Source organism: Podarcis erhardii, assembly GCF_964252035.2.
Source record: "Podarcis erhardii genome assembly, chromosome: 5".
Classification (NCBI taxonomy): Eukaryota; Metazoa; Chordata; class Lepidosauria; order Squamata; family Lacertidae; genus Podarcis; species Podarcis erhardii.
This window is the reverse complement of record NC_138509.1, coordinates 38,895,465-38,947,684: the sequence shown is the minus strand read 5'-3', so window position 1 is coordinate 38,947,684 and position 52,220 is coordinate 38,895,465. Positions and strand designations below refer to the sequence as shown.

The window sequence follows — 52,220 nt, the reverse complement described above, 5'->3', positions numbered from 1 at the left end:
AGTTGATGTAGATGAGAATACATGGCCCCAATTCAGTCATGCAGAATGTGATCATTTGGAGTTGGAGCATAGTCACAGTCTTTTAGGGACCAACTTCTGCTACAATAGGAGTCTTATTGTAAGCTTTCTGGTTACACAGAACACTTCACCAGGCAGAACAGAATGATAGCTTAACTCTCAGATACCGGTAATTATGTGTGATAAAGACTTCTATGTGACACATAGCGTTTCACCCTGTAGATGGTTCTACGTCAACTAACATTAGTGAAATAAAATAGGCTACTTTTTCTGTTATATGTCTTAATCTCTAGGACCAAAATGGCAATTACCATTTTAATGGCAGGAAATACAAAACAAACCATTTTGAAAGATAATTGGTTGAGAAATTCGCCTTTCTTAATGACACTGAAACATAATGTTTATGAACATAAGCAAGTTTAACTATGTTCCATAGGGCTCACTCCTAAGTAAATGTGTTTTTAGTATGATAATTCTGTATAGTGCCATAATGGGCAGTATGCACTACCATCCATATATATCACAAAGTTCTTTTTCTGTTGAGGGGAAAAAAAGTGTTAAAGTATGAGAAAAGTATTCCAGTTGCGATCTTCTTAATCAATCTCATTGTGCTACTTTCTGGAAAACTGTAATAAATTTCAAGCATCTCCCCATTGTTAAGCATAGAGTACAATACATTATCAAATATCTTTAGTGTGGTCACTGATTGCTGATTGGGGTAATGTTTAGACTGAGCCTTTGATCATGAGAGACTGCAGAAAACCTGCTGTCCAAAGAAAATTCAAATCCTAAAAATACCTGCACCAGCATCTAGTGTTGTGTTAAGGAGGCATCACCTAAGGCTATCATTCGGGGCACATCTGTGCAGAGCAACAACCAGTATCTCATTTGTGAAGGGATTTCCTGTTAACAAAACTTCTATCCAAACATTGCTCAGATATAGTCGTATGAAGGAATCTGCAGGGAAATTTCCAGATGGGTTTTATCCATTCATTTTTTAAAAAGTGAGTATAATTCACTCTTCATCCGTAAAGACACCTGGGAGGGATACACAACATAAAATACAATGACACAACCAGAGCCATAAAATAGATGACAATAAAAGCATCTACTACAAAGAGCAGCAGCTAAGACAACAGCAGAGCTGGTAGCAGATACATCAAAACCAGAATTCTAAGCTTAGGAAGGCTTCAGCTGATGCTACAAAAAAGTCAAAGCCAACTAGAGCATAGGATTGCATCATAATGTTTGTCTTTTTCCTTGTCTCCCCATCCCATGCTCTGCATAGCACCTGATGAAGTCCTGAAGAGTTCTGCAGGACTCAGAAAGCTTGCCACTATTTTGTGACATGCTGGTTGGTCCTAATAAAAGTATTGTCCAACTGTCTATTTTGGATCTTATGGACCAATGCAGCTCCAGTTGCTTTTTATAGAACTACAGTCACCTTTGGGAGATCTTATGGGTGTGTGTGACTGGGATGCTTGGACACTCTCATTCAAGAGAGACTGGTCCAAGTAAAACACATATCCTGCCTGTGACTCATACTCAGAGTAGGTGCACTGAGATCAATGGACTTGGCTAACTTAGAATCACAGAATCATACCGTTGGAAGGGACCCAAGGGTCATCTAGTCCACCCCCTGCAAAGCAGTCCCCTGATTTTAATGCCTGTCCTCAGAGTACGATGTAACTGGACACAGCCCATACAGTACAGTTGAGCATATGTAGTGTGTGCTTTCTCAGCCACTGAGAAACTAAGGGCTTGCCTATTGCCACAAATCTGCAACTCAGGACCCTGGTCTCAGGTCAGGAGATCTTCCCTGTGCCTCCTTTTCAGAAGTCAGCTCCCCATTAGGGAGGGGCTGCTTTGCGGGGAGGGGAGCCGGGTCTCCAAAGTGACCCTGGAGTGGGCGGAGGTAAGCTGCCCACGTCAGCAGGGTCCCCGGCCATGTCTCCTTCAGTCCAACCAATTGGGCTTGCATAGGGCCGTGGCTTCTCCCGTGGCCAGGGATGCTGCCTTTTCTGCTTCCAGTCCTCGATCTCCCAGCCTGCCCACCCTCTACTTTGTAGTTTGACCTTGCTATGACTTTCGTCGGTTGCCTGGTTGTTGGGGCCAGGTAGGAATTTTTCCACTTGGCGTAATTGTCTCTAGCCACTTGGTTTTCACCTACCTAGTAGCAATCGTCACAACTTTGTGAGGTTAGGCATTGGGTAAGGCTTTTGTGGGAGTGGAGGTTGCTGCTTCCGCCTGCCCCTCCATGGTAAGGGTATCCCGTTAAAGGGATCTGGGGGTGTGGTTCCTGTCCGAAGCCTGGGCATGGGCCGACACATCCCTAACGGTGACCTGGGGGGGGGGACCTCATTTGATGTACATCAGAGGGCTCCCCCTTCCAATGGTTAACCCTTCAAAGAGACTTCCTGCGGGCGTGCAGGAGTCAGGTTCTAACATGGGTCGGCAAACTAAGGCCCGGGAGCCGGATTCGGCCCAATCGCCTTCTAAATCCAGCCCGCGGATGGTCCGGGAATCAGCATGTTTTTACATGAGTAGAATGTGTCATTTTTATTTAAAATGCATCTCTGGGTTATTTGTGGGGCATAGGAATTTGGTTGTTTCCCCCCCCCAAAAAAAAATATAGTCCAGCCCCCCACATGGTTTGAGGGACAGTGGACCAGCCATAGCTGTCAACTTTTCCCTTTTCTTGCAAGGAATCCTATTCGGAATAAGGGAATTTCCCTTTAAAAAAGGGAAAAGTTGACAGCTATGGGACCAGCCCCCTGCTGAAAAAGTTTGCTGACCCCTGGGTTATAGTCTTGCTTCACCCAATTGCCTAAGCCAATACCGCTCACATCTGTAACCAATAAAGTTGTCGCCTTATTTATCCCATTAACCCAATACACTTGTTTTTGTGCGTTTTATTCCAGGGAAGCTTGGGATCTGGGTCCTTGCCATGCAACTTTAGACCCCTACTGACTATTATTATTCCTTAACAGATACACTCCAGGGAAACATGACTGAATCAGCAAGGCAATCTGGGCTTTTTCTTGCTCAAGGAACCATTCTGCAATGGGGCTAGGAAAGCCAGCAGGAAGCTGTGTCCTCGGGCAAAGCACTCTGCCCCCTGCTGCCTTCCTACCAGGCAGGCAAAACCATTTCAGGCTGTGAGTTCAAGGAGAAAGATTTCGCCCTGCCAGGCCATTAGGTCTAATTGCCGCATATTATCTCTCACTTTGAAGCACAATTAACTGTCAGTTAAACTAGGATAACCCACCCCCTTCCCTTTCCAAGGAGGCTGGGCGTGGTGGTGGGCGGGGGGGGGGGGACTCAAGCTTTGGGTCTTTATGGAATATTTTCTTGACTCAAGGCAGTTTGGAATTGGAAGCAGCTGCAAGGAGGGGTGTCTGGATTTCATCCAGCTGTTTTCAACACATCTGCAACAAAACTGGGGAAAGGAAAAGTGGGTGGAGTGTTAAGAGAAAAATAATAGCACTGTGTAATGTGTATAGATTAAATAGTATAATAAATATATAATTTTGACATTATAAAGTATGGTGCATATATGATAAAAGGGGCACTGTAGAAAAACCCTCATGTAATCTTAAACAAGATATCACTCAGGATTTTTAGAGCAGGGGAGGTGGTCTACCCCCTTTTTCAGTAGTGGCTGGTGCCTAATAATAATAATAATCGTCATTTATTTATACCCAGTCCATTGGACTGGGTTTCCCCAGGCACTCTGGGCGGCTTCCAACAAGATTTAAAATACATTGAGAGGGTAGAAGGAAGGGAGTTAAAGCTAGAGGCAATAAACGGCAGAGATAACTCATTCCATTTTGGTCTTCCTCTTCCTCCCTGCTGCATTCTATAATGGGCAACACCAAGAGGAAGGAGATAGAAGCGGGCAGCAAGTATCAACCCCTGGATTGAATGGATGTCAGAAGATGTTGGCCAAGTGAGATTAGTGTCCTCATGGACAATCCTTCACTGCTGTCTTTCGTAAAATAGGTTTCAGTCCTCAACCAATAGCAGACCCAGCTGTCAAAAATATATGTGCAGATGTGATCAACATGAATACAATCAGCACTAGTGCAGATTCCATTCCTTCTCAATCAAACTCTCTTTTTGCTAAGTGCTCACAAAGATGTTAGAAAAGGCCATTTCACCAAGTTGGGGGCATTGTGCGAGTGAAGGACTTATAAATCTCCTACTTTTTTTTGTAGTAATGCTGTTCAGCGCATTTCACAATCCCATCCTTTTGATCATCAGTCTCAAGCAAGGAGCTAATGAGATTTACTGAGATAATCACAATTTGAGTCCTTATTTGAAACCGATGGCCACCACTGTGACTTAATTTTTTCAAAATCAGAAGCAAATGGGAAGGAATGGTATTCTAATTGGTAAAGGAGCAGGTAACTTCATTTGGGAAGAAAGAGAAAGTGTATGTCAAACTATCCCAAAACCCTGTTTTCTGTGTGTTGCAACACTTTTACCAATGCCAAATATCTCCTTTGCCCCAAAGTCGGGAAAAGGCGAGGCAAGGGACAAGTTAGTGGGCAAGGGTCCCTTAAACAAAAGGTTTTCTTACCCAGTTAATCTCATTGAAGCCTAATTGACTATCTAATAGCAATGATAAGGACATCAAAGGCCGGACTAAATAAACTTGTTAGCATTTCCAAAGGAGGCGGTGAGTGTTACAAACAGCCATCAATTGCTTATGGTTGGTACTTAAAAGGGAAACTGTCCCTCTGGGCAGATAATGATGTGTGATCTTAAATGAAGCATGGGAGGGGGGCATTGTCTCCCATGCAAAGCCTGAGGACAATGACAGTCTGGAGGGGATGAGGTGGGAGCTGCCCTATTTTGGATTCCTTTGATCAGCCAAATCCAGTCCTGAGTAGCTGGGGATCATGTCAGACTCCTGGCGCCTGGCCCTTACAGGGCTGTTTTACAACCCCCTATGCTCTGTGGATTGGAAGGTATTGCCTAGAATGGAACAACAGCAGTTCTCCAAATAGCTGGTGTGACCTTGCAGGAAAAGGAAAGGGAAAATAAGGCGCTGTCTCCTGTCACAACAATGTTGGGAAGCCTTACCTGTTGGTTGTTGCTGGGTGTAGGTAAGCTTTACCTGTTGAATGGTTGCTGGAACACAGAAAGCTACTTTATATACCAAGTCAGACCATTGATCTACCTAGCTCAGCATTGTCTACAAGACTCTACATTGACTGGCAAAATCACCCAAATGTTTTGCTGTGATCTGGCAAGGCAGAGTGGTCTAATGAACATGAACGGGGATTATGGGCACCGGATCCTATGTAGCTAGGTAGAACGAAAGCCCACCTTTTTCAGCATTTTGTTTCTGATGTCAGCTAGGGACAAATGCCTCTGGAAGCAACCAAGCACAAAGGGATTTTAGTTGTTTCTGATTGCAGCCCTAGCAGCTGGTATTTGGTGCTATACTGCCCCTGTTCATGGAGGTTCCTTAGTGGGTTAACTGTGTTTTGCCTGGCTGAGTAACAGCTCTTTGTGGGTTAACAATGTGTTTGCATGGTAGAGATCATTATCATTCCAGAAAATCTTTTGACATCCCAAATCTCTGTTAGTGGCTCAGATCATGGCCTGCATCCAGCAGAACTGCATGCTCAGTATTGTGGGCGTGATCCGGTGGAACATCCTCCCCCTGCAGTCGGACAGGCCCCTTCCCTGTTGAAGTTCATGCACCTGACAAAGACTTCTATTTCAGCAGCCATTTTAAGGATTTTCTGTTTTTATGATTAATTTTAATTGATTTTATCTACTTTCTCATTCTTGTTATATTTATGTACATCCCTTAGAAACTGTGGTGTCATGACAGACGGCCCCGAACCACCCACAGAGCCACAGCTGTTGAAAGGCGGTCTCCTCTGCAGAACTTCAAGCATTTGTGTATCAACTGTATGAACTTTTATGGACCAAAATTGACACTTTATACTGTGTCTGGTGGGAAACAGATGTAGTATGACAGCTGCCTTCAAATATCTAAAGAGCTGCGATGTGAAAGATGGAACAAGCTTGTTTTCTCCTGCACCGGAGGGTAGGACCAGAACCAATGAATTCAATTTACAAGAAAGGAGATTCCGACTGAACATCAGGAAGAACTGTCTGATGGTAAGAGCTGTTTGACAGTGGAACAAACTCTCTTGGAAGGTGGTAGACTCTCCTTCCTTGGAGGTTTTTAAGCAGAGATTGGAAGGCCATCTGTCATGGATGATCTAGTTGAGATTCCTGCATTGCAAGGGGTTGGACTAGATGATCCTCGGGGTCCCTCTCAACTCCACAACTTTATTATCACATTTTGCTGCATTGCTCAGCAACTTTGCAGCTGCATTCTGGGCCATCTTCAAGGGCAGCCTCATGTACAGCACATGACCATAGACTAAAGATGAGGCTGTCAGAGCATGTATAACTGCTGCTGCTATCCAAGACCAGGAGGGGTGGGAAAATACATTTATTTTCCTATTTTCATAAAACTTATACTTCGCTTGATTGAAAAAACAAACAAACAATCAAAGTGTTTTACGAAGAGTGGTTTACATTCATCGCCACTGGGGCTTCCTAGACCTCAAATGACAATAATGGCTCTAGTACAGATCTTTTCAGGTCTATCCCTATTCAGAACAGGCTCTCGCCAAAACTTCTGGATTTGGGAGCCACCCATCACCAGCAACGAAGAGCTTTAATCTAGCCCCTCACTGCCTTTAGGCACTAGTCTAGCAACTAGTCTGAGAAGTGTGATGGAATGGAGAGATAGAGTTGGGTAGTTAGGCAAAATCCACATACTGATGACAACATTGGTTGAAACTTCCTGGAAGCTCTATACATTCATATAGATGTTGCAAAGCATGGGGGAACAGAATAAAGAGGTAAGGTTGTGCTGCTTGCAGATATGCAAAAAGTGTCCCATGCATTTTGCAACTGCATGCATTCAGTATTTGGGATGCAATCACATTTTTAAGTTTAAAGTTTGAGGCTTTGGATAACTGTAAGGGACACAGGTGGCACTGTGGTCTAAACCACTGAGCCTCCTGGGCTTGCCAATCAGGAGGTTGGCAGTTTGAATCCCCATGACAGAATGAGCTCCCTTTGCTTTGTCCCAGCTCCTGCCCACCTAGCAGTTTGAAAGCATGCCCCAAAAGTGCAAGTACATAAATAGGTAACGCTCCAGCGGGAAGGTAAACGGCATTTCCGTGCGCTGCTCTGGTTTCAGTGTTCTGTTGCACCAGAAGCGGCTTAGTCATGTTGGCCACATGACCCAGAAAAAACTGTGGACAAATGCTGGCTCCCTTGGCCTGTAAAGCGAGATGAGTGCTGAAACCCCAGACTCGTCTGCGGCTGGACTTAACTTTCAGGGGTCCTTTACCTTTTACCTTTGAGGCAGGGCTTTCAGTTCAGCTGTTTCTTGACATCATTTGAATTCTTCTGCTTGGTTTAGGTTTCATTGTGTTAAGTATGTGTGGCATTGTGAGGTCCTACTCAGAACTGACTCTCCAGCAGCTTTGGGGTCCTGCAAGCTTTGACCAAAAAAAATGTTTCCCACCCCTTCTTCGTTGAAGGTTCTGCTTAAATGTAATATTATGGTATGCAAGAGGTTAATGGAAACTCTTCACGCAACGGCAGTTTAAAAACACTACAGTTGTGCTCTGTAGTGTGGAACTCGTGCATTATTCACAACAATGTCTGAAATATGGTGCTGGACACAAACCTTCTAATACGTAGCTGTCAACTTTTCCCTTTTCTTGCAAGGAATCCTATTCGGAATAAGGGAATTTCCCTTAAAAAAAGGAAAACGTTGACAGCTATGTTATAATATCAACAGGTCTGATGGCCATTCAGATGGTCTGGAGGCCTTCTGCCTCTTGGCCTAGTTAGGTCAGCCTGTGACGTCTTGCAGTCTGTTGGGCCTTGTCGCAGTCTGGGAGTCTCTTTGGGATGTTGCCTCCTCCTGTGTTGAAACAAAGCTTCCAGCTGTCTATGTGATATGAATGTTCTTCTGGGTTTGACTATCCAGAATGGGTCAAGTACAAACTAAAACAGAAGGCAGGAATGAATGATCCAAGAATTCTAGGGAGAAACCGGTCCTGTGCTGCACTGGCTATTTTAACTGAGAGAAGACAGAAGGGTTGGAGACTTCTGGAGCCAATGGCCTCAGAGGAGAATTGGGGGCCCGTCCTTTGATTTCCCAATCTGCCTGCTGAAAAAGAACTGTACTGTATTACTGCAACTTAGTTCTACTGAAGGCCTGAGCAAAGAAAAGTAACTTTTGTAGCAAGTGGAGACAGGTTTTCCAAACAGACTCCTATGCGACCTAGCCATTATTTTCTACAGTGGTGCCCCGCAAGACGAACGCCTCGCAAGACGGAAAACCCGCTAGACGAAAGGGTTTTCCGTTTTGGAGGCGCTTCGCAAAACGAATTTCCCTATGGGCTTGCTTCGCAAGACGAAATGTCTTGCGAGTTCCTGCGGGTTCCCCCCCTTTTTCCCCCTTTTCCTAAGCCGCTAAGCCGCTTATCAGCTGATCCGCTGATAAGCCGCTTATCAGCTGATCCGCTAAAAGCCGCTAAACCGCTAATAGCGCTAATCCGCTAAGCTGTCAATGGGCTTGCTTTGCAAGACGAAAAAACCGCTATATGAAGAGCCTCACGGAACGGATTAATTTCTTCTTGCGAGGCACCACTGTATTTCATTGTATCCTTCCATCATCTGGTTCTTTTTAAGAAACAGCCCATCTCCTCCTTAAATCCCGTATGCTGATTTACAAAATGATTTACAAAATGTGTCTAACTACACATTAGAATAAACTATACTGCATGTCACATCAAAATGGCTCTGGCAAGGCATGTAGCAATTTCTAAAGAGGGATTAAATAGCGGCAGGAAATGATGTCGGAAATTGCCCGCTGCTTATTACAATCTCTGTGTCTACTTGCTGCCATTTTGTGACCAGTTCTTACCTTGCAACACCATTTTGTGACTGCTGAGCCTTAGTAATCTTCAGCTCCTCAAGTTGGCCCTGGGGGTAGAAAACTTGTTTTGTTAAACTTGTAGGCCCCTTTATACATTTGGAAGCTAATCTTGCTGGATTATTCTTATCAGACCCTCCCTTTAATGTTCAGATAGTGCTATCTTCCCCTTACCCAGAAATATAGTAGGCCAATCCACATGGGAAATGAATTTGCAGTGGTGAGTTGCAATTCAACATTGAATGCATCATGTTCAAAGGGTGACAAATGGAGGCTACAATCTTGGGTTCAATTGCTTCAGAATAATCACACTCAAGTGAATAAGGAGATTTCTAAGGAACTGGCTTCAGGGTACTGACAGGCTGATTTAAATCAAGTTCTCCTTTGATATGTAACCAGGGGGTTGGACTCGATGGCCCTTGTGGTCTCTTCCAACTCTATGATTCTATGGAGTACTTCAGAAAAATGATGAATGCTACCTGTTTACTGAAACCACTAGAACATGTTAATTTACAACTAAATTGAATATTGTTGCTATTTAGAAATCCATGATTAACTTTACTACTTTGAATCTATTAGCAGAATCTATTTATTCAAACCAACAGCGCTGGCTTGAGGGTGTTTCGGGCAGTTTCCCTGCACAAGTGCCGAGTGGAGGGGGCACATTATTATTATTATTATTATTATTAATAATAATACAGTGGTACCTCAGGTTAAGTACTTAATTCATTCCGGAGGTCATAACTTGAAACTGTTCTTAACCTGAAGCACCACTTTAGCTAATGGGGCCTCCCGCTGCCGCCATGCCGCCGGAGCACGATTTCTGTTCTCATCCTGAAGCAAAGTTCTTAACCCGAGGTATTATTTCTGGGTTAGCAGAGTCTGTAACCTGAAGCGTATGTAACCTGAAGCATATGTAACCCAAGGTACCATTGTAATGGTAATCAGTACCAAAATGAATGATTGTGAAAATAAACATGGGGATGTTGCACAAAATGCTATCCTTGTTCAGGGTGCCATATTACCAGAGTCCATCCCTGAAACCACTAGAGCATTTTAATTTACAACTAAACAGAAACAGAGCACTGCTGCCATCTGTGAAGGTATAATTATTTTTGTCCAAGATTTAAAATGATTTTAGAAACGTTTGCTTGATACAGTAATAGTGTTGTCCACTCATTTATTTATCGCACATCATGTGGTATGCATACCTCCTTCTACTCCATGGACCTCACAACAACTCCATGAGGTACGTTAGGCTAAGAGACATTGGATGACCCAAGATTGTTCAGTGAGTTTTGCGGCTGAGTGAGGATTTGAACCGAGGGTGGCACTGTGGGTTAAACTACAGAGCCTAGGACTTGCCGATCAGAAGGTCGGCAGTTCGAATCCCTGCGACGGGGTGAGCTCCCGTTGCTCGGTCCCTGCTCCTGCCAACCTAGCAGTTCGAAAGCACGTCAAAGTGCAAGTAGATAAATAGGTACCATTCCAGCAGGAAGGTAAATGGCGTTTCCATGCGCTGCTCTGGTTCTCCAGAAGCAGCTTAGTCATGCTGGCCACATGACCCGGAAGCTGTACGCCAGCTCCCTCGGCCAATAAAGCGAGATGAGCACCGCAACCCCAGACTGGACCTAATGGTCAGGGGTCTCTTTACCTTTACCTTTTACTCCTTAGTTCTAGAAAAGCAATGAGGAACCTGTGGCTCTCCAGATGCTGCTAGACTACAACTCCCATCATTCCTGATCATTGGTCATGTTGGCTGGGACTCTTGGGAGTTGGAGCCAATCAATCAATTTATCGTACATAGCCAAAGGCCTTTACAATGTACAGCAGAGGGCAAGGCAAGGCTTTCCTCTGAAATTGCGTGGCTTGCCCTATAAAATTTTACAACATAAAAAGTTTGTAAGATAAAAAAAATAAAATTAGAGAGCATTAACAAAAGCGGAAGGGAGCTTCTTATCTGCCAGAGCAAATTTGGCTACTGGTGTGTAATCTGTAGATCTTTATCAGCTAAGAGTTTGACTGTCACCTCCTGGGGGGATTGGCCTGAGAAAAGGTTAAGAGTAGATGACATTTTCCCCTCCTCTGGGCATTGTACATAGGGGGCAAGTCAGCAAGTACTGCATGATATCCTCTACCTGATTGCATCCATAAATGCATTTGTTCCCTATGGAGGATTCCCAGGTGTCTCCCCTCTAAGTATGCTGATTGCGTCTGTTGGAATCTTAGTCCAACAAATGCCCTATGCACTTGCAGGAAAGTTGGTATCTCAAGGTAGTGGGGCCTTGAATGGTTGATCTTAATTTCAGCATCCTGGTCAAAGACCCAATTTTTAAGGTCATGTGAACCAAGGGCCAAATATGCCTCCATTTGGAGATTGTAAGCCCTAAGCTTATTGTGACACCTTTGCGCCCAGCCACCTGTTGCTCTAAACAGCAGAGCTTAGCAGGAATATGGTCCTCCTCAGAGGCATTCAGTCTTCATCAGTATCTGAGGTAGGTTAGTTCGATTCTGGCTGTTATCAAGGGGAGAGCCAACTCAGCTCTGAGGTCCCCAGTGGAAGCCCCAATATCTGCCTCATGAATTTGTTTTGTTGGACTTCTAGTTCAGATTTGATACCACTTCCCCAGAGCTCAGCCCTGTAAAGCATTTGTGCAATGATCTTTGACACATAGATCTTGATGGCTGGGTTGATTAACTGCCCCCCCATCAAACAGAAAAAATTGACTAGCTGTCCAGTAGAGCGGGCAGATAATAACTTGGTTGCATCCAGGTGGGGTTTCCATGAAAGTTTTTCATCCGTAAGTAATCCTAGGTATTTACACCTATGTACTTGCTCAAGAGTATGACCACCTAATGTCTACTTGGATTTAGTAACCCTCTTACCAAATATGATCTCCTTAATTTTCACATAGTTAACTTTTAGATGTTCTTTTTTGCACAGTTGGCCGGATTTGACCAGCATCCTTCTGAGTCCAATTTTGTTCAGGGAGAGCAGGACAAGGTCATCAGCATATAGTAAAACAGACAAATTAGAGTCTGAGAACATCTGCAGGACCACAGTTTCCTCATTCCTGTACCCTAGGAGGACATTCTAACCACTAGACATGGGTCAAGCAGCTGACCCCCCCCAGATCAAGTAAAACAATAGAAATACTTAACTGACCAATCACGTCAGTTCTGCCCCCACCAACAAAAATCCTGCCCCCTAACAAAAATCCTGGCTATGCCCATGCCACTAGTGACTAGACCATCCTAGCTTCTCAGTGTTAGAATCAAGCAACATAGTTTATATCAGAACAAAGGATTTCCGCCAGGAAGAATAGGGTTTTTTGCTTCCTTTTTTTTTAACAAGAGGAAATGTCCTACTTTTACTTACAAAGTAAGTATTTATGATTTGCATACATCAAAATAAATAGCCTTCGGCCCAGTATACCTGAAGGAGTGTATTCACCCCCATCGTTCTGCCCGGACACTGAAGTCTACTTCCAAGGGCCTCCTGGCAGTTCCCTCACTGCAAGAAGCAAAGTTACAGGGAACCAGATAGAGGACCTTCTTGGTGGTGGCACATGCCCTGTGGAATGCCCTCCCATTAGATGTCAAGGAAAAAAACCAACTATCTGACTTTTAGAAGACATCTGAAGGCAGCCCTGTTTAGGGAAGTCTTTAATGTGTGGTGTTTTATTCTGTTTTTAATCTGTTGGCAGCTGCCCAGAGTGGCTGGGGAAACCCAGCCAGATGGGTGGGATATAAGTAATAAACTATTATTATTATTATTATTATTATTATTATTATTATTATTATTAGAGGATAACTTGCTGAAGCCAGTTGGGGTACCAAGTCCTTAATATAAATGTTAAAATGGGTGGAAGAGAACACTCTTGTTTCACTCCTCTTGAAGTTTTAGAGGCTTCAGTCACACTTCCATTTAGACCAGCTCTGACCCTCATTCTGAAGCCTCTAAAACTTCAAGAGGAGTGAAACAAGAGTGTTCTCTTCCACGCTTTTTAAAGAATGCTCCAACTACCGCACAATTGCACTCATTTCACACGCTAGCAAGGTTATGCTTAAAATTCTACAAGGAAGGCTCAAGCAGTATGTGGACCGACAACTCCCAGAAGTGCAACCTGGATTTAGAAAAGGCAGAGGAACCAGAGACCAAATTGCAAACATGAGCTGGATTATGGAGAAAGCTAGAGAGTTCCAGAAAGACATCTACTTCTGCTTCATTGACTATGCAAAAGCCTTTGACTGTGTTGACCACAGCAAACTATGGCAAGTTCTTAAAGAAATGGGAGTGCCTGATCACCTCATCTGTCTCCTGAGAAATCTCTATGTGGAACAAGAAGCTACAGTTAGAACTGGATATGGAACAACTGATTGGTTCAACATTGGGAAAGGAGTATGACAAGGCTGTATATTGTCTCCCGGCTTATTTAACTTATATGCAGAATTCATCATGCAAAAGGCTGGGCTGGATGAATCCCTAGAATTAAATTTGCTGGAAGAAATACCAACAACCTCAGATATGCAGATGACACAACCTTGATGGCAGAAAGTGAGGAGGAATTAAAGAACCATTTATTGAGGGTGAAAGAGGAGAGTGCAAAATATGGTCTGAAGTTCAACATCAAAAAAATGAAGATCATGGCCACTGGTCCCATCACCTCCTGGAAAATAGAAGGGGAAGAAATGGAGGCAGTGAGAGATTTTACTTTCTTGGGCTCCATGATCACTGAAGATGGTGACAGCAGCCACGAAATTAGACACCTGCTTCGTGGGAGAAAAGCAATGACAAACCTAGACAGCATCTTAAAAAGTAGAGACATCACCTTGCCGACAAAGGTCCATTAGTAAAAGCTATGGTTTTCCCAGTAGTGATGTATGGAAGTGAAAGCTGGACCATAAAGAAAGCTGATCGCCGAAGAATTGATGCTTTTCAATTATGGTGCTGGAGGAGACTCTTGAGAGTCCCATGGACTGCAAGAAGATCAAACCTCTCTGTTCTGAAGGAAATCAGCCCTGAGTGCTCACTGGAAGGACAGATCGTGAAGCTGAGGCTCCAATACTTTGGCCACCTCATGAGAAGAGAAGACTCCCTGGAAAAGACCCTGATGTTGGGAAAGATGGGGGGCACAAGGAGAAGGAGACGGCAGAGGACGAGATGGTTGGATAGTGTTCTCGAAGCTACCAGCATGAGTTTGACCAAACTGCGGGAGGCAGTGGAAGACAGGAGTGCCTGGCCTGCTCTGGTCCATGGGGTCACGAATAGTCGGACACGACTAAACGACTAAACAACATATAGTCCCCTAATCAACAGCAAGAGTTTGTGGTCAATGTCAAAACTTGATAATTTCTCCCAGTTTCTTATTGAAATTTCAGCTCCGGTCGTCCGAGCTGATATGGCTCATCTTCCTTTGAGCCCAGCAGAGCATCAAAACAACAACGTCCACAACGGAAGGATGAGGCAGGTATTGTGCTACATTGCTATACTTTATTACTAAGCTATACAGAGAGCAAAGAAAAATACATTTTCTCTCTGTGAGAAGCAGAGAGCAACTGAACAAAGGAAACGAACAGAACCAGTAACGTCACATCCCATCTCCCTTTCCCATGAGAATCCAACAGTATCTGGACTGTGGAATGTAAACAGTCCAGTGACTGCAAGCAGCTGCTCTCAGTGAGGAACAGAAACTAACATCCTCCCCCTTTCTGTGAACACCACTGGTCAGCGTGTTCATACAATCTCGGTACAAACCCAATTTCTGTACATAGGTACAGTGTTGATCCCTTGGAACAACCTTGGACAATAAATCAGCAGGAAGGGGCATCTAGTCCAACCCCCTTGCAATGAAGGAATCTTAACACAACACCCTCAATCCAGCTTGAAACCATACTGGTCCCTGCTTAACTTTGCAAATGTGCTAGCAGCTTTATTGCTGCACCACTAGGCACAGTAGTTCCTGATTGCCTTCTTAAAAATAGGGAAAATGCTGCCCATTTTCCAATTTCCCTGGTACTACTTATGGCACTAAATAGGCCCGCCAGGGTGGGTGTCTACCAATCTATATACAGTGATACCTCGGGTTAAGTACTTAATTGGTTCTGGAGGTCCGTTCTTAATCTGAAAGTGTTCTTAACCTGAAGCACCACTTTAGCTAATGGGGCCTCCTGCTGCCGCTGCACCACCAGAGCACAATTTCTGTTCTCATCCTGAAGCAAAGTTCTTAACCTGAGGTAATATTTCTGGGCCTTCTGTAACCTGAGTCTGTAACCTGAAGGGTATGTAACCCAAAGTACCACTGTATTCTTGATATAGCTCTGGAGGCAATATGCCAGTTTCGCATTTCTTGATCTTATGTTCCCAGATTTTAGGAAACCATTTTGGGGGGACATCTCTAAAAGGCAGTTATGCAGAATTACCAATAACTGCGTGGTGAGGGTGAGTTTCCTTCTCCGTTTAAATCTTTTATCTCCTTCCCCAGCTAAAATAAGAAGATGACCACCAGATAACAGCAGAAACGAAACACCCTTGGGACAGGGCGTAGTATATTGATACTAAGATAAGACACACCCACTTGGTGTTTGTGTGTTGGAAATCAACTCTGCACTGCCGGGAGGGGGCGCTGTAGATCCGCCGGCCCGAGTTCCAGGTGCGAATCTTCCTCAAGTGCTCGCTGTCGCCTATAAATTTGCAGTGGAGGGCTGGCCCCCTGCAGGAGAAGCGTGGAGGTCGGCGTGTTTCGTGCGCACATGGGTCAGCGGGCCTGCGATCAGCAGGGGATCGCGCGCAAGCCCCATATCTGCTGCGTGCCGGGTCCGAGCGCTCCCAATTTGTGCAAAGGAAGCTCCTGGTTAGGGAAGGCTCAGCCCAAGAAGCCATGCCCCTCTACGGGATTGCGCAGAGGAGACGCCACCGCCGTCGGAAGTGGAGGAGAAGGATGCAGCGAGGCCCGTGAAACTGCCGTCGATGGCTCGCCAAGCAAGAGTAAGTAAAACGCCGGACCGGCCTCACTGAGGACTAGTGGCATTACCCGGAAGTCACGTGGTGGTAGTAAGGCCGTAATTCTCGCCAAGCGCCTTGGCTAGTTTTTGAGCAGTACTGGAGAACCTCCTCTAGGGCGCAATAGCAATTCTGCGCTATTTTGGGGGAGGGGTATGCTTTTAGGGTACACTTGGGAGCAAGTCCTTTTAAAACCAACAAGATATGCACTAAGCAATGGATGTTGCCGCACCCCGAGTCTACCCGCGTTTAGGAGTGGAAATTGTTATTGGGGCGTGAGAAAAAACTGGGGAGAGGCGCGGTGTGTTGCCTCTTCTCCCTCAGAAAGAGCGGGGGGGGGGAGCATTCTATCCATTGAGCCCTGGCGAGAAAAGACGCCCCCTGCTTGGGGTTATCTCAGCGAGACCTTGCTAGGTGCGCTCAGGAAAGGAAGGAAAGTTTGGCTCACACTTCTTGCTCTCCCGCTTTCGTAGCCGGCGAAGGACCCTGCGCAAGCGAGCCGGTCTCGGTCAGGGAGGAGAGCAAGAGCGCCGCTTCCGACGTGAACCTGGACCGGGAGGATCGACGGCACTGCTCCCGTTTGCGCACAGCGTTCACCATGGAGCAGCTCCGCGGGTTGGAGAGCACCTTCCGGCGACAACCCTATCTGAAGCAGTGGGAAAGGCAAGGCTTGGCCGCGGAGCTGCACCTGACGGAAGAGCAGGTGAGTGACTGGCCTGTGCTGTAGGCAGTAAGTCTGAGACACTTACTCCTGAGTAGTCGGGTTGCCTCTTGAGGTGCGGTTTTGGAAAGCTCTTCCTGAACTACAGTTCTTTAAGAAGCAGTTTCCTTATTGATATACAGTGGTACCACGGGTTACATACGCTTCAGGTTACAGACTCCGCTAACCCAGAAATATTACCTCGGGCTAAGAACTTTGCTTCAGGATGAGAACAGAAATCATGCTCCAGCAGCGCGGCAGCAGCAGGAGGCCCCATTAGCTAAAGTGGTGCTTCAGGTTAAGAACAGTTTCAGGTTAAGAACGGACCTCCGGAACCAATTAAGTACGTAACCAGAGGTACAGTATTGATGTGGAAATTAGGATAGAGAAGGTCATGAGGCCACCCATGTGCTGGAAATTAAGCAGGTCTGGGGGTGATTTGGAGACCACTTGCAAATTACAAGTACACCGCCTGAAGTCTGTGGTGGGGGAAAAAGCAGGGTATAAATGTAAGAGGGATGAAATTTTTAATAAGTAGCAGTTTGTGCAAACTAGAGATGGAGCTGGTTGAAGATGAAAAAGTGTTGGATCTGGATTCAAATCCACATTCTGCAATAGATAAACTTTTGGCTCATTGCTTGTCTCTCATCCTGGCCTACCATACAAGGTGGTTGTGAGGGTGACCTGCCCTGAGCAACCATGAAGGAGGATGGAAACAAATGCCATATGAATCTCACATAGAAAGGTAGCCTACTTCCCAGTAGAAGAAAAGGCAGGCTATAAATGTAATAAAATAAAAAGCTGAAAAGTCTTCAGTTATTGCTGAAATTTCAGGCGCACTTACTAAAGTGTAAGACCATACAATGTAAAGCACTATGATACTACTTTAATCATGGCTTCCCCCAAAGAATTCTGGGAGCTGTAGTTGAGCATCTTGAGGATTGAGAGCCATGTTCCCCTCACCTGGCTACAATTTCCAGAGTTCCCTGTGAAGAGGAGGGATGGGTTGTTAAAACTACTCTGTGAATTGTAACTTTGTGAGGGGTACTAAGGAGCCTCCCAACAATTCTATAAACCCCTTAACAAACTACATTTCCCAAGATTCCTTGGGGGAAGCAGCTATGATAGTTTAAAATGGTATAATAGTGTGGTGAGTGTAGGACAAGAATGTGGCCCAAGTTCCATGGAATTCATGGCATCTTACTTTTGAATAAGTAAGCTTGGGGATTGCAATGTGTTGCATGCCATTTTAGAAGGAACGTCCTTAGTCTAAATGCTTTAAGTAAATGAAACATGAGCATAGGGGTAACTTGGACATTAAGAGTCTGCAGTTTTTGAGTGTCTCTTGGTGGGGCCACCCTGGCAAGCCATAAATCCATTTCTCTTTAAAGAACCTGCTGTGAGATTACTTTAGAGAAAAGAAGTGCCTTGTGGACTGGTGCCAAGCTGCCTTTTGAAATGGGAATTCTTGCTGAGTGCTGCATTGTGCAGATGGGAGCATTGGCAATTGTCTTATCCACATGGCTTGTTTGCATCCATTTAGCAAGAAAGACCAGCTGCAGGATTATGCCCATGCCACCTCTTATTTATTCAGCTCGCTCATCAAAAGACCTAGGGCACAGTCATTTGGTAAATCACTTAGGTTGGGCATCCTTAGGTTGTCAGTGAAATGCCTACATATGTAGGACAATTATGCTGAATATTTTTGCACCAAATTTGAAAGAGCCGCTGTGGCCTTATTCAGGCAGTTTATAGACTGTGGAGGGGAAACGGTCATTTGGACAGCCTCGCTGCCCTTTAGTATCGTAGTGCATAATTAACAGTGCAAATATGCCTTCCTGTGGAATGAGCTCCATAGCAGGTGTGTTTGGGATCACTACTTAGACTGCAGTTCTCTGCATGTTTATGTTGCTTGCTCAGTGTCGCTAGTTGCCCAGATTGCAGCTTTAAAAACCTGTGGGATCTTCCCTGCGATCACAAGTGTGCACCAGGGCTCTGGATCGCAGAGAGTTTCCATGTTTGCTCCATAGAACCTGATTAGAAAACTCCCTTCTGACTAGCTTGCTAAGGTCTAAGCAGAAGGGTTCAAATTTGGGGAAGGTGGGATTCTGTGTCCTCCCATGCCTCCATCCCCAGTGGGGAGGAATCACTGATTTTCTAGGCATTGCCCTGAGCACATTTCGTGTCTGAGGGAAGTCCAGTTACTGATCACAGCAATAGGCTTGCCAGGCCCTTGATCAGACACTTATAACTAGAGCTTGAAGGGACCTCTGAAGTCATCTAGCCCAACCCCCTGCTTGGCACAGGATGCAAGTACAGTGATGGACTCTCCTGTGTGAGTGTCTGAGGGCCCTGCTCCTTCTTGCCACTCACCATCTGGCCTGGGGCGGGGCCTGAAGCCTCACAGGGACTGCTGCGCTCTGCTGCCCAGGAGGACTCTCCTGCGTGTGAGTGTCTGAGGGCCCTGCTCCTTCTTGCCACTCACCATCTGGCCTGGGGTGGTGCCTGAAGCCTCACAGGGACTGCTGCGCTCTGCTGCCCAGGAGGACTCTCCTGTGTGAGTGTCTGAGGGCCCTGCTCCTTCTTGCCACTCACCATCTGGCCTGGGGTGGGGCCTGAAGCCTCACAGGGACTGCTGCGCTCTGCTGCCCAGGAGGACTCTCCTGTGTGAGTGTCTGAGGGCCCTGCTCCTTCTTGCCACTCACCATCTGGCCTGGGGTGGGGCCTGAAGCCTCACAGGGACTGCTGCGCTCTGCTGCCCAGGAGGACTCTCCTGTGTGAGTGTCTGAGGGCCCTGCTCCTTCTTGCCACTCATCATCTGGCCTGGGGTGGGGCCTGAAGCCTCATAAGGACTGCTGCGCTCTGCTGCCCAGGAGGACTCTCCTGCGTGTGAGTGTCTGAGGGCCCTGCTCCTTCCTGCCACTTACCACCTGGCCTGGGGTGGGGCCTGACGGGCCTCACTAGGACAGTTGCTGTTACTGCTGGAGGGGTGCAGAGTGCTTTTAAAATGTTTTAAAATTTTTATTTTGAATTTTTTGTATGTGGGGTGGTGGGGTGGGGTGGATGTTTATTGGGCCTGGGAATTTGTTTGATTTTATGTTTTTGTAATTTTTGTAATTTTTATTGTTTTTTGTTTGTATTGTTTTATTTGTGTTTTTTTGTTTTGTTTTTTTAAGGTGTTATTTTATTCTTAGGGGGAGGGGTCAGAGCTGCTGGGGAATGGGCCCCAGCCCACAAAATGGCTGGGATATGTTTCACAGGGGGGAATGCACTGGGACAACTGATCTCAGTGATCACGGGTAGGAGGAGGAGTTACGCTAAGACCAGACCATGTCATTACAGAGGAGGCAGGTTTAGTCGTTGTCTGAGGACTATCCCTGCCTCTGGGTCTGGTCCTGACCAGATGAATACTAGAATCAGCAAGGGATACCCACATGACCTTAAAGTGTTGCTGTGCAATTCCAGGTCAATGATTCATAAGACCACTGCCATCCATGACTTGATCATGGATGGAGGACTTGACCTGGCATGTGTAACAGAGACTTGGTTGGATGAAGCAGATGGGCCTGTCCTTGCCGCTGCTTGTCCACCAGGTTTCTCTTACGCACAGCAACCCAGGTCATGTGGGCGGGGAGGGGGGGTTGCAGTGATTTTTAGGAAGTCATTAGTTTGCACCAGGCGTCCTATTGGGAAGACCCAGTTTTCTGAGTGCATGTTCTGGAAGTTGGGCAATAGGGGCAGTACAGGATTCCTTTTGGTGTACCGACCTCCCCGCTGCACCAAGGATTCCCTGCCCAAGCTGCTTCAGGTCGTGGCAGATGTTCTCCCGGAGACACCTAGCTTGGTTGTCCTAGGGGATTTTAACATCCATGCCGACACGACCTTACAAGGGGCCGCTCGGGACTTCGTGGAAAGCATGGCCTCCATGGGGCTGTCCCTGAATAAGTCTGGCCCAACCCATAGCCGCGGAAATGCCTTGGACCTGGTGTTTACCTCTATGGATGTTGGTGATCTGACACTAAGTAAAAGTGAAACGAAAGAAGTGCCATGGTCAGATCACTTCCTGGTGCAACTGGACTTCTCTGCGACCCATCCCCTCTGCAGGGAGGTGGGACCGATTCGGATGGTCCGCCCCGCCACTTAATGGATCCAAATGGTTTCCAGAGAGTGGTAGGGGATGCTTTATCCCATGTTGATGGCCTTTCAGCCGATTCCCTGGTGGCCCGCTGGAATGTGGAGTTAACCAGGGCTATTGACTGTTTGGCTCCGAAGCGCCCTCTCCGATTGCATGGAGCCCGGACAGCCCTGTGGTTTTCCACGGATCTGAGGGCAATGAAACAATCGTTGAGACGGCTAGACTCAAGATCGTTGAGACGGCTAGACTTTCTTCACCGCCTCTATTGCATCTGCAGAAAACAGCAGCAGGAGACTCTTTCAGGTGGTTCACAATTTAGCGGAACCACCTGTAACATCGGGGCCCAGTACGGGCCACATGTTCTCCTGCAATGATTTTGCAAATTTTTTTGCAGATAAAATCGCTCAGATTCGGGAAGAAGTAGACTCCACCGTGGGAGCAGGGCCGGGGCGGGAGAGTGCTAGAGTCCTGTCTGGTCAAGTTGTGTGGGATCAATTCCAATCTGTTACCTCCGAGGATGTGGACAGGCTGCTTGGACGAGTGAAGCCAACCACCTGTCTCCTGGATCCTTGCCCATCCTGGCTTAAAAAAGCTAGCCGGGAAGGACTGGGCGATGGGCTTCGTGGGGTGGTGAATGCTTCCCTCTGTGAGGGAGCCTTCCCAGACCCGCTGAAAGAGGCGGTTATTAAACCGCTTCTTAAAAAACCATCTTTAGATGCGGCCACGATGGCCAATTATCGCCCAGTCTCAAACCTTCCATTCTTGAGCAAGGTGACTGAGCGAGTGGTTGCTGAACAACTCCAGGCACGCCTGGAAGATGCGGACCATTTGGATCCCTTCCTGTTGGGATTCAGGCCTCATCATGGGACTGAAACTGCCTTGGTCGCACTGGTTGATGATCTCCGGCGGGCTAGGGACAAAGGTGAGAGCTGTTTCCTAGTTCTGCTGGATCTCTCAGTGGCGTTTGATACCATCGACCATGACATCCTTCTGGACCGTCTTGAGGGGCTGGGAGCTGGGGGCACTGTCATACAGTGGTTCCGCTCCTTCCTCCTGGGCCGTGTTCAGAAAGTGGTGGTGGGGGATGAGTGTTCAGACCCCTGGGCTCTCACTTGCGGGGTGCCTCAGGGTTCTGTCCTCTCCCCCATGTTTTTCAACATTTACATGCAGCCACTGGGAGAGATCATCAGGAGGTTTGGGCTGGGTGTTCATCAGTATGCAGATGATACCCAGCTCTACCTCTCTTTTAAATCAGAACCAGTGAAGGCGGTGAAGGTCCTGTGTGAGTGTCTGGAAGTGGTTGGAGGATGGATGGCGGCTAACAGATTGAGGTTGAATCCTGACAAGACAGAAGTACTGTTTTGGGGGGACAGGAGGCGGGCAGGTGTGGAGGATTCCCTGGTCCTGAATGGGGTAACTGTGCCCCTGAAGGACCAGGTGCGCAGCCTGGGAGTCATTTTGGACTCACAGCTGTCCATGGAGGCACAGGTCAAATCTGTATCCAGGGCAGCTGTTTACCAGCTCCATCTGGTACGTAGGCTGAGACCCTATCTGCCTGCAGACTGTCTCGCCAGAGTGGTACATGCTCTGGTTATCTCCCGCTTGGACTACTGCAATGCGCTCTACGTGGGGCTACCTTTGAAGGTGACCCGGAAACTACAACTAATCAAGAATGCGACAGCTAGACTGGTGACTGGGAGCGGCCATCGAGACCATATAACACCGGTCTTGAAAGACCTACATTGGCTCCCAGTACGTTTCCGAGCACAATTCAAAGTGTTGGTGCTGACCTTTAAAGCCCTAAATGGCCTCAGTCCAGTATATCTGAAGGAGCGTCTCCTCCCCCATCGTTCTGCCCGGACACTGAGGTCCAGCTCCGAGGGCCTTCTGGCGGTTCCCTCACTGCAAGAGGCCAAGTTACAGGGAACCAGGCAGAGGGCCTTCTCGGTAGTGGCGCCCGCCCTGTGGAATGCCCTCCCATCAGATGTCAAAGCGATAAACAACTACCTGACATTCAGAAGACATCTGAAGGCAGCCCTGTTCAGGGAAGTTTTTAATATGTGACATTTTAGTGTATTTTTCATCTTTATTGGAAGCCGCCCAGAGTGGCTGGGAAACCCAGCCAGATGGGCGGGGTACAAATAAATTATTATTATTATTATTATTATTATTATTATTATTATTATTTATTATTATTGGAAGCTGCATAGCGTTTTATAGATACACCCAGTGAGGTATTTACAGCTCTCTGCTTCGGTGATAGTACCAAACAGCATGTAAAATTTGGATAGACTAGTTGGATAGGAAATGGCATCAGGGAGGGAGCCTCTTAACTGACTGATACCCACTACCATATCATTTTGCCACTTTTATCTATTGCTCCATTGCCCTTCCCCACTGAGCACTGTGCTCACATCTAGGCACTGGCTTCTGTATTTCATAGGGGTAGGGCTTCTGTAATTTAGGGGTAGGGACGCAGGTGGTGCTGTGGGTTAAACCACAGAGCCTAGGACTTGCTGATCAGAAGGTCGGTGGTTCTAATCCCCGTGACAGAGTGAGCTCCCATTGCTCGGTCCCTGCTCCTGCCAACCTAGCAGTTCAAAAGCACATCAAAGTGCAAGTAGATAAATAGGTACCACTCTGGCGGGAAGGTAAACAGTGTTTCTGTGCACTGCTCTGGTTCGCCAGAAGTGGCTTAGTCATGCTGGCCACATGACCTGGAAGCTGTACGCTGGCTCCCTTGGCCAATAAAGCGAGATGAGCGCCGCAACTCCAGAGTCGGTCACAACTGGACCTAATGGTCAGGGGTCCCTTTACCTTTACTACTTTAGGGGTGGAGAATCTTTTTTGGTTTAGTTGCCCCTGACCATTGGCCACAGTGGCAGGAGCTGTCTGTACTTGCAGTCAAAAACAGGCACCAGTTGGGGGAAGCTTCTTCGAGATCATTGCAGAGGGTGGTTTATGATCTGCTTTGGGAGACTCATTGTACAATACTAAATACATGGTAGCGCTGCCATTTTGTTACGTGGAAACTGGTCTGAATGGCCCATTGATGTAAGTGACTGTGCATTCTGAGAACATGAGACTGTTTCTGTGACTACTAGCTTCTGAATTTACTTTATTATTCTTATTATTAGGTTAAAACCTGGTTCCAGAATCGCAGGATGAAACTTAAGCGACAGCTACAAGACTATCGCCGAGGCCTCTGGCCTTCATCACCCGGCTGTCTGATATGTCAGCCCAGGCTCCCACCCAGCCTTCTACCTTATATGCCAAATCCTTCTTTGTGGCCCAATCCTCCTGGCTGCAAGTACCAGCCCTTCCAAAATCCACCTTATCCATTTCCATTACCTGGTCTGCCTTATCACTTTCCAACCCAGTTCTTAGGAAATTCAACTGAAGAGCACAAGATGGATTCCAAGCGAACTTTTCCTACTCCTGCGTTAGGATATGGGATGGCGTGGTAGATCTTGTTCAGAAATATGTTGATTTTATTGCAGAGCATATATTGGTAAATGTGGAAGAACACATAACATTGAATAAATTGAATAAAGATTGAATATTGAATCATGATGGAATAAAGATTAAAGAATTGAGAATAAAAAATTATTTTTATATAAATTTTTTTGGGTGATTGCTTTAGTTCAGTGTTTTCTAAAACCTGCAACAAAAGGCAGGTGGTTATTTCAGCATTGTTATTTCAGCATTTTCTAAAGTTTGGGCTAGATGTCTAGTGAAGGAATCTGCAAAAATTCCTACAAAGACTGCTAACAGTGATTGTACGTGGCAGCTCTGCAGAGCCTACACAAACAGTTAAACAGCTAAGCTAGAAAGTGTGATTAAATGTCAGTATGTGGGTAAAATAAATATTGATTGATTAAATTTGTATATCCGAAGATTGCAGGGTGGTTCACAACATAAAAATGAAAACACCAAATACACAAGACAATAACAAACCAATAACCCCACCCAACAAACACATTTAAAAGGCCATAGCATGTTAATCAACCAAAATGGGTTGATGGAAGCAGTGGAGCTTCATTTAGTAAGTGTGCCAATGGGAACAGCATTAAGGCCTTGCTGCAGGATGGGGAAGGGGTATTCTTCCCATCTCACATGCTGTAGTCACCCCCTGTACACTTTTTTTCTGTAGTGCTAATGGGAGCTTTAAAGAGACTAATTTATAAGAACAAAATTAAGAGCTGGTTGGGCAAATGGCTCATATAGTCCAAGATCCTGTTCTCACAATGGCCAAACAGATGCCTCTAGGAAACCAGCAAACAGGAACTGAGTGCAATAGCACTCTCCCAACTTGTGATTCCCAGCACACGCTTATGTTCTTACAATATTCCCTAGGTTTCCCAAGAATGGACCAGCAGCTGGTGGATGGACAGTGGGAGATCCAGTTAATGAAATTTCCATATCCTGTCTAGTTGAGCTCTTAGAAAAACCGACCCCCACTGTTCACTAGCTGCGCAAAACTCTTGTAGCCTTATTATATGTACAGTGGTACTTCGGGTTATGAACTTAATTCGTTCCGGAGGTCCGTTCTTAACCTGAAACCATTCTTAACCTGAGGTGTGCTTTCACTAATGGGGCCTCCTGCTTTTGCCGCGCCACCACTGCACATTTCCATTCTCATTCTGGGGCAAGGTTCTCAACCCGAGGTACTACTACTAGGTTAGCAGAGTTTGTAACCCAAAGTGTTTGTAACCCGAGGTACCACAGTATGTTGACTTGCAAGTGGCACACTAAGCTCAGTGGGACATACAAGCAAGTCCATCATCCTGCCTACTTGCAGCTAAATCTTGTGACTCTGCCTCCCTTTCTCCTTTAACACTACCTCGCTTTGCCATACCTTTGCCTTGCCTCTCACCTGCACTGGGTCAGCACCATGGACAGCAGTATGTTCTTCCTAGTGTTGCGATGATCCAGTGCTTTGAACTGCTCAGCTGATAATTCGATGTGGCCTCAACCTGACAGGGTGTTGGTTGTAGTTGTAGAGCTGCTCCTGTTCCTAGCATCTTTCTCCAGGAGGGTGAGATGTTTTTCCAGTTCACTATATACCCCATTCAGAAAGAGATCAGAAACCTCCCATTTGTCTAATAGCACCTATTGTGGGTTGGGCTATGAATAATCACCAAAGAAAAAGAAAGGAGTGAGGAAGCGTTTCTTTTTCAGCTCAAGGGTATCTGATCTTTTGCTTCTGCAAACCTTAAATCTCTTTTGCCCCCAACCCCACTGCCCCATGTAAAGTACCTTGTCTGGAAGGTGCACTGAATGCAGTATTTTCAGCCTAAGATCAAGTGATGAAAGACCTGTGGCAGGTGTGAGGAACCTTTGGCTTGCCAGGTGTTGCTGAAATGCAACTCCCATCAGCCTCAGCAAGCATGTCCAATGGCAAGGGCTGATGGGAAGTGTAGTTCAGCAACATCTGGAAGGCCAAAAGTTCCCCACACCTGGCCTACAGTAACAAAACAGGTTTGTAACTAATGCACCTTGAGGTCTTTGCATGGTTTAGGGTGGTGTTTGGAGAGAGCAGGATTATTGTGCTTTAACAGCTGTGTGGAAATTCAGCAGGTGAAGCCAGCAGTGAGCTTCAGTCCACTTTAAGGTGGGGGGGACTAGTAATTTACAGTCCTCTCAAGTGGGCCTTTGCAGTACAGAAAGTTTGAGGGCCCCTGGGTTAAAGATTGTTTGGTATGAAAATACAATTATGAGAATATCTTCCCATGTTGACCTTCTACATACAGTGGTACCTCGGGTTACAGATGCTTCAGGTTACAGACTCCAGTAACCCAGAAATAGTACCTCGGGTTAAGATCTTTGCTTCAGGGTGAGAACAGAAATTGTGCTCTGGTGGTGCGGCGGCAGCAGGAGGACCCATTAGCTAAAGTGGTGCTTCAGGTTAAGAACACTTTCAGGTTAAGAACGGACCTCTGGAACGAATTAAGTACTTAACCCAAGGTACCACTGTATCTAGGATCCTATACTTGCTTGTGGAAAGTAATTTTCAGCCCACCGATCAACCTGGAGGAGAGGATGCAGACTTGCATACAACACAAAGCATAGAAAAATGTTTGGCAAACTTGTGTCTTCTTTTCTGAGTGGAGCAGAGGGCCCAATCCACACAGAGAGGCTCGTAAAATCTTGTTTGTACGCCTGAAGAAACCCACTGCCTTCACTTTGCTTTCCTAGGCCTCCAGCCAACTCCTCTTGGGCCTCTGGGCTCACAGCTCTGCTGATGTGGGCTTGCTTCTCTTCCTTATATTGGATTCCCCAAATGTGTGGTGTATCTTTCTGGGGCCTGGCTTTATCAGAAGAGTCCACCTAGTCCAGCATTCTGTTTTCAAAGTGGCCAGCCAGATAGATGCCTGCGGGAAGCTCGCATGCAAGACCAGAGTACTCTCGCCACTTGTGATTCCCAGCAACAGACGTTCAGGAGCTTGCTGTCTCAGACAGTAGAGGTAGAACATCACCACCAGGATTCGCAGCCCCTGACAGCCTTCTCCTGCATGAATTTGTCCAACCTGCTTTCAAAGGCATTCAAGTGGGTGGCCATCACTGGCTCCTGTGCGAGAGAGTTTCATAGCTATGCTACGCTGTGGGAAGAAGCGCTCTCTTTTGTCTGTCCCGAATCTTTCACAGATCCCCTTCTTATGTAGTTCCAAAGGCACCACCTCATCCTGCTTCTGGCTTTCATCACTCATGGCTGTGATGAAATGTCACCGTGTGCTTAGAAAAGCATCTCTTCATGCCTAGGAACAAAGAGATGCCCTGAGTGCTGCGAAAGGTCTCTCTTTGGGTGGCGGCTGCATTTCCCCAGCCTTGTCTTTTCTGAATCCATCCCTCGCGTATAGAAATGAGGGAAATGCATTTTTGCCGTTCTCGAAGCCGCTTATTTCGGGGGGGGGGGGTTCAACTTAGAGAAGGAGCGTCTGGGAAAAGTCAATGAGGTGACTAGGATTGCTCCTATGCAAACCAGCTACTTACGATGGGGAGCGGCAACTCAGGGGTCAATGGGGCTGACCCACAGTGTGTGTGTTTTGGCGTGTGCAGGCTTACAGCCTCAGGCTGCAATGTTATGTTCACTGACTTGGAAGAAAGCCCCGTGGACTCTAATGGGATCAGACTTCTTGCTGGGGGTGCATCGATTGAATAAATCACGATAATCATATGAAACTTAGAGGTGTTGGGGCTCGATCTCCTCTTTTACTTGCAGAAATGGTAGGCAGGCAGCTCAGGTAATTTAGGAGCTAGGAGAATGCACTCTGCATGTCCTCCGAAGATGCCTTTCAAGATGCTATTCGAGTGCTGAAAAGAGGCCAGCGCCTCTTTGATTTCAGCGGGGGGGGGGGGCTTTCATTCAGTGACACCTCCAGCACCACCACAGTATGATATGTCTTGCCCAGGGGTGCCAGCTTGAATACAATATGGGGGGGGGAGGTAAGCCCCGCCCTACATAGTTGATTACATAGCACGGTGCACACACACCATTTGACTTGCAATGCACATCAACGGGGGGGGGGGAGCTGACCCCCTCAGACATTTTGATTGGGGGGTGGGCCCAGGGCTGGATTTTGATGAGGCCCTAAGCTACTGAAGGTAATGGGTCCCTTTATATGTCCAGCTGTCCTTTGTCAACAACAAATTGTTGCTGTTTTTTGTGTTGAATATATGCTATATGGTAATTTGTGGAGCTAATAGGTATCTAAAGCCATTTGCACATAACAAAATATGTATTTTATCAAAGTAATTGTTGAACTGAAATACAGTTAAGAAGTATATTAATAGTGAGATAATTATTAAGCTCTAACTTAAAATGATTTTTTATTCATAACAGGGTTTTTTCCTTTAATTTTTTTTAGGGCCCCCAAGAGAGTGGGGCCCTAAGCTATAGCTTGTTTAGCTTATATGTAAATCTAGCACTGGGTGGGCCGAAGGGACCTCGGCCTCTAGGAGTTGGCTCCTATGTCCAGCACCATCACCGTGTGATATATCTCGCCCTATCTCAGCCCTTCCGCCCACCTACATTCGCCTCCGCTGCTCAGAGTCTCCGCCATAGGGACTAGTCGATTGCAAGCGCCCAAAATTAATTGCTTGGCTTTGGCAGCGACACAGCCGGCAGTTTGACTCTGGAAGAGGCTGCCTTCCACTGTCCGAGGCGATCCACCGCCCACCCCTTTCTTTCTTTCACACATCCGCCCCGAGAGCCGATGCATTTCAAAGTGCAGAGCCCTCCATGTTTTGACAAAGCGCATCAAAGGCACGCCGCCTCCGTGCGGCTCCTCCGCCCCACCTGTTGGAGGGCTGCCTGTGATAAGGGTGGCAAATGCGCCACTCTTTTGGCAGTCTGAAGTGTGTCTGGCGGGGCCGTGCCAGAAGGATGCTGCGGACGACGCGTTGGCATGTTCTGTCAGGGGAAACAGTCGCCCCTTCATGAATTTAGACAAGGCGGCGATAATGAGTCTGCCTGCTTCTCGGCTGTGATTCTGCAGCGGCGCGAGGAATCAGGAGCTTAGCACTTCAAAGGGGATTCCCGCTGCTTCGCTGCGCTCAGTGCCAGAATTACAGAGCATCCGGCTACCTAACCATCTCTGATCTTTTTGCTGTCAGTTTCGTGCTTCCCCGGAGGTCACATAGGCTCCATGACCGCCACCTACTGGACAAGGAATTGAACCGCAGTTCGGATCTGCATAGGAGGAGGATGTCTCACTCAAGTGGTTCACCAAAAAGAAAAAAGAAAAGCCATGCACAAACAAAACCTGGCAAATTTCTTTGCAAAATACTCCAAAAGCAGGGGTGCCTAATAAAATATTGGGAGGGGGCCAGGTAAGCCCCACCCTGCATAATTGATCACAAGACACCCCCCCCATTTAAATGGCAATGCCCATCAACTTTGGCAGGGAGCCCCAGCCCCCCTAAATGTTATGGGGGGGGGCTGAAGGGACCTCGGCCCCTAGAAGTTGGCTACTATGCCCAAAAGGAAGAAGAAGAAAAACTGTGATGGCAAACTCACAAAGCTTTATAATTTCGTTCATTCATTCCATGGTATGTCTAACAGCCCTTAAATAGCCGCTCAGAGTGGCTGGGGAAACCCAGCCAGATGGGCCGGGTAACAATAATAAATTAGTATTAGTATTATAGTATTGTGGTGACAGCAGGGGAATAGCTTTATTAGAACTCCAAAGCAAAGCAATGAGCAAGGTTCTTCATCAGGGTTAAGCAACCCATTCCGAAGCCAAAAGGCTGAATCATACAATTGCCATTGGAAGTTGGAAGGGACCCCTAGAGTCAACTAGTCCAGGACCCAACTGAGATGATTTTCATTTTATGCACCACTTGTTTAATAAAGGCTGCAGCCCTAGACACATTACTTAAGAATACTTCCCATTGGACTTGTTGGACCGTACTTCTAAGTAAACCTTACAACCAGTCTCCAAGTCTGAAACAAATTTTTTCAAGCCTCCTTTCAGGGTCGCTGATATTTCAGCTAGCCACTGCAGCTATACTTTCAACAGGATTTTGATGTGCAGACATGAACAGGAAGAAGATCAGCATAAACTTCTGCTAATTGTAGATCGAGCTTCTGGACAGTTGAAAGATTTGTGCCTTTATCTTCACGTTGTACAGATAAGCTGCAATTGCTCTTGGTTTTGATTTGTAGGCCCTTTTTTGCTCTGAATATGTTTAAACACACAGCAATTGATTAATCTTGTACTTGCTAATTATAGCTATTAGGCTCACACAGGGATGGCTCCATCTGAATTTGCTGTGCTGTCATAAGGTGTGAATTCAAGTGCTCAGTTTAGTCTGGTTGTCACATTATTTTCAGATAACGCAGACAGCAGCTGTAGTTTCAGAGAGAGAGAGTTCATGCACCAAAATAAGCTTCAAAAAAGGTTTGCAAAGTACGATCCCTGTAGAAGTCAAGGATAGCACATCCCTACCCTTCACAGAGCTGACTGAATTTCAAGAGAAATTATTACCTTTAATATAGCTATCCTTTATTTTAAGCTCTTAGTAGTCAGACAATCAAAGCCTGTTTTAAACCTGATGCATTTCAGAGATGTTTCTAGAAGTTGGCATTTCATTCCAGTTTATGTGAATGGCAAAAACAAGGACATTTGGAACAAGATCTAGGGGTTGTGGTAGGCATCTCAATGAAGATGTCCACCAACTGTTTGGCAGCTGTGAAAAAGGCAGATTCAGCACTAGGGATCATAATGACAGGAATTTAAAATAAAAGTTTGCATCCTAATGCCATGATACAAATCTATGCATCTGCATTTGGAATACTGTGTACAGTTCTGGTCACCTCAACTCAACTCTGAGAATTGCAGCTATATGAGGAGAATAAAAGGTAAAGGGACCCCTGACCATTAGGTCCAGTCGTGACCGACTCTGTGGTTGCGGCGCTCATCTCGCTTTATTGGCCGAGAGAGCCGGCGTACAGCTTCTGGGTCATGTGGCCAGCATGACTAAGCCACTTTTGGCGAACAAGAGCAGTGCACGGAAACACCGTTTACCTTCCTGCCAAAGTGGTACCTATTTATCTACTTGCACTTTGACGTGCTTTCGAACTGCTTGGTTGGCAGGAGCAGGGACCAAGCAACGGGAGCTCACCCCGTCGCGGGGATTCGAACCGCCGACCTTCTGATTGGCAAGTCCTAGGCTCTGTGGTTTAACCCATAGCACCACCCGCCTATGAGGAGAATAGGTGTCTCCTAACAACTTTCAGTACTCTTAATAAACTACCATTCCCAGAATTCCTTGGGGAAGCTGAAACTGCTTTAAATGCAGTGCTTTTTTCTGGGTGGATGCAGGCATACACATACCCCTAAACATTTTGTGAATCTAAGTTTGGCCTCATTGAGGGGCAGTATTTCAATAAGAGTAGGAAAATGACAGTACTCCTAAACATTTTTTAAAAAAAGAAAACAAAGCACTGTTTAAATGTATAGGGCAGATGGGACCATAGGCAGAATATTAGCGACCACAAACAAACATAACGTTTGCCTCTATCAAGCATAATTTTTTGTCTCTTGACTTCATTGAAATTCATATGATTTCATTCCCCCAAATAAGGTGTAAACATAAAAAATGCTAACTGAAGCTCCTAAAATATAATTTTTACTTACAAAAAATGCTTAGAGGTTTTATTTACAATTTAAGTGGTATACAAATTCTGTTCAATTAAATAAAATAAACCAGGAGGAGCGTCATAATTATTTTTTTTAAAAAAAACAAATTATAGGCCCTGCCTATGGGCTTACCACTTTTTTATTACTATAATTACTGGAATAAAGAATTAACTGGTATTATGTTTGATAACTTACAGTGAAATCTGTGGCTTTATCTGTAAATTTTAAAGGCTTTGATTAGCAGACGAGAATGGATTCTTTTTTAACTTTTGCATAAAATGATTTTTTTTTTGTATGAGCTGTGCCAGAGGAAGTTCCATTTTTAGCATCTATTATATGCTTGAAATGCACATAATGGAATTCAATCCAAGGCATTCATTCAAATGAATAGTGAGAAATTGGGACACAGCATGAAGAATGTCGTGTTTTTGCCTCTTAACAATTTTAGCTCGAGCTGTAAGCCAAAAAAGCCGTTTAGAATCCAGAACTACTTTGATTAGACAACTGATGCGTCAACACTTTGATAGTATTATCTGTAGACTTACAATTTGAGAGTCACAATTAAATAAGTAATTGTTACTGTGTTGCAATTTACTGTTGATAGTGATGTGATAAAACAATGACTGCCTCCGAACTCTATTATCCGACGAACACAGTAGAAATCACTTTTAAAAAATACCCTGAATCAGAAAGGCAGTATTCTTATCCCAATCTCTAGTGTAAACTATTCCAGAAGAGTTATTCTGAGGTGACGCTTTCACCTTCAGTAAAACAACTCTTTCTTAGCTGGTTGCTGCCACATACACCCGGACAACACCATTACTGGCCCCAACAACATCACACATACCATCTCGGGACTATTTAATTGCTCATCGTCTAACATTGTGTATGCCATAAAATGCCAACAGTGTCCTTCAGCTCTCTATATTGGACAAACAGGCCAGACCTTACGCCAAAGAATAAACGGACATAAATCGGACATCAGGAATCACAAGACAGAGAAACCAGTAGGAGAACATTTCAATCTCCCAGGACATTCTATACAAGATCTCAAAGTAGCTGTTTTACTACAAAGGAATTTCAGAAATAGACTGGAAAGAGAAGCTGCTGAATTACAACTTATCACCAAACTCAAAACCATGGAGAAACCTGGTCTGAACAAAGACCTTGGATTCTTATCTCATTATACATGACAAAGCCATTTTTCACCTTTTCACCCCTTGCTTTTTCCTGTAAGACCTATTGCAGTCGTTAAGAGTCGTCAACAGGCTCATCACAGCTATCTGCCAATCACCCATTCCCACCACCCTTCTGAGTAATACCCCTCCCCACCTTCTCACTATATAGAAGGGTCTGGAAACTTCTGTTTCAGTGTATCTGAAGAAGTGTGCATGCACACGAAAGCTCATACCAAGAACTGACTTAGTTGGTCTTTAAGGTGCTACTGGAAGGAATTTGTTTTGTTTTAGCTGGTTTGTAGCTTGCAGGATTGCCATTTCCAAACGGTGCCAGAGTCTTGTGCTAGTTTTGCATTGTTTTGCACTGTGATCCCCACATTTGGTGCTCCCAAATTGAGTACTGGTAATTGACTTTCAAACCGGGGACCAGAGGTATGCAAAACTTTGGCATAAGTTTGCAGGGGATCCAAAATCTCAGGGTCACATGTTAATGAAGCTTAGATGGATTTTCTTATGTCAGATTTCATGTAAGGCATGTCACTTGATGATCAAGAGATGTCAGCAATCTTTGGTGGAAAACCACTGTATTCTTGTTCTCTGCCATTTGGAGCTCTGGAGTTAATTTTGCTGGCAAGTGAGCACTCTCCTTATGTAACAGAGCTATATAGGAATCCATTATACAATCTACTGATTATAGCAATCTGCTCCAATACTAAGCTACATCACTTAGTAAGAACCACGGCAGTGCTTAAAATTTAATTTCTGGAAAACGTTTTGTAAAGCAATCTCAATCAACAAATTTTATGGGGATAATCCAGTCAGCATCATTCACTTTAGGATTACTCCTTATTGAAAAGTGCTCTTGGCGGTACTTATCTGGGAGTAAAAGCTAAATAGTTCAGCTAACACAATCAAACTCCCTGAAGTTCTTATATACCTGATATACATTTTGGGCATCAGTGATGGTCCTATTTAAAAGGTAAAAGGTCTATTCATATAAAGGGCAATCAATTGCATTGTGTTTGTTTTTTTATTTACTCACATTTTACCAATGACAATGATGAAGACAGTTGAGGATGGTAAAAAGTTGAATTGTTCTTTGATAACTTAAATTCCTTATCAAATTAAGCAAGCTGTAAGCTTTTCTTCTCTCCCTGCAAGCGTATTTTCACTGAATTCATGTTATGAAAGCCGCAGAACTTTGCAGATTTACCCGGGGATAAACCCCACTGAGCAAAGTAGGGCTTTTATTGGAGTGTGTATGCATAGGATCAGACCTTCAAAGCCCCAGTAAAATGAACAGCATGAAAGGTAAACACAATGGATCTGGATGCACTCTGAAGATTCCTTCACCATATATCTATACTCCCACTTGGATTACTGCAATATGCTCTACATGGGGTTACCTTTGAAGGTGACCCGGAAACTACAACTAATCCAGAATGCAGCAGCTAGACTGGTGACTGGGAGTAGCCACTGAGACCACATAACACCGGTCCTGAAAGACCTTTATTGGCTTCCAGGACGTTTCTGGGCACGATTCAAAGTGTTGGTGCCGATTTTTAAAGCCCTAAACGGCCTCAGCCCAGTTACCTGAAGGAGCGTCGCAACCCCCATCATTCTGCCTGGATACTGAAATCCAGCTCCGAGGGCCTTCTGGCAGTTCCCTGACTGCGAGCAGCAAAGTTACAGGGAACCAGGCAGAGGGCCTTCTCGGTAGTGGCGCCTGCCCTGTGGAACGCCCTCGCATCAGATGTCAAATATATATGTTTACTTAGGGAAGCTTTTAATATTTGATGAATTATTGTATTTTAATATTCTGCTGGAAGCCATCCAGAGCAACTGGGGAAACCCAGCGGGATGGGCGGGTTATAAATAAATAAATAAAATTATGGTTTTTCAGCTATTTCTCTTCACCACTGCTAACCAGCACTTTCCCTAGTGCAAAGCTGGCATGTAAAAAGTCCGAATTCAACTCTTGACACCTTCAGGTAGGACTATGAAAGATTCTTGTCTAAAACCGTGGGGAATAGTCACCGCCTGACAGTATTGACCAGTGATGAGGAACCTGTGGCCTGGACTTGATAGAGTCCAACAATCTTAGTACTCGCATACAAAGCCCTAAATGGCTTTGAACCCAAAAAGAGTGCTTCTCCCAGTATCAGCCATTTCAGGCCCTGTGATCAGCTGGGGAGGTCCTGTTGGTGGTGGCCCCAATCGGTGCTGCTCAGCTGACACTGCCTCATAACAGGGCCTTCTTGGTGGTGGTTCCCCATTTGTGAATGCTCTCTCTGGAGAGTTGCACCCTCCCTCCCTCATGTTTAATATGCATGAGAAATATTAGACCATTCCTCTTCACCCAGGCATTTGATAACTGATTTGTGTTGTTTTTGAAAACCTTGAAAGTTTCAGCTGTGAGGGTATGTTACTGTTTCTTAATGAAAACCAAACCAAACCATGTTCTTAATATTTTTTAAAAATTTCCAATATGCTTTTGGTTTATATTTAATTGTGTTATTTTGCTACTTTGTTGATTGCTGGAGTCCTTTGGAAGGAAAGATGTGATAGACATTTTTGTAACAAGAACAAGAAGAAGAACTTGTCAGGAATGCTACTTCCTGTATTGCTGGAATAGGTGACCCTCCCAACTCTCAAATTCCATGATTCTGTGGGGATGAGTCATAGCTCAGTAGCAGAGATCTTCGAGGTAAACACCTTTGCCAGAGATCTTAGAGAGATACTGCGAATCAGAGTAGACGTACCAATATATCATATCTTCACAATATGTTGAGCCATATTAAATAGACTGGATCATCACCCTCTCCCATCCCTCCAAACTTAATATTCTTTTTAAAATCCCTTTTACAAGATAACAAAAGCTACCTTTGATCAGTCCCATTGAAAGCAGCACACTGGGACATTCAAACGGAGCCATGTTTGCTCCAAGGTGCTTGTACTTCATTCATTCACAAGTATTTTGGTAATAAAATTTGGAAGACAAAACCCACTGTTGATATCAAACTTAAACCTATGCATACCAGAAGGCCTTTCAATTCCAGGTGGAAAAATTGAAATTAGAAACAGAATTGTTAGAACCCAAAACTAAGATTCTGTCAAAGATGTACAACTTGCTGCTGAAATGGAATACTCAGGATGAAACAGTGAAGTCTGTTATGATTAAATGGGCACAGGATGTTGGACATAACATTATGTTTGCTGACTGGGAACAGTTATGGACCACCGGTTTGAAATTTACGGCATGTAATGCCTTAAGAGAGAATATTATGAAAATGATTTACAGGTGGTACATGACCCCACTCAAGCTTGCAAAAATTTATCATTTGCCCGATAATAAATGTTGGAAATGTAAAGAGACTGAAGGTACATTCTTTCACCTTTGGTGGACATGCCCAAGGATTAAGGCTTTTTGGGAAATGATTTATAATGAAATGAAAAAGGTATTTAAATATACCTTCTTGAAGAAACCAAAGGCCTTTCTCCTGGGCATGGCTGGCCAATTGGTGCCAAAGAAGGATAGAACTTTCTTTATGTATGCGACAACAGCAGCAAGAATACTCATCGCAAAATATTGGAAGACACAAGATCTACCCACTCTGGAAGAATGGCAGATGAAGATGATCAACTATATGGGACTGGCAGAAATGACCGGCAGAATCCGAGACCAGGGAAAAGAGTCGGCGGAAGAAGACTGGAAGAAGTTTAAAGACTATTTGCAGAAATATTGTAAAATTAAGGAATGTTAGAATGATGCTGGACAGAAACTAAGTGGTTTTCAGCTGTAATGTTTAAGAGATATGGAAAATAAGGTTCTGAAATAAGTAAAAGAACTAATGGTGAGGATTTGCTGAACAAACAATTTGAATTGGAATATAAGAAAGGGAGGTATGAGGAGGTCTGGAAAAGAAGTTAAAAGAAAATAAGTACATGGAAACTCTTTGTGTTTTTTAAATTGTTTTTATTTCTGTATTTCTGTATTTCTGTATTTTTGTTTTTTCTGTTTTTTCTGTTTTATAATGTATTATTTCTGAAAACTTTAATAAATATCTTATATAAAAAAAGGCCTTTCACTTGCCACATAACACAAAATGCACCAAGTTGTATCTACCACTACATTGGCTATTTTTCATTTTTGAACATACTGGATCATGTGTTACTATCCTCCCCTGCCCCTTTTTATATTAATTATGTTAAAGAAAGCGCACTCTGCTCTTATTTTGTTTTGTTTTACAATCAGAAAATGGAAAAATGTAGCGTTTTGGTTTGTGTGTGTGCCATGATGTGCACAGAGGTCAGTCTGCAATGCCCCCTGCAGGACAACCTAAACATTTATTGGGGCGAATTAACTGACTTGAGCATTTAATTCATGCGTTTGAGCTGCCTGAAATGCTTCACCACTCGCCTTCCCTATCTCCCCAGCCACTTTCATTTGCACCAGCTTCAGCTCTCTCTCTGATATTCTCTGGACTGCTGGAACTTCTGGATGCAGAATACATCTTCCGAGCTTCATTTATACAATCAGGCTAACTGCAAAGATTAGGTACACATGGTGTAGGAGACTGTATAGGCTGCATGTTTAGGACTGTATAGGATGAAAAGTGTACAGGTTTCCTATTTAGGAAGGAATATAGGAAGCTGGCTTCTGTCAAGGCAAACTGTTGGTCCATGTAATTCATTCTTGTCTCCACTAACTGGCAGTAGCTCTCCAGCATTTCAGATAGAGGATAATCCCAGTCCTAGCTGAAGATGCCAGAAATTCAACTGCTACACACAAACTACTACCACAGAACTACAGAATTCCGGGAAGTGCCGTTGGTTAAGGGTGCCGAAAGTTGTTAGTCTGAAGAAGCATCTCCACCCCCATCGTTCAGCCTTCTGGTGGTTCCCTCACTGCGAGAAGCGAGGTTACAGGGAAGCAGGCAGAGGGCCTTCTCAGTAATGGCGCCTGCCCTGTGGAATGCCCTCCCATCAGATGTCAAGGAAATGAACAGCTATCTGGCTTTTAGAAGACATCTGAAGGCAACCTTGTTTAGGGAAGTTTTTAATGTTTGATGTTTTAGCATGTTTTTAATATTCTGTTGGGAGCTGCCCAGAGTAGCTGGGGCAAGCCAGTCAGGTGGATGGCATATAAATAATAAACTATTATTATATTATTATAATACAGTGCTACCTTGGTTTTTGAACGTAATCCATTCTAGAAGACCATTAGACTTCTGAAACATTCGAACACCGAGGCGCAAAGGGTAGTATGCCAATTTGGTAGAGAAAATTGTGAAAAAACAACAGATACATGCAGTGGAAGCTGTTTGATTTCCGAGGCGCATTTGAAAATGGAAGCATTTACTTCCAGGTTTTTGGCGTTTGAAAACCAAAACATTCGGCAACGGAGACATCTGAAAACCAAGGTACCACTGTAATTATTATTACTGACCTGCATTCTCCTCACGGAGCTATACTTTGCAGAGTTCTCTGGGAAGAGAGATTGCCTCTAGAAACTGTAGATCTCTGAGGGGAATAGGGGGTCTCTCAGAACCCTTAACAAATAGAGTTCCCAGGATTCTCTGGGGAAAGCCATGATTGTTTAAAGTTGTATAATACTTCTTTAAATGTATCATATCTTAGACCAGGAGGGTGCAACTTGCAGCCCGGCACCTAATTCCAAAAGCCCTCTTCAGGTGATCAATAGAGTCCTCTGTCATTAGCAATCTGTCCCTTCCCCTGTTGGTGGGAAGGAAGAGCAGGTGAGCCCACCCACCACTGATATCATCCCCACCCACAGTTGACATGCAGTCTTCCTAGATATATTGCCTCTGAGGCAGTGGCGTAGCGTGGGTTGTCAGCACCCGGGGCAAGGCAAGTAATTTGCGCCCCCTAACCCGTGGATTTTAGTAGGGGCAGAGAGCTGCGAGTGCGAGCGCGCCCACCCAGATGTTGCGCCCGGTGCAGCCGGCCCCCCCTGCACCCCCCACGCTATGCCACTGCTCTGAGGGAATGCAGAGGAAAAGGTTGCTCACCACTCCTTTCTATTGCAAGCCTGCAGGCAAGGCCTGATTTGTTTTGAGTTGTTGTATATTCAACAGATACTGAAGGAAGTATATGTTTTATCAATGGGCCTTTAAAGAGTCTATCATAGGCTAGAGTGTGCGAGTGACATTTGTCACACTTGATAGCATAATATGAGGTATATAATTGAATCAGAATAAGTACTAGTAGCGCAAGGAATGTATCATGCGCAAAAGAGTCCACGGCAAAAAATCCCTGGCAGAATGTTTGGGTGAATACATTCAATAAACACATTCAACTTGTTTCTATCTCTTGGATCTATATTGCCCTTTAAAAACAATTCTGTTCTGCTTTTCTAAACTGGATGACTACAGAGTAATATAATAGGCAGTAATGTCAAGTGGGGACGTATATGTGTGAAGGAATCATTATGGTAGGCTTCACAAACCTGGTGGCCTTTATCATCATCATCATCATCATCATCATTTACCCACCCTTAACCTTGGGTCCCTGGGCAGGTTACAACAATTAAAAATTAAAAACTAGAACAGATTGTGATCACAAGCATAGGGTGGACCCTGAAAAGAGGTGCCTTCAGCATTCAGTGAAGGTTGTACTGTATAGTGATGAAGCCAGACACACCTCTATGTGGTTTACAAGAGATATTAAAATTATCCATAAAAACCAGCTAAAAACAATTTAACACATTTGAAAATAATTGTGTTAACAATAAAAGATTGAAGCAATTCAACTGGATAGGCTTGCCTAAACAAAAACGTTTTCAGCAAGCACCAAAAAGATTAGTGCCTGATGTCAACAGGCAGGGAGATCCAAATGTCAGAATTAAAAAGTCCATTTCTCACAACTGCAGAATGATGTGGCACATCTGCCGATTGAAGCGGTTGAGTGGGTGCATATGGAGGAAGGCGGCCCTGCAAGTAAACTGGTCCCAAGTATTTAAGGACATCCCAGCTCCAGTTTGAAAGCACGTCAAAGTGCAAGTAGATAAATAGGCGGGAAACGGTGTTTCCGTGCACTGCTCTGGTTTCTCCAGAAGCGGCTTAGTCATGCTGGCCACATGACCCGGGGAAACTGTATGCGGACAAACATTGGCTCCTTTGGTCAGTAACTGTCAGGGGTCCCTTACCTTTAAAAACAACAACAACAACTATAAAGTAACTGGATGATTATTACTATTGGACAAGTGGGGCCTGCAGCAAAATGTTGCAGTGTGGGATGTTCCTGTTCATCAGCCCTGTCCATGCTTTCCTTCATGAGGACCTAGGATAGCTCAGTCAGTAGAGCATGAGATCCTTAATCTCAAGGTTGTGGGTTCGAGCCCCACATTGGGTAAAAGATTCCTGCATTACAATGGGTTGGCCTAGATGACTCTCGTGGTCCCTTCAATTCTGTGATACCCAGTTCCATTCTCACCACACCTGACTTTGCCTTCTCTTCCTTGCCGCAGCATTCTGTGGCCCCTGTGTTCTAGATGTGTGTGTACGTTTTCCTGTTAGAAATGCGTTGCACTCCTGCCAACCTCAGGGTTGTCCAAAGCCTGCTGCGGCCTTCCTTCTTGTATGTGGATGGGTGCCCTTTTGCCTACACGCTGCCCCTCAGAGCATTTGGATCGCTCTCAGTCTCCATGACGACCCCAGTCATTGCCATTCAAAAGAGCGAACCCAAATTTTGTTATGACTGATCTGTCTTTTATGCAGGAAGATAATGCCCTTTCTATGTCTCTGGACTGAGAACGGAGAGGAAAGGTTGGCATGGCAATTATCAAAAGACCTTGAGCAAGCCGGCTAGGGAGCCCCACGGATATGCTGGATGCGTCAGCTTGGAATGAGGCGGAAATTGTTCAAGGGCTCTCAGAGAAGAACAGAACCAAATCTCAAACATTAGGCTGACAACAGAAAATGCTTTAGAGTGCTGTCCAAGGAACACAGCAAGCAACCTTAGGCCAGGTTAGGCTATTTGCTCATTTAGCTGGTATTGTCTGCTCTGACTGGCAATGGCTCTCCAGGGTCTCGTAGAGGAGTCTTTCCTATCAGCTGTAGTAGGGCCGTAGCTTGGTGATGCTGTATCTGCCTAGTGTACAGAAGGTCCTCAAGTGGGGTCCTGGGTTCAGACTCCTGCTTGAAACCTTGGAGAGCTGCTGCCAGCCAGTGTAGCAATATTGAGTGAGACTGACCCAATGCTTTGACTTGGTATGAGGCAGATTCCTACATTCCTACCTAGCCCTTTTACTGAACTTTCCTGGGATAGAACCCGCTGGGACCTTCTGTATGCAAAGTATATATGTTCCAGTAGACCCAGAAACAGAGGTCTACTGCAGTTGGCTGTGCCAACCAGATGCCTGTGGCAAGCAAGCAGGTTTTCAGCACAAGGGCCCCCTCCCCTCCTGTAAGGTAAAGGTAAAGGGACCCCTGACCATTAAGTCCAGTCGTGACTAACTCTGGGGTTGTGGCGCTCATCTCGCTTTATTGGCTGAGGGAGCCGGCGTACAGCTTCCGGGTCATGTGGCCAGCATTACTAAGCCACTTCTGGCAAACCAGAGCAGCAAACGGAAACGCCGTTGACCTTCCCGCTGGAGCGGTACCTATTTATCTACTTGCACTTTGATGTGTTTTCTAACTGCTAGGTTGGCAGGAGCAGGGAGCGAGCAATGGGAGCTCACCCCGTCACGGGGATTCGAACCGCCAACCTTCTGATCAGCAAGTCCTAGGCTCTATGGTTTAACCCACAGTGCCACCCACGTCCCCTCCCCTCCTGTAGTTTCCAGCAACTGGTATTCAGAAGCAGTGCTGCCTTCAGCTCTGGAGACAGAGCCGAGCCATCATGAGTAGTAGCAGCCATTCTGAGTACCAGTTGCTGGAAAGCACAGGAGGAGGAGAGAGGGCTCTTGCGCTTGGGTCCTGCTTGCAGGTTTCCCACAGGCATCTGGTTGGCCACTGTGAGAACAGGATGCTGGGCTAGATGGGCCATTGGCCTGATCCAGCAGGTTCTTCTTATGTTCTTGCATACTCACCCATAGAACTCAATGTGTCTTACTTCTGGGTAGGACTTGCACAGAATTTAACTGTTCATCTCAGTGATTCTAGATTAATGCTGCAAAGAGGTAGAATCCAAATACAGTGTACCTCAGTTTTCAAGTGTCTTGGAAGCTGAACATTTTGGTTTTTGAATGCTGAAAACCCAAAAGTATTTGCTTCCATTTCCAAACGCTTTTTGGAAGTTGAACGGCTTCTGCTGCGTCCCCCCCCCCCCAATTTTCTCAGTTGACTTTGCCAACTGCCCTTTGTGCCTTGGTTGTTGAGCATTTCGGAAGTCGAACAGACTTCTGGAATGGATTACGTTCAACAACCGAGGTACCACTGTACTAAGTAAAAGCATAGATTAGTTAAAAGGGTTCAGAGCTGAGGAATAAGTACCGTGGTACCTCAGGTTAAGTACTTAATTCATTCCGGAGGTCTGTTCTTAACCTGAAACTGTTCTTAACCTGAAGCACCACTTTAGCTAATGGGGTCTCCTGCTGCTGCCGTGCCGCCAAAGCCTGATTTCTGTTCTTATCCTGAAGCAAAGTTCTTATCCTGAAGCACTATTTCTGGGCTAGCGGAGTGTGTAACCTGAAGCGTATGTAACCTGAAGTGTATGTAACCTAAGCGTATGTAACCTGAGGTACCACTGTACTGTATGGTAGGGTAGGGAGTTTATGGATTAAAATTATACACAAATTATAAACACTACCTTTGAGTTACTCATAAAGCCTAGTTTGGCTCCCATCCTAAGCACATTTAACCAAGAAGTACCGTAAATCTCACCGACTGACTTCTGTGCTTAAGGTTCCACAGTGTGTTACTCAGGAATGAAAAATAATGGTCATCTTTTGGCTTTACTGTGCAGACCAAAGTCATGATGCCTGCCAGGGATGGCTTTGATAACAGGGAGGAACAGTTGATCTTTCAGCCAGCTTGGTAATCAAAAGAAAAACACTGTTGCGGAAACACAATGAAAAGAATGAAAGGATGGGGCTTTGCTACCGCTCTGTGAAAGCCAATTAAGTGTATGGAGGCGAAGAGGTGAAATCAGAGCCATCGATGGATTTATTAAGCCAGAACAACAAGCGCAAAGTCGAAGGACATTTCTCCCACACGTTCTACTTTTAATTAGTTTCTCATGTCCCCTTGCCTGCGCAGTGAAAGATATGAGGTTTCCAGCTTCAATACAGTGTAAGAGTAAAAGGTCTACTTGGGGAAAACAAATCAGGTAAGAGGCTACCTGGGTTTGAATATAGCAGCCTGCTAATCAGGCCCATGGCCCATCTAGTCCAGCATCCTGTTCTCACAGTGGCCAACCAGATGCCTGTGGGAAACCAGCATGCAGGATTTAAGCACAAAAGCACTCTTCCTTCCTGTAGTTTCCAGCAACTGGTATTCAAAAGCATTGCTGCCTCCATTTCATGGCCAGTAGTAGCCACAGATGGCCTTCCCTGCCATGTATTTGCACAATCCTCTTTTAATACCATCCTTGGTTGCCTGAGGAGAGTGAGGAAAATTCTCAGGGATGATTCACACCCTGGCCAGCACTTTCTTGATCTCCTGCCCTCAGGCAGAAGATATAGAAGCATGATTAGTTGCACCAACAGGGTAAAGAACAGCTGCTATCCATGGGCTGTTAGGCTGCTGAATGAAACAATAACAACAGGGCAACTGACGTTCGGGTTTAGTGGGTGTGCGTCAGTAAATGAGGGGAATTAAGACTAAGAGAGCTGAGTGGGGGTGTGTGCTCGTGTAATCTCACTGTATACAAGTTGTACAAATGACAATAAAGTATTTCAATTCAATTTCAATTCAATAAAGCCGCCAGCTTGGCAGCCAGCTCTGTCCCCTATGGGAGTGAGTTTCATAGGTTGCCTATGTGCTGTGTGAAGAATCACTTTCATTAAGACTGCAGCTCTACATATGCGTTTATCTGGGAGTAAGTACCATTGAACTCAATGGAACCTGGAGAAAACAGGCATAGGATTGTAATGCAACACTTAATAGTGCTAAAATAGGCATAAAACATCACTTTGTAATTCAATTCTTCCATTGAAGAGTGATTAGTATTGTGGCCCAAGAAATCTGTTGTTCTGAGGGGAGGCAAGGCAAGTAGGTATTACAATGGTACCTCAGGTTAAGTACTTAATTCGTTCCGCAGATCTGTTCTTAACCTGAAGCACCACTTTAGCTAATGGGTCCTCCTGCTGCCACCGCACTGCCGGAGCACAATTTCTGTTCTCATCCTGAAGCAAAGTTCTTAACCTGAGGTACTATTTCTGGGTTAGCGGAGTCTGTAACCTGAAGCGTATGTAACCTGAAGCGTATGTAACCCGAGGTACCAGTGTATTATTATTATTATTATTATTATTATTATTATTATTATTATTCATACTGCCCTTCATCCAAGGATCACAGGGCAGTTTACAATATAAAAACACAAAAATACATACCATAATGAAAAACAAAAAACCCCTCGCATATAGTTTAAAAGGCCATAGATTGTTTAATTAGCAAAAGTCTGGGAGAAGAGGAATGTTTCTGCCTGGTGCCAAAATATATGTAATGAAAGTGCCAAGTGAGCTTCTCTGGGGAGAATGTATTAAATGGGGAGCTGCAGCCACAGAAAAGGTCCATTCTCATGTTGCCTCCAGGCATTTCACAGAGGAGGCACACTAAGAAGGGATTCAGACTAAGTGCAAGTAGATAAATAGGGACTGCTTTATAGCGGGAAGGTAACGGCGTTTCCGTGTGTGGCGCTGTTGCTGGCTCGCCAGATGCAGCCTCGTCACGCTGGCCACGTGACCCGGAAGTGTCTTCGGACAGCGCCGGCTCCTGGCCTCTTGAGCGAGATGAGCGCGCAACCCTAGAGTCGGTCACGACTGGCCCTGATGGGCAGGGGTACCTTTATGTTTTTATATATGTTGGAAGCCGCCCAGAGTGGCTGGGGCAACCCTGACAGAGGGGCGGGGTATAAAGAGTAAAATTATTATTATGAAATAGAGTGTCCCTATTTTCATCAGAGAAACGTTGGAGGGTATGCAGTAATATAACCTAGAGGTTACCTGCATTGGTTCTAGTTGTTTGTGGGCCACATTTTACAAGGACTGCCCCTTCTGAGATCTCTGAAGTAGGTTACAATCTTACCCATCATGGCAGCAAAGCAGCAAAGTGGATCTGCTCAGAGACTACACTCACTCTGCTGCTGCCTGTTACCACTTCTCGTTCACTTCCACTTCCACTGAAGCCCTGCTTCATAACTACACAGCCAATTGCAAATCTTTTCTACAAAGCTCTTACAGGGACCAATGCAGCCCTTAATCAATCTACTTAGAAGAGACTTCCTCACACATTTCTATAGAAATTACTTCCAGCGGGTGGCGCTGTGGGTTAAACCACAGAGCCTAGGGCTTGCGGATCAGAAGGTCGGTGGTTCGAATCCCCGCGACGGGGTGAGCTCCCGTTGCTTGCTCCGTGCTCCTGCCCACCTAGCAGTTTGAAAGCACAAAGTGCAAGTAGATAAATAGGCGGGAAGGTAAACAGCGTTTCCGTGCGCTGCTCTGGTTAGCCAGAAGCAGCTTAGTCATGCTGGCCACATGACCCAGGGAAACTGTCTGCGAACAAACATCGCCTCCCTTGGCCAGTAAAGCGAGATGAGCACCACAACCCCAGAGTCGTTCGCGACTGGACTTAACTGTCAGGAGTCCCTTACCTTTTTAAAAAAAAACCTATAAAGTAACTGGATGATTATTACTATTGGACAAGTGGGACCTGCAGCAAAATGTTGCAGTGTGGGATGTTCCTGTTCATCAGCCCTGTCCATGCTTTCCTTCATGAGAACCTGGGATAGCTCAGTCAGTAGAGCATGAGATCCTTAATCTCAAGGTTGTGGGTTCGAGCCCCACATTGGGTAAAAGATTCCTGCATTACAATGGGTTGGCCTAGATGACTCTCATGGTCCCTTCAGTTCTGTGATACCCAGTTCCATTCTCATCACACCTGACTTTGCCTTCTCTTCCTTGCCGCAGCATTCTGTGGCCCCTGTGTTCTAGATGTGTGTGTGTACGTTTTCCTGTTAGAAATGCGTTGCACTCCTGCCAACCTCAGGGTTGCCCAAAGCCTGCTGCGGCCTTCCCTCTTTGTCATGCTGGCCACATGACCCGGAAGCTGTACGCTGGCTCCCTCGGCCAATAAAGTGAGATGAGCGCTGCAACCCCAGAGTCAGCCATGACTGGACCTAATGGTCAGGGGTCCCTTTACCTTTTTAAGTATGCTTAAGATTGCCACCTGGATAATATAATTTAGAGATAACAGATTAATAAGGGGCCCTCATATTTTTGGGACTAGAGACACAGCAGGAAATGTAAGGAATTGTTGTGGCAACCACAAAATACCCATTTCATAGAAGAAAAGCTAGTGATGCTCAGAACACTCCCCCTGTAGGTAAAGCGCCTACATTCCTAAAACAAACAAAGACAAAAAGTTCCCAACAGAAAACTCCCTCAAAGCCAAACCAAGTCAAATTTAAAATAAAAATGGGGAGAGGAGACCTTGTCAAACACCAAGGGTAGTGTCTGAAAGTAGCCTGTTGCTCAGAGGTGTTGGCAGCCTCAGTGATGGAATAGTGTATTGATACATTATTTGTTTATATTCTTCCTTATTGTGTGGTTTCACCAAAATCCTGCTGTTGTGTGCTGAACTAGGGTAGTCAGGTCAAAGGAGGACTTGAATCGTCTCTTGTGATAATTCAGAGCTGCTTTCTTTTATCAGCTGTAGTTTGTCACACAGGGGTCAGGAAAAAAGCTGAACTGGATGAAATTATCGCTTTTATGAAAAGGTACTACTTTGACTATTTTATAAAAAGTTTTGGTTTAAAAAGATAATGGCACTCTGCACGTGCCCTGAGGCTCTCTTTCTTTGGGCAAACAGATACCACAACAGCTATACCTGGCTTCTGTAGAGGGAAGATCCTTTTAACCTGTTCTGCTACATTTGCATGGACACCTGAGCCGCAACGTTATTTGCAAGCCACTAGTAAACCAGATTGTGCCAACCTTTTGGGGCAACCACTGTTTCATTCTAATAGCTTAACAGAAGTTTGGATTTAACAATACAACCTATGCCATGAGCATCTGAGGAACAATGCATTGACAGCTGCTTAAAGCACATCTGAAAAATGCATGTCTGTAAGGAGCCAAAGTGAGGAGGAATTAAAGAACCTTTTAATGAGGGTGAAAGAGGAGAGCGCAAAATATGGTCTGAAGCTCAACATCAAAAAAAACGAAGATCATGGCCACTGGGCCCATCACCTCCTGGCAAATAGAAGGGGAAGAAATGGAGGCAGTGAGAGATTTTACTTTCTTGGGCTCCATGATCACTGCAGATGGTGACAGCAGTCACAAAATTAAAAGACGCCTGCTCCTTGGGAGAAAGGCGATGGAAAACCTAGACAACATCTTAAAAAGCAGGGACATCACCTTGCCAACAAAGGTCTGTATAGTAAAAGCCATGGTTTTCCCAGTAGTGATGTATGGAAGTGAGAGCTGGACCATAAAGAAGGCTGATCGCCAAAGAATTGATGCTTTTGAACTGTGGTGCTGGAGGAGACTCTTGAGAGTCCCATGGACTGCAAGAAGATCAAACCTATCCATTCTTAAGGAAATCAGCCCTGAGTGCTCACTGGAAGGACAGATCGTGAAGCTGAGGCTCCAATACTTTGGCTACCTCATGAGAAGAGAAGACTCCCTGGAAAAGACCCTGGAGATGCCCCCTGATCCCACCCTGAGTTCAATGGGGCATGCTCCCAAGTACATGGGCATAAGATTGCAGCCTGATTCTCCCTGTATATATACGGGTAATCCACGAGAGCCCTCAAATTGTGTTGCTTTCCTTGAGACCCTTGAACTAACACTCATAGGCTAGCTGCTTACTTTTACAGACCCCAGACCAGTTAAATCTATTATTTATTGCTAATTTTTTTAGTGATAGGACCCCGAATGCTTATCTCTAAGCTCTGCTACTCAGAGAGCTGGAGCTTCAACCATTTTGTTTGATAGCCTATCAAGAGACATGTGCCCCAATAGATATCTGTGAATGAACGAAATGATTGGTTCCAGGCACAGAGCTAGTAACTGAGTAACAATTCACATATTTAAGCAGCACATTGCAAACGTGGCTGTGATCCTGTGCAGACTTCCATGTAAGACCCATTAGGACATAGTGAGAGTCAAATTCTGAGTAAATATACATAGGGTTGCACTACTGAGCTGTGGATTTCTCTATGAGCCAGATAGCTTTAAAAAAACCCAAACCCAACAGCAACATGCCCTAAAAGTACACTACAGAGTTTCAAGGAAATATTGGAATAAATGCATTCTATGGCTTTTTATTCTTTATTATCACCGACCCCAGTTGTTCTTAATACTGTATTTGAAAGAGAGAGTGTGGGGGGGGGGTTTGCAGGAGAGGGGGTGTATTTTCAACTAAATATATGTAAAAAGAAATGCCCTAGCACCCCTTTTCTTTTCACTTTTTATATGGATAGAAGCATTGTGTTTTTAGCAGCTGCAAATAAATTTAACATGTGAAGTTTTTCCCCTGTTCAGAAGTGGGGGTGCTGTGATAAGGAGAGCTCCTATTGATTTGTCTCTCAGGCAGTTGTTAAAGACACAAAGCCTCTGTCCATATAAATGAACAGATGAGGCTTTCCCTATCACTGCATCCTTATTCATGGAGAAAATTTTACCTGTTGAGTTTCTACCCAATTGTCCCCTGCACTTAGCTTCTCTCAATAAATAAAAAAGCAAGGGGAATAGCTGTCACTCAGTGGCAGAGTATCTAGTTAGCAGACAGGTCATTGCTTCCCACTCTGGTGTCTTCAGGTACAGAGTGGAGGGACCCCTGTGTGAAACCCTGGAAAGCTGTTGCCCATCAGTGTAGGCAATACTGAACTAGATGGAGCAATGTATAGCTACCTGGGTTTCTGTGCAAGAGTTCCCAATTTTATCCCTCCCCAGCCCAGTTTGAACAAGTCCCATTGTTTTTGATGAGAGTTCAACACAGAGAGCTGGTTTCAAGATGAGCAGCTCCTGCCCTCAATGCAGAGTAACCTCAGCACCCCGGAATGCCCGGTTTTGGTGGAACCTAAATGTTTTAAAGGTGTACTTAAACTTCTCTGGTTTCCATGGGGTTTAGGAGCATGTGTGCTGCCGAGCAGCCTTTTACGAAGATGTTGAAGTGTTGCTATTGCTTAACCACACTGCAGGGAACCCCAGGTGCCATTGTGTTTCAATATACAATTACCACACCGTGAACCAGTGCACCAGTTGTTTGCTTGTTGTGCAACGTTACACTTTTGGGATCATTGGTTTTGTGTGTGTGTGTGCGTGTGTGTGCGTGCGCACATGCAGAGGCACCTAGATTTAATTTTAAAGTTGTTGAAGCACCCACAAACACATTGAATCACCCCACACTCATTTCCCAGTCCGGCTAAGCGAAAGTATTGCTACAATAACACACAGTTTCTATTTCTTCCCTCGCTCTCACTCCACCCGTCTTAAATGCAAAATAAGTAAGAGGCATAAGTGCAGTCAAGAGTTCTTTTTATTGTTCAGCAACTCAAAGGGGAAGCACATTTACAAACTGAATGAAGCCAGGAAAGGTGACACAAAACAATCAAAGCAACCACATTTCCCCACAAATTGATAGCATTTATGAACTTGTACTTTTTGAACATTATTGCAGTGTATGCTTAAAATTAAATACATCATTAAATACAGCACATCATTATGCAAAGTTCTGTCAGAAAACATATAGGCATATTACACAGCAATTTTATACAGATGAGTAAGAATTAGAAAATTAATTGAACTGAAAGGGATGCAACAATCTCGAAACAGATCTTTAAAAAAAGCAAGGCAACGATTCCCCCGCTTTTTTAACATTGAGAGTTACATGAAAAATGATCTGTGGATGAAACGAAGAAGAAAATTAGTTTTATGTTCTCTTATATTCTAACAATATAATATCACACAATCACACCCAGGCTTCCTTACTGAGAAACACTTGCCTTTAGCAAGACAGAAATAAACAGATAGAGCATTTCCTACTAACTGATTCCCTGTGCTGGGGAAAGCTGCACCTGTTGAATTTTGCTTACTATGCAGCCGTTAAAAGCACCGATCCTTTGGCTACGAAAAGATGGCAATTCTAAATGAGCTCTACATAACAGATTTCCTAAATCAAAGGCTAACTCACTTTTAAAAAAGCATGATTCATTACACTTTGAATTACAGCCAAAGCTAACCTGCTTATTCAGATTAAAGAACCTGTTTTTAAGTACCCTTGCAAGTTTCTCATACAAGCGGTTTTGCAAATCAACCCTACAGCCCAGTTTACTCAGATGTCCTCCCCCCCCCACTCCCCACATTTTGCCTGTGGAAGATGTCTTGCCGCAGAAGAGCAGGTCGGTGGAGCACCTCAATCGCCCCATTTTCCCATGCCGTATGCCTCTTTAGATCAGATTCTCAAAGAAGTATATGCATAGGAAAAAGGAACAACGAGCAAGTATGGAGAGGAATCCTGCAGTTTGCAACAGAGGTCGCCAAGAAACCTAGAAGAAAAAGATACATGAAACACACACAAATATATTCCCTATGCACTCATTTACATTTCCACATGAGGCAACATTAATTTATTTGCAGTGCCCCCATTCACTGCTTCTTTCAACAGCATCTAAAACACAAGAACTAGATATCTCAAAGAAAAGACACTCACATATGGACCAACGTGCGGCAGGAAGAAAATGACTGAACAAAAAGTGATTTCGTTGCTTTAAAGAGTGGCACAATGCAAGAGAACTCCTCTGTAACCCCAGGAAATCTCTTACTAGTGCCATAGCGTTGCAAGAAAAAGTAGAAAAACCTCCCCAAAATGTGCCCGGAACACCGAAGGCGCAAGACTTGTCTCCTGCTCCCAATGCGAAGAGGAACTCCTCGCAATGAGTCTTACCTGATCAGTTGCCGGGGCTCTTCAGTGCTCCACGTCCCTCTGCCTCAGAATTTATCCTTTGGCCAAGACCTTGAGGAGGGATTACAAGACAGTGTTGCTGTTTTCCGAAGCGATAACCATCCTTCCCCCTTGCCAAGGCCTCGGCTGCACCTGCAGATGGGGGCCACGCAAGAACTGTGCTTTGCTGAAGGCTTGGGAAGTATCACTTTTGCAAGCGAGGGAAGGAGGGGAGGGAACGCAGCTGGCAAAGGGGGGGCTGATCCAAGCCATGGGAAGGCACAGCCCAAGGTGCCCCGTTATCGCCTGTTTTTCATTCACGTACGTCAGCAATTTCTGAAATGTTAGCCTGGGAGAGGACTTTCAGTTCTGGGAAAAGTTGTTTTTCATTTTCTTCCTTTTGTAAAAAAGAAAGGCCTTTCTTGCTCACATGTCTGTCAAGGCCAATGCTTCCCCCTGTTTTTCTAAGCGCTAGTCAGGATCCCTGAAATTTTATTCTTTATTGCTAATGAAGGAAGACATTCTTTACTTTGCACAGAACTACAGTTCCTAGAGTGGTACAATAATCAACCCCCTTTCCCAGGGAATGCTGGGAACTGCAGTTCTCTGTCAGGAGCAGCAGTCTCCTAACAACTCTCAGCATCCTGAACAAACAACAGCTCCCAGAAATCTTTGAAGAAATCCATGACTGTTTAAAGTGGTTTCAAATGCATGGCTTTAAATTTGTGTTGTGATTGTGGCCTATGGTGCCCCTACTCATGAACAGTTGGTGAAGGATTTTAAGCAGTCTAAACGTGACTTTTGTGAATGATGTGCAAATTCCAGAAACTCTAATAGTTGGTGATAAAGTGAGATTTGACTAGGAGATCCTTATTACAAAGATATCTTAGGGTTGTGGTTGTTGTTTTTAACCAGCTCTTGAAACATGTTTATGAATTTATATACAACAGACCGTCCAAGTGTCCCTATTTTCCAGGGACAC

General features: G+C 45.0%; 1 protein-coding gene and 1 long non-coding RNA gene across 2 annotated transcripts; one reads left to right on the top strand and one right to left on the bottom strand.

The window, feature by feature from the left end:
• Positions 1–15,763: 15,763 nt before the first annotated feature.
• LOC309342552 (homeobox protein pv.1-like) lies at positions 15,764–24,330 on the top strand (the record flags this gene model as incomplete). The annotated part of the gene is made up of 3 exons (XM_081863118.1): positions 15,764–15,998; positions 16,487–16,716; positions 23,986–24,330. The coding sequence occupies 3 exons, from the start codon at positions 15,764–15,766 to the stop codon at positions 24,313–24,315; spliced, it is 795 nt and encodes a 264-aa protein (XP_081719244.1). The 3' UTR covers positions 24,316–24,330.
• A 25,486-nt stretch (positions 24,331–49,816) lies between these two features.
• LOC309342875 lies at positions 49,817–51,683 on the bottom strand. Its single transcript, XR_014157032.1, has 2 exons — positions 51,242–51,683; positions 49,817–50,197 (listed from the first exon to the last, which is right to left on the bottom strand). It is a non-coding gene; the product is annotated as an uncharacterized lncRNA (long non-coding RNA).
• Positions 51,684–52,220: the final 537 nt, after the last annotated feature.